Source organism: Beta vulgaris, chromosome 2, assembly GCF_026745355.1.
Source record: "Beta vulgaris subsp. vulgaris cultivar EL10 chromosome 2, EL10.2, whole genome shotgun sequence".
NCBI classification, from domain to species: domain Eukaryota; kingdom Viridiplantae; phylum Streptophyta; class Magnoliopsida; order Caryophyllales; family Amaranthaceae; genus Beta; species Beta vulgaris.
The window spans coordinates 22,723,832-22,795,920 of NC_079203.1; the positions used below are offsets into that span (position 1 = coordinate 22,723,832).

General features: G+C 34.8%; 2 protein-coding genes and 1 long non-coding RNA gene across 16 annotated transcripts; all 3 read left to right on the forward strand.

Annotated features, from left to right (window-relative positions):
• Positions 1–18,741: 18,741 nt before the first annotated feature.
• On the forward strand, positions 18,742–19,781 carry LOC125494756 (uncharacterized). Its single transcript, XM_057392912.1, has 2 exons — positions 18,742–18,930; positions 19,116–19,781. The coding sequence occupies exons 1-2, from the start codon at positions 18,742–18,744 to the stop codon at positions 19,779–19,781; spliced, it is 855 nt and encodes a 284-aa protein (XP_057248895.1).
• Positions 19,782–25,194: 5,413 nt separating this feature from the next.
• On the forward strand, positions 25,195–46,578 carry LOC104887108 (3-hydroxyisobutyryl-CoA hydrolase 1). Of its 12 annotated transcripts, none has more exons than XR_008968000.1 (16): positions 25,195–25,369; positions 26,447–26,646; positions 26,744–26,806; positions 28,377–28,457; positions 30,185–30,253; positions 31,564–31,627; positions 31,985–32,064; positions 32,210–32,293; positions 34,001–34,085; positions 39,777–39,862; positions 40,056–40,177; positions 43,123–43,183; positions 43,349–43,447; positions 45,918–46,014; positions 46,092–46,133; positions 46,247–46,346. XR_008968000.1 is itself a non-coding variant. In XM_057392544.1 (16 exons), exons 3-16 carry the CDS (start codon positions 26,768–26,770, stop codon positions 46,382–46,384), a joined length of 1,152 nt encoding a protein of 383 aa, XP_057248527.1. In that variant the 5' UTR covers positions 25,199–25,369; positions 26,447–26,646; positions 26,744–26,767; the 3' UTR covers positions 46,385–46,578. The 12 variants fall into 12 exon arrangements, 11 of the variants coding, with proteins under 11 accessions (XP_057248527.1, XP_057248528.1, XP_057248530.1 ...); XM_057392544.1 differs by having other exon boundaries at positions 25,199–25,369; positions 45,913–46,014; positions 46,247–46,578; XM_057392545.1 differs by having other exon boundaries at positions 25,199–25,369; positions 26,447–26,640; positions 45,913–46,014; positions 46,247–46,578.
• A 7,830-nt stretch (positions 46,579–54,408) lies between these two features.
• LOC104887107 (uncharacterized) lies at positions 54,409–63,531 on the forward strand. 3 transcript variants are annotated; one of them, XR_008968002.1, is made up of 4 exons: positions 54,409–54,844; positions 54,960–55,139; positions 59,225–59,312; positions 63,199–63,531. It is a non-coding gene; the product is annotated as an uncharacterized LOC104887107 (long non-coding RNA). The 3 variants fall into 3 exon arrangements; XR_008968001.1 differs by lacking the exon at positions 63,199–63,531 and having other exon boundaries at positions 59,225–59,492; XR_008968003.1 differs by lacking the exons at positions 59,225–59,312; positions 63,199–63,531 and adding an exon at positions 55,588–55,659.
• Positions 63,532–72,089: the final 8,558 nt, after the last annotated feature.

Genomic DNA, 72,089 nt, shown 5'->3' on the forward strand with positions numbered 1-72,089 from the left:
TCCCAATTTGAAGATCCTTTACAACCATACTTCCATACTCTTAATCCTAAATTCTATAAACTAATTCTACATATCTTGGAATCATAAAACTAACTTATTGAACTAAACCAACTCAACTTAGCTAACAAGCTAAATTAAACAAATGAGAAACTAATTTAGCAAATTCACACATCAAACATATTACTATTACTAACAATATTATATTAAATTCATTTATGAATTTATAACCCAAAACTCTTTTATGAAATCTTGGAAATACTAACTGAGATTAGCAATCAACTACAAAACTAATTTGTAAACTAATGAGACTGTGTTAACTCTAACAACAACAACATTGCACCACCATATAATAATAACACCAACACCAACACAGCACGCCAACCCACAACAATAGAGTAACAACAATAATAACAACAAAATAGCAACGGCACAACCACAATAAGAACAACAACAATACAACCCTTCACCACGACCACCACACAACTCCACAACAACGAACAATAACAACAACGAAAATAACATCAACTTGGGCTTCGTATTTGCAAACTCTAATAAGAAATCATAAACTGGAAGGAATAAGGTTCTACGTTTTACCTCTGCTCATTTGGAGCAGGGACGACAAACACGGCAGGGGAGCTCGAAGCTCCGGCGAAGCCAGCGAGGTGTTCTAGCGAGGCTGAGCAACAGCAACGCGAAGATTCCAACGACTATTTGTCGAGCAACAACTCAGAGCAGCAACACAATAACGAAGAGAACAGAGGAGAAAGAGAGTTGCGAAGGAACTAGAGCATCATCACCGCGTTGGGGGGAAAGCACGGCGAAGCTCCGGGGAGCTTAAGGAGACGCCGGCGAGGCAGGAACGCAGGCGAGACAGAATTCGGTGGTCTGGGTTCTGGGGGTTTCGAGATTTTTCACGGGGTTGGGGTTTCAGGTTTTCAGCTTTGGGAGATTAGGAAGAACAGAGGACACGTGAGAGACAGAGAGGGTTTAAAGAGTTTGGGCTTTGTTTAACTAAACCGACAAAGAAAATATTTGGGCAAGCATATCTAACCGACAACAAAAAGAAATGACTTTGGTTCTCTAATTTGCGAAACACCGCTCAACTAATTGCACAAACCAAAATATAAAATATTAATAATAATAATCTCATAAAATTAAATAAATAAATACATTATAACAAGACAAATAGAAATAATACTCCACAACTCAAATAAAATAAGATTTTCGGAACATAATTAACTCAATAATTATAATTAGCTTTTAATTAAATGCTCTTAAAAACAGGGCTATTACACGTGTGGTTCGAGTGTGTGGTACGAACGAGCGTGAGCCAAGGTTTGTGCGAGAGTTGTGCGAGAAGGTGTGCGAGCGTGTTGTGCGAGTCGTGCAAGTAGGTCGAGGCTCGTTGCGGTGTGCGGGTGTTATGTGTCGTGCGTGCGTGCGTGCGGTGCGCGTGTACGGTGGTGCGTGGCTAGTCGCTGTCGGAATTCTGTTGCCGGTGTTTGACGCCGGTGAGACTAAGTGGTATGAAAAATAATAATATATATATATAATATGATTTTCCCTTTAGTACTTAGTATTACATAATCTGTTTTTAATAATTAAGTTGCAATTTATTTAAGCTGTAATTAGAACAAGTAATTAATTGATTAAGTTTTTAAAATTGATTTAAGTTGTAAATCTAATTTAAGTTTTGTAAGTAAGTGAGGTGTAAAGTTGAGAAATCAGATTATTAGTTATAGTTAGAATGTTATAATAACCTTGTTATTCAAATATGATTTTAGTGGTATTGGGTATAAGGATTTAAGTGGAGTTGGTAAAGGTACTATGTTATTAAACTAACTAAAATCAGCTTTGCTCACTGTTATTGGTTCTTACAAGACGTTAAGTTCAATAGAGTTATGAAAGAAAAGAAAGTTAATGAACAACAAGATTAGTTACTTTTTATACTCCGAAATACTAAGTTTATATAGCTAGTCACGTGATATATTTTAATCATATCAAGGACATAGCGCTGAAGTATTTCCTTATTCGTTTAGGTCCCAATTTCATAAGCAGAACGTTTAATTAGTCAGTGAAAATTCTTCGTTACAAGGTACGTACGCGTACCAGTTCAGTTGCAATTACTAGTATCATGTTAGGTTGTGAATTATTCTATTGGAACCTAGAATCATGATAGGGAACGATTGTATGATTGTGATAGCTGAGATTGTTTGGTAGCATGATTGTGATTGGAAATCGATATGTAGCATTGTTATGCGTAATTCTATCGTATCATAAGCATGAAAGTATTGGATTTGTATTCTTTGATCTATGGTGTAACAAGGATGTTATAAGAAGTAAATATTTGAGTATTGTATCTAAGAGAGAACATTAAATGATTATATGTTTAATATGGTATGAATGTACAATACTAAGAAAGGATTTTGGCAATAAACTTGTAGTTGAACTCCCTACAAGTGATGAACAATGGGGGGAGTGTGGGACTTGTTCTACACTCTTACGTCGGCCTACTGTGACGACATTAGTGTCCTTATGATTTTTGATAACCCAAGTACGCGGAAGGTTTCGTACGATCTTTGGGGTATCCATACTAAGGTGATGGATGTGGGATGGAACGAAACCGTATTTGCATTTCATATTACAGACCAAGTTGTCTATTAAGGATTAAGTAGCCCGTATGATTCTAGTAAGATGACGGTGTCCGTTCACTGCCAACTAAATAAAAAGTAATGGATGCAATACTATTGTAGTATCATGTCTAAGAATGATCCTTATTGCTTTGTTTATGCTTAGTATGTGATGTCAATGCTTTACTATGTACTCAGCATAGCTGATTGTGTGTTATTGTGTTGTTTGTTAACCTATAATGATCCATTGATGTTACGATGGGGAGCAGACTAGGTGTGTTGGTGTTGCTGCATGAGATTGAGCATACGGGGGATATTTCCTAGTCTTGAAACTTTAAAGCATTTTGATTAAACATTATAGAACTATTATGACTTAGTTAATTGTGGTTTAAATTAAATAGGGGTCGTGGATGATTCCCGAGTTAGTTTCCGTGACAATGATTTAAGTTAAACATTTCTTTTCAATAAACTTTGTGTTTTTCACCACGGCGGTAACACTCCCAAATTCAATGCGATGTAGTCATAAACGTGTAGGGATTTTAGGGGTGTTACACGGGCCACCAGACGCGAGCGGCTCTAGCCTCGCGCGCGCGATCTCCGACGACGTCTGTGAGGAAGTTCTCAAACGTAAAGAAAAGGAAGGAAGGTAGAGGAGAGGAGAGAGAACGCAGTTAAGAACGCGCGACCTCCGGCGAGTTCTCTGATGCAGACGAGAAGAAAGAAAGGTAGAGGAGAGAGAAAATCTTGGGGAGAAAAAAAACGGTTGAGGCTTAGGTTAGGGTTTTTCTGATTTTTTATTATTATTTTATTTCTCTTCTTTTCTATTTATAGGGTGACAAACCTAAGTCTAATAGGATTTGTTCTCTTTTATTTGTTTCGAAAATTAAATAAACCAAACCATAATATAATTAGGTATACTAAATAGGTTGCTTAATTACGTTATAGTTGTGAGCTTACCCAAACTGTATTAAGTTTTTGTAAATAATACTAAAATACTTTTCGATTATAGTCTTTAAATTTTCATATTTATAACGAATAACTCCAAAAATACGAAGTATTACAGAATTGGCTTTCGCTCAGCCCGTCATGGATTATGACCTTGCTTGTGGTCATGACGCAAGCTCTACAATTTATGTTGAAATCCGATTTTCCATCGCAAGCTCTACCGTTTATGATGAAAATTGATTTCCCCCAAATTAAGGTATATGTTCAAATTCGATTATGAACAAAAACTTTTGATTCTAATATATGGGTTTAAATATTTTTTCGATTTTTCCCAAATTTGAGTTCTCATATTTTGTCTCAATTTTTTAAAAAATATTTGGGCAAGAATATTGAAGTTATTTTTAACGAAATTTGATTTTTTGATTTTAATATATGGGTTTATGTTCTTTTTCTCAAATTCATTTTAATATATGGGCATAAAAACAATTCGAGTTCTCATATGTTCTCTCAAATTTTTATTATATCTCGGCACGAATATTGAAGTTATTTTTGACGAAATTTGATTTTTTCGACCATTTATTATGTAATTTTAAGTTGAATTTCAACTATTTTTGAATTAAATTTTAAATAAAATGTAATTGAAGTTCAAAACTTTTTTGGAAAAAAGTATATAATACATCATATATTCGTAAGAGTTTTATAATTCGAGTTTAATTTTACTCAAACATTGTACATACTCTTAAGATTTACTAAACATAGAACATCACACATAGTTTATTTTCAATAACGAACTGCGTATCGGATTAACGGTAAAGAATTGGCAAATTTGAGAATGTCGTGATGCTCCAATCTATGAAGAGAACTGATCGATTTCCATTTCGGAGTTTGTGTTTGTAATTGAGTTTGTGTTGTGGAAAAATTGATTTGAGAGGTTGTTATGTTGTGTATTTGTTTTTTTTGTTATTGTATGTGGTATTAACGTTTGATAAGTTCTTGATTATGAATCTTTTTTATGAATCTTGTTTATTAACAAGTTTACGTGATTGAACTTTATAAGTGTTGATTGGGTTTAAATTTGATTTGATTGATATCTTTATTTTGGCAAGTTTATGCATGGAATTGGGGGTTGATTAGCTATCAGAGCTTGTTTATAGAAACTTGGAATGTAATATCTATATTGGTGGGCATTAAAGTAAATTCCAAAAGGGATACCATTGCTTCTCCCTTGACTTATATAATAGAGATTAGGGGTGTTCATAATAATCATACCAAAAACCGGTCTAAATGGGTGGTTGCCGTAACGATAAAAAAAAAGTTTCAACAGCACAGTTACGGAATCGATAAAATTAACGGTTAAACAGTACGGTTACAGTTATGATTTTTGAGTGAACAATTAACTGAAATACCGAAATATCATTTTTCTCTATTTAATTGTTGTGAAACATTTTCAAACAATTACATTAATTCTAATCTTATTTTTAAGTTACAACAATAAGGGAAAGTATGTAATTACTGGAAACTCTAGTACTAATACAAACACTATGATTAGGACATGATGTGAATTATTAGTGTTAGTTATATTTTTTAGTGGATTTATTATCCACTTTATAATACATTTTATACTAGAGTATATATAATCAATATATATATATATATATATATATATATATATATATATATATATATAAAGGAGGAATTTTTCGGGAGAATATGGAGCTCCTCAAGATTTCGAGGCTATAGGGCGCGCCACGTAAGATTGCCATGTCATCAAATTTTATTTTAATCTTTTACAAAAATATACTACCTCCGTTTTCTAAAGATCTTCCTTGTTACTGTTACTACAAATACCAATGAGAATTGATTTGTGTGGGCATGGGGTGGGTAAAGTAGGAGAGAGAAATGGGTTAAGATAAATAAACAAATAAAAAGAGGCTAAAGTAGGAGAGAGAGAGGGAGTAAAATTGAATTAATAATGTAATGGTGGACCATATGATAGGGACATGAGAGGGTAAAAAGGAGAAAAAAATTCCAAATAAGGAATAAAGTAAAAGAGGGAAGATCTTCTGGAAACGCACTTAAACGGAAAGAGGGAAGATCTTTAGGAAACGAATGGAGTAGTTCTACATAGATTCAAATACACACAATGAGTTCTAGATAAGCTAAAATTAGAGTTTGATTTTGCATGAACAACCTACATTATTATATTATGTAAATTGTGTATAATTTTTGCTACGTAATTCATAATATTATAATTTTTGTTCCATCGGATAGTACTCAAAATATGCTTTGAAATAAGATCCATTTAAAATATAGTTCTACAACTTATGAAATAGAGAGCGCCACGTAGGATTGTCATATCATTAATTTTTATTTTAAATATTTTTAAAAATAGAGTTCTATATATATAGATTTAAATACACATAAGAAATTCTAGGTAAGCTAAAATTAGAGTTTGATTTTGCATGAAAAACCTAAATTATTATATTATATAAATTGTGTAAAACTTTTGCTACGTAATTTGAAATATTATAATTTTTGTTCATTTGGATAGTGCTTGAAATATGCTCTGAAAAAAGATTCATTTACAATATAGTTCTACAACTTATGAAATAGAGAGCGCCACGTAGGATTGTCATATCATTAATTTTTATTTTAATGATTTTTAAAAATAGAGTTCTACATAGATTTAAATACACATAAGAAATTCTAGGTAAGCTAAAATTAGAGTTTGATTTTGCATGAACAACCTAAATTATTATATTATATAAATAGTGTAAAACTTTTTCTACGTAATTTGAAATAGTATAATTTTTGTTCCATTGAATATTGCTCGAAATATGCTCGAAATAAGATCCATTTACAATATAGTTCTACAACTTATGAAATAGAGAGCTCCATGTAGGATTGTCATGTCATTAGTTTTTATTTTAAATATTTTAAAAAATAGAGTCCTACATATATTTAAATACATAAAAAAAAAGTTTTGGATAACGAGAACTCTTTAGAGTTCTACATAGATTTAGATACATATAAGAAGTTCTAAATAAGCTAAATTAGAGTTTGATTTTGCATTACCGCCCTAAATTATATACTTCCTCCGTTTCTTTTTACTTGCAACGGATTGACTGTTACAATATTCACCAACTCTACTTAATTTATGTTTGGTGATTTATAGTTAAGGAAAAATATATTCATGTGGGATCGTGTTGGATTCGTATGAATGTATATTTTCCAAATATATATTTTTTATAACTTTTATTTATCGGTAATTAAACTTATTGATGGTTGAAATATATTCATTGGCAAGCGTGAAAGTCAAACTGTTACAAGTAAAAAGAAACAGAGGAAGTATTATGTAAATTGTGTATAACTTATGCTATGTAATACTGAATATTATAGTTTTTGTTCCATTGAATAGTGCTCAAAATATGGTCTGAAATAAGATCCTTTTCTACAACTTATGAACGCTATTTTCGAGTCCTACATAACAAAAATATAACAAAAATATAGCACTCGAAATATGTTAGGAAATACTCCCTCCGTTTCTTTTTAATCTACACGCTTTCCTTTTTAGTTCGTTTCTTTTTAATCTACACATTATTGCTTTATCTATTTTTGGTAACATATCACATCTACTTTCTCCTTTTTTTTCCACCCATATCATTCACTTTTTAATATTTTAACCCACTCTTTTGTTTCTCTCTCTCACTTTTCAGTTTCTCTCTCCATCTTTTCAGTTTATATCTCATACTTTTGTACTTCCTCCTTGGTTCTCCCCCAAAGTGAAGTGAGTAAATTGAAAAAAAAATGGAGGGAGTAAATATTTTAAGAAATAAAGTCTTACATATATTTAAATACATAAAAGAAGTTGTGGATAACAAGAAATTAGAGTTTCGTTTTGAATAAACAACCTAAATTATTGTATTATATAAATTGAATATAATTTTTGCTACCTATTTCAAAATATTATAATTTTTCACCATTTAATAGTCCTTGAAATATACTTCAAAATAAGACTCATCTATAACATAGTTTTACAACTCATAAAAATATATTTAACTAGATGAATGGTAAGGCATTATTTAGTCTTTTTTTAGATTAATATAATAATAGTTATAACTGTAGTGTATTGTATGTGACTATAGCATTTTATCATAGGTTCAAATTACATGATTAAACATATTATCTTTCAAAACCTCAGTCTTACGAGTTTGGATCCTATAGAGTTTAAATAAAATTCTATAAGGTAGAGTTGTATATGAACCATATATTTTAAAATCAAGAGCGTGTATTGGTGAAAGGGGGGGGAATAAGGGGGTGAATTTTGATGACAAAAAATAGAGTGAGTTTTGGAAAGATTACACTCTGATTTTGAATAAACAACCTAAACTATTCAACTATGTAAATTGAACATAGCTTTTGCTACATGATTAGCAATATTATATTATTTTTTTACCATCGAGAATGTTTGAAATATGTTTCGAAATAAGTGCTATATACAATATAATTTTATAACTTATGAAAATATACTTATTTAGATGAATAATAACGTATTATTTATTATTTATTTTAAATACATATAAAATTAACTATAAAAATAGTGTATTATATGTAACAATAGAAATTATGCTTTTCAAAATCATACTTTGAAAAATTGAGCTATATAAAGATAAAAAATACAAACATATAGTTTTGAACCTATAGCATACCATAATGACATTACATGAAGAATCAAATGAAAGTTTGTCAACGACATTGCAAAGGTATTATGCAATTGACTAATTATTTTATTCCTAGAATATTTGTTGTATAAATAATTATTTATGTTTTTCTTTTTCATATATCTATATGTTAGATCTTATTATTTTCTCAATGAACTTAATTTTACTAAAACTAATTGGAAAATAAAGGTTTGAGTTTCTAGACCATTTTGAGGTCGCATATCGTAAAAAAAGGAAAGTTTGATAAGTCTTGATATGGTCATGATTGATGAATATATTTTTTTCTCTTAAATAGTATTTTTGATTATTAGTAGAGGTTACGTAATTCACCGTAAATTTATGGATTTTATAAATATATTTTAGTACATATATATTTATATTTAAATATAATTTAGTTTAAAATAATTTATTCATTTAAAATATTGACTATTTTGAAAGTTAGAGGAATTATTTTAAGGATTTAATAAGGAAGTTAAAATATTTTATTAAGGCATGCTTTGAAAAATATTTGAAATACTATTTGGATTTGAAAATGGATTTTAAATGGGCATGAGAAAGCCAAATACTAGTAGAACTAGAAAAAGGAACTTCTAGTGATGTAGGAGTTTTAAGTCATCAATCATACTCATCATGCAATCATACCTAAAACTCAATTGTCTATTCCTAGGCCCAAAAGGAAAACATGCTTATAAATATCATTAAACCCAAATATTTTACCCACACAAAATTCTCTCTCCTCCCTCCCACAAGAAAGTCGGCCACTTATTTCTTCCTCTCCTTTCACATTTTTTTCCTCTTCTTTCTTTTCTTCTCTTTCAAGATATACTTTCTTCTTCACCAAGAAACTCCACAACTTCACCACCTCCACCATCCCCCGCCGATCTCCTATGTTGCGCCACTGCTGCTGGTCCTTGGCTGACATCTTTCTCTTGTTCCTCTTTCTTGTGTGGGTTTGATTACTTTTTTTCTTCATCAAGTTTTGATTAAAGATTATGTTTTTTTTAGAACTAATTATGATTAGAAGCTTTAATTTACTGTTTTAATGATGAATCTATAATTATATAAATTATCTATTGAAAGAATAAAAATTCAGATTTGATTATTATGTTTAAATTGGAATTTTAATTATCAAAGCATGGATTTTAGAATGTTAAAGATTGAAAAATCATAGTAGCATGTTATAAACTATGAAATTGATTTAACTTATGAATTTAAGCATGTTTAAGTATGTTTAAAGGGAGTTTTAATAAATTATAAGTTGCTAGAATTTCAAAAAGATTGTTAATAACTAGTGTAGTAGTACTATGCTAGGAAATATAAGTAATTGAAGTTTTAAGGATAAAAACAACTTTTAAATATTTTTAAAGGAAATTCAAAGTATTTTAAAGTTGATGAAATTTATTTAGAGTATTGATTATAAATTCTATTGGGTGTTTTAGGCGGAGATTTCTCTGTAGGCGACTTCTAAAGTTAATTAAAAGTGGCCTATCAATTTGTCTACACAAGGTACGTACATACTTATGTGCTGTTTGATGTAGTATCATGATTTTAGGAAGGAAAGTTATGTAGTACTCCCTCCGTTTCCTAAAGATCTTCCCTCTTTCCGTTTAAGGGTGTTTCCAAAAGATCTTCCCTCTTTTGCTTTATTCCTTATTTGGCAAAATAAATTTTCCTATTTACCCTCTCATGTCACTATCATATGGTCCACCATTACATTCTTAATTCAAATTTACTCCCTTTCTCTCTCCTACTTTAACCCTTTTTTATTTGTTTATTTATCTTAACCCCTTTCTCTCTCCTACTTTACTCACACCATACCCCACACAACTTGATTTTCCTTGGTATCTGTAGGAACAGTCAGTGGGAAGATCTTTAGGAAATGGAGGGAGTATCATGTATAGGAACTTTGTGAGTTCATATATGATTGTTATTATGTTGGATTTTACATGTGTTTATGCCTGTCTGCGAACATGTTAAGTATGTGATTTAATAATGAGATTTATATCATGTTTGTTTGGAAGATTGATGCAAGCATGTTAGTTGGGAACTTTATTCATTAATTCACATGGGGGAATTAAAATACTTATTAGTTGGATCATGATTGAATCATGTGTTTCCTTATATTATTATTTTCACTACTCTATGAGGACTGTGGGCCTTATTTGGTAGGTTGATAATTTATACCTTTGAAAAGTAAGTTGATTGTTGGCTAGGTTCAACAAATAATAAGGATTGAAATAAAGAAGAAATTAACGTAACACCCCCAAAATCCATACACGTCTACGACTACGTCACATCAACTTTAGGAGTGTTACCGCCACGGTGAAACGCAAGGCTTATTGAAAAGAAGTGTTAAAGTCTAATCATTGTCACGAAAACTGAAATGCAGCGGAAATAAAGATATAGCTACAACTCGAGAATCATCAATGACCCCTTTTATTCAAACCACAACTAATTAAATAAATCATACTAGTCTTATAATGCTTAATTAAAACGCTTTAAAGTTTAGAGAGACTAAGAACTATTCCCCGTATGGTCAACATCAAGCAGCAACACCAGCACACCTAGTCTGCTCCCTATTGCAGTATCAATGGTTCATCACAGGTCAATAACAACACAATAACACACAATCAGCTATGCTGAGTACATAGTAAAGCATTGAGTGCATACAAGCATAAACAAAGCAATAAGGATCATTCTTAGACATGATACTACAATAGCATTACATTCTTTACTTTTTATTTCATTGGCAGCGAACGGGCACCGTCATCTTACTAGAATCATACGGGCTACTTAATCCTTAATAGACAAATTAGTCTACTAGATGAAATGCAAATACGGTTTCGTTTTGTCTCACATCCATCACCTTAGTATGCATACCCCCAAGATCGTACGGAACCTTCCGCCTACTTGAGTTATCAAATTTTATAAGGACACTTTCGTCGTCACAGTAGGCCTACGTAGGAGTGTAGAACAATCCCACACTCCCCCCATTGTTCATCACTTGAAGGAGTCCGACTACAAGTTTATTGCCAAAGTCCATTCTTAATATTATCCATTCGTACCACATTAAACATAGAATCATTTAATATTCTTTCTTAGATACAATACTCAAATCTTTACTTCTTGTAACATTCTTGTTACACCATGTATTAAAGAATACCAATCCAATAATCATACTTATGATACGATAGAATTTTGCATTACAATGCCACATATCAATTTCCAATCATAATCATATTACCAAACAATCTCAGCAATCACAATTGTTCCCTATCATGATTCTAGGTTCGGATAGAATAATTCACAACCTAACATGATACTAATATATTGCAACTGAACTGGTACGCATACGTACCTTGTAACGAAGAATTTTCGCTACCTAATCAAACGTTCCGCTTATGAAATTGGGACCTAAACGAGTAAGGAAGTACTTCAGTGCTACGTCCTTGATATTATTATCAAATAATACGTGACTAACTATATCAACTTAGTATTTCGAAGTATAAACAATAAGTAATCTCGTTGTTTATTAACTTTCTTTTCTTTCCTAACTCTATTGAACTTAGCGTTTTTTAAGAGCCAACATTCGTGAGGAAAGCTGATTTTAGTTAGTTTAATAACAAAATATGTTTACCAACTTCATTTTAATCCATATGTCCACTACTACTAAAATCATATTTGAATAGCAAGGCCATTATATCATTATTCCAACTAATAATCAATAATCTAATTCCTTAACTTTACACCTTACTTATTTACAAAACCTTAGCTTAAATCAGATTTACAACTTAAATCAGATTAACAACTTAATATTAATTATACAAACTTAATTAATTAATAATTTACTCTAATTACAAATTAATTAACTTGCAACTTAATATAATAGAAAGCAGATTACACATATTAAAACTAACATAATACCATATTATACATATTATGTTTTTATACCGCTAGACTCGCCGACAATAATCACCGGCGATGTGATTCTGGCAGTGACGCAAAACCCTCGAGCCTCGCACAACGTCACTTCGCGTGCCACACACGAGTCTCGCTCCTTGCTTCGCACCACCACAACAGCGACGCACGACGACCACACACACGGCGCGCACACAACCAAACCTCGTCGAAGGCTCACACAACCCTTCGAGCCTCTCGCACACCCCCAGATTCGTCGCACCGCTCACACAATACCACTTGCGACTTCGCACAACACACATCGAAATCCCCTTGCACTTTCTCGCGCCCTCGAGCATCGCTCGCTCGCACAACACGCTCGAACCCACGACCCTCACTCGCGCTGCCCTCGTCGAATTTCTTCGAACACCCACGCACACACAAACTCGATTACTCACCCCTGCTCGCACAACCAACCTCGTCGAAGGCGATGAAGTTCAGAGGAGGCGACGAGGGATAGGGAGAGAGAATTTGAGAGAGAGAGAGAGAAAAAACGGCTGAGAAGGAGAGAGATTAAGAGGGACGGTTGAGAGAGAGTGAGAGAGGGATTAGGGTTTGTTTCTGATTTTTTATTCTTTCTTTTTCTCTCTTTTCTTATTTGTAGTGTGACCATCCTAAATCTAGTAGGGCTTGGTTAATTTTATTTATTTCGAAATTAAAAGAAATCGAACTATAATATACTTATGTTATAGTTGTAAGCGTACTCAAACCGTATTATTATTACTATTATTTTATTATTTTTTGTATATAATACTAAAATACTTTTCGATTCTATTCTTTATATTTTCTTATTTATAAAGAATAACTCCAAAAAATACGGAGTATTACAATTAATCTTGGATTGTAAGTTGTATGATCACTTATTTAATCCTAAGATAAAAAGGTGTAATACTCCGTATTTTTAGTAAGTTATTATTTATATTTTTATAAAATTTTTAGTTTTAAAAAAGGTTTTATTTACTAAAAAGGCTTATTATTTATTAGAAAGGTTTTGGGTATTTAAAATAAATTTTAGCCCAAATGAATTTTGGGCCTAACTTTTCTAAGTTTTACATTCAAGTAGTTGGTTCAAAATAAAATTAAAATCCAAAAAGGTTTGCAAAAAGAAAAGAAAAAAAAAAAGAGATTTACAAAAAGAAAAAAAAAAGAAAACTTTTTTAAGCACAATCTCACGCGAAAGCGTGAAGGGAGTCTTTGACTCTTTGGTTATTGTTTTTCTTTTTGGTTATCTTTTAGTTAGTTACCTTATATTTTTTTTTTTTGAGGGGAGTTAGTTACCTTATATAATTATGTATTATGGGATAATTTATATCTTTTCCTAATCTTAGTTGGATAATAGTAAATATTAGTTATATCTTAGCTAGAATTAGTTTATCCTTTTCCCTATGTTTATCTTTTAATTTCCTATTCTACTTTTCCAACTAGTATAAATAGGGGTCTCCACCCATCATATTTTTCACACCAAATTTGAGAAATAAATCTCTTTTCTCAAGTTTAAAACTCTCTCTCCCTCTTAGCCTACCTTTCTCTTTCTCCCTAGTAATTATTAATTTTCAAGGTGCGTGTATATGTAGATCTTTAATAAATGTTTTGCAAGTGTAGTATCATGTATTTAGAAAAATATTTTGGATTAAAATACATGTTTTTATGAGTTTTATTATTAATTGCATCTGTTTTATATGAGCATGTTTGAATGTATATAAATTTTATTTATGAACTTTGAATTATGTCTTTCGTTTAATATATTTATAAAGTTTGATCTTTGAATTTATATTCAAATATTTTATAAGGAGTTTAATCTTTTGATTCATATTTAAATATTTCAAAAGGAGTGTTCTTGAACTATTATTATTTTTCAAAGGCTAATCCTTGAGCAAGTTATTTTATTTATGTCTTTATATGGCTAAGTTTTAAGAATTATTATTCTTTTTAAAGGAGGATTATTTCAGAAGAATTTTTATTAGATATATGATCTTTCATGATCGCAATTATAAAGAGGCAACGGCTTGTTATTTATTAGCAAGAACGGTAGCTATTATATTATTTACCCATGTACTTTTTGTATAAATCATGTGGATAAGGTAGTAACCCCTCGTAATAACGACTCAGTAAGGAATACTAAACTTGGGGGATGTGCACACTTTAGGAAAGGTACCTAGGCAAGGAAAAAGAATTTTTAAAATTGTATATATACTTTATATTATACAAGTATTATCAAGTATCCAAAAAGGTTTTTCGAAATTAAATATTTCAAATGATTAATTAAATAAAGTGTTTAATATTCAACATATACATGTACTCAGTATTTTTACTAACACGCTTTTTATTTTGTTTTATGGCTTTGTCCCTGTGATGATCCTATTTTGGCGAGCAGATTTTACAGGTTGTTATGATGCATACTTCATGTGGGGGGGAGCTAGTGAGGAATCATAATTAGTCAAGGAGCTGTTATTTTATTTTCTTTATTTCCATTGTTATATAGTTGTACAATAAACATAATTAGTCAAGGAGTTGTTATTTTATTTTCTTTATTTCCATTGTTATATAGTTGTACAATAAAGTTTATATTAATAAAGAGAAGTTATTTAAGTTGTTTCCGCTGCATTAGTTAAAGTTCAGTTAATAGTTAGTATTAAAGCCTTTAACGTTCTCACGTGGTGGTAATACTCTCAAGTTTCTCAATGAGTTTTATATTAAAATAAGTTTTTCCAAAAGAGAGAAATTTGGGGGTGTTACAAAAGGAAATAAAGTTGTGAATGTTTGATTATATGTTATTTGTGTTGCTTGTGTGTCATAACCAGTAATAATTGGTAAATCATGTAAAGTGGAACTTGGATAGTAATAAACTTTAGACTGGGGCACGTCTGAAAGTGGACAATCAGGAGTTGGAGTACATGGTGGTCGTACCATGGCTTTTTCTGGGAATCAGATTGATCACTGTTTCTATTTTTATTTAAATGGTTCCTCGATATCGTAGGTCATTGTGGAATACGGAGTCACGCCCGTATTTCATCTTCCTAGGTGAAGGTTAGTTTTAGATGAGACAACTCGGTCCAATAACTATTCCACTAAAGTAATAAAACGATTGTTAAAGTTAAGTTCAGTAAAAAGTTATCTGCAGATGGTTATGCTGTTATTTATCCCTGGTTGATATATATTTGTATCATGTTAGGAAATGTTTATTTATTATTATGTAGTACTCAACTTTGTTGACTACGTGCTTTGATTGTATGTGTTGATCATGACTTTGCCTTATTGATCCTGTGATGACCCATTCTTGGTGAGTAGATTCTTTAGTGCGTTGACATCTACAGGTGTCCAGATGATGCATCATGGATTTTCGGGAATGGAGAACTTGTGTAGTATATTGATATATTTATTGTTTAGTAGATACATTTATATTTAAGTTTAGTTTGAAGTTAAAGTTAATAATGTTGTTTGGTTTTAGAGTTACTTCGATATTTATTATATTTCAATTTTAAAGTTTAATTATATGTTTTCCGGTGCAAAATTCTGAATAAGCCGATACGTTATCACACGGGCCATAATGCTTTTAAGTATTATATTTGAAAAGTATTTTTGGAAAAGAGAGAATTATCGGGGTGTTACATGTTAGTTTTATATTTAATTTAATTTATCATGATACCATCATTATGGTCTTCTTTTTTGCTTTCCCATCTTCTATTCTATATGTGTTAGTGTTTATGTGTTAATAATTAAAGGTTAAAGTTGTGGCTGACACTCATATTTTTTTTCTCTATTATTTTTGTCCTGCATCTATTAAATGTTTACGCTCTACTCTCTTAAAGTAACATTCAAGTATTTTTCATGTTAAAATGTGTTAGCTATTGTTAGTCCTATCAATTATTAGGATACCATTTAATACTCCCTCCGTTTGCTAAAGATCTTTCCGTTTAAGTGCGTTTCAAAAAGATCTTCCCTCTTTTACTTTATTCCTTATTTGGAATTTATTTTCCCTTTTTACCCTCTCATGTCCCTATCATATGGTCCACCATTACATTATTAATTCAACTTTACCCCCTTTCTCTCTCCTACTTTAACCCCTTTTATTTGTTTATTTATTTTAACACCTTTCTCTCTCCTACTTTATCCACCCCACACCCCACACAAATGAATCCTCCTTGGTATCTGCAGGAACAGTAACAAGGAAGATCTTTAGGAAACAGAGGGAGTAATAGACTTAGCTACAATATTCAACTAAACATTAAAAATATAAAATTTAAATATCACAATAACAAATCTAGAAAGTAAAGTAACAAGGAAGATCTTTAGGAAACGGAGGGAGTAATAGACTTAGCTACAATATTCAACTAAACATTAAAAATATAAAATTTAAATATCACAATAACAAATCTAGAAAGTAAAGTATAACGACAAATACTTTTTATGTCTTTTTGTACTACAACAATGAGTTTGGGCATGGTTTGTAAGAAAATATAAAAGGGTAGTTTAGCATAGAGGGTTAAACTAGAGTAGGGGATAATTAAATCCTTAATAAAGTTAACGCAACTCTATGAGGCAATTTAAGTAATTAATGATGGTTTTATTGATAAAGTAAAGACGATGTTGTCAACTGTATTTGCTTTTTTCTAACCAAAAGTTAAGTGATTCGAATAGATGAAACTACTCAAAGTGGTAATTGCTGCAATAGAAAAAGAATGGAGAAATTATATAACAATTGTGTTGAAAAATCTCATTATATATCAACAAGAAATCAACAATGTTAACAAAAAATTTGCAAAAATAAAATAAACAATAACTCGTGCAACGCACGAGCTTGAAAACTAGTATTAAATTATATGCTCAAAAAAATTAAAATATATAATACATTAAGTAAAACATAATAGTACCGAAAAAACATGTCAACTATATTTGTCTTTTTACCAAAAGTTAAGTGATTCAAAATAGTACCGAAAAACAGTTAACCGCTTAAGCAGTAACCGGTCTAAACGATTATGGTTACGGTTCGTAAAAGAGCGAACCAAAATGTTGTTTCAGGACGGTTAACCACCTACAAACACCCCTAATAGAGATAAATGTTGGGGATGTTTGAGAGTTAGAGTTTTGGATCAGTTTTAGAGTTTTGACTAGTCAAAAAGGGGTGTTTGGTAAAATAGAGTTTTAGAGAGAGTTTTGGAATGAAAACTCTTAAAATGAAAAAGCTCCTAATTTTCTTTAGAAAATTAGATAAAAATATTTTCAATGACTTTTTTGTCTCTAATAATACTACTACACATTGTATTAAAATGTTAATAAATGTAATTTCACTCAAACAAATGACAATAAGCTTTTAACAATCAGTTAATTATTACCAAACTATTATGAAATATAATATGAATGCCTATTATACCCCCGTTAATATATCCGGGATATTCTAGGGTTTTGTTCTCCAAGTAAAACCCTAACTATTGTATTGTATATATATACCCTGGACTATATGGAATAAGATACAACACGATTCTCTCTTCTCTCTTCTGTTTATTTACAACACGTTATCAGCACCAAACCCTAGCCAACTGAGCAGTCGAAGCCAATTGACGGGAAATCATATTATCACACGACAATCCCAACACCAGTTTCCGGTCGCTTATTACGTCGGCTCCTCGTCTCGCGTTCATCTCGCCGGTGCCGTACGTGAAATTTTTTTTCGCCACAATTGCCGCCTTGCTGGAGCGTTTTATTTTTGTCGCCACTTTGCCGGAACCCGGAACTCAGGTCTGAGAACGGAGAACCTACTGAACTGCAATACTGGTTGAGGTATTTTATCCTTTTTATTTTATTTTTTTATTATTATTTCTGCTAATTTATGAACCCTACTGGTTAAATCTGCTAATTTATTCCTGCTATTTTATTTCGCACGAACTGAGCCTACTTATAAACTTCCCTTTTTGATGTGAATTGATATATGTGTGGTGCAAAGCAGATGTATAGATAGTATTGTATGCAGAAGAAAAAAAAGTAATAACTAAGAAAGAACGATTTTGTATATGTACTGATGAGCAAGTTATACATAAAAATGTTTCCATGTTCATGATGCAGAATAGTCAATACGTTGTACTTATGATAGTGATGTTATGCTTCATTAAATGTATTAATGTGTATGATTGTGTTAATGTTAAAATATTCTGTGTAATGTTTGACAATTATGTGCTACATTCTATGAATGTAGTTTTTTTTTTGAAAAAAAAAAAAAAAACTGTGTGGAATATTAATATTTGTGTGATCTGAATGAGTATATGTGTGATGATCTGAATGAGTGTTGATGAAATAGAAGAACGTATTATGATGCTCATATTAGAATGTTTGTGATTATATTCATTCTTCCTGTCACTTTATTCTTATGAGCAAACCTTTTTATTTTCCTTGTTTGTTATTAAATTACAATTTGATGCTATTAAACTTCAATATTGCATTACAATTTGATATGAAGTCCTAATTTCGCAATATTCACTTGTATATAGTGAACTATGTCGAACCTTACAAAACTTGAATTTGCGGCCCTTGATATTACTGGAAAGAACTATTTGTCTTGGGTGCTAGATGCTGAAATTCACCTAGATGCAAAAGACCTTGGTGATACAATCAAAGAAGGAAATAAAGCAACAAGTCAAAACAAAGCTAAGGCTATGATATTTCTTCGCCACCACCTCCATGAGGTCTTAAGATTGAGTACTTGACTGTGAAAGATCCACAAGTCCTTTGGAGTAATCTAAAGGAAAGGTATGACCACCAGAAAACTGTAATACTACCCAAAGCTCGTTATGACTGGTTACATTTAAGACTACAAGACTTTAAGTCTGTAAGTGAATATAACTCAGCTATGTTCAGAATTACTTCACAGTTGAAATTATGTGGAGAGAAAATCACTGATGCAGAAATGCTAGAGAAAACATACACTACCTTTCATGCGAATAATGTTGTCCTGCAGACACAATACCGTGAAAAGGAATTTAAGAAATATTCTGAACTTATATCTTGTCTCCTTGTGGCTGAGCAAAATAATGAGCTACTGATGAAAAATCATGAATCACGTCCAACTGGTTCTGCTCCATTCCCTGAAGCGAATGCGACATCCCATAATGGGAAAGAAAAATATCATGCCAACAATAGTGGTCGAGGACGTGGACGTGGACGTGGATATGGACATGGTCGAGGTCGTGGACGTGGATACGGATATGGTCGAGGTCGAGGCCGAGGTGGTTCTTTCCAGAATTCATATTCCCACCAGAAGGGGGACAATAAAGATGATAACAAACAAGAGAAAGATAAAAATGAGAACGTGACCAATGTATGTTACAGATGTGGAGGAAAAGGTCATTGGTCTCGTACGTGTCGTACACCAAAACACTTGGTTGACCTCTATCAACAATCATTGAAGCAAAAGGGAAAGAAATTAGAAACAAATCTTGTGTACGAAGATGGCGAAGGTGACTTTGATTGTGGCAATACAACTCACCTGGAAGTTGCTGATTTCTTCACCACCCCTGAAGGGAATAATAATCCTTAGATTAGATTATGGTCATTTAAAGAATAAAACTTCGTTTTCATTTATTAAGTTATTACTATGGATTTTTGTTTGGATTATGTTATTTTATTTTAGATTTTATTTGTTAGTACTATGATTTTATATGACATTGTTAAATTTTGGTTATTTAGTTATTCTTATATATTATTGTTATTTCATTTATTTGAAGAATATGAATACCCCTCAAGTTCAGTTAGCAATGAATGGTGAAGATTTATGCCTAGCAGACAGTGCAACTACTCATACCATACTAAAAAGCAAGAGATATTTCTCTTATTTGACAATGAAAGAAACTAGTGTGAGTACTATATCAGGTAGTACAAAGATAATTGAAGGCTCCGGAAGAGCAAATATATTATTGCCTATGGGAACGAAATTTGAAATCATTGATGCACTATATTCTCCCAAATCTCAAAGAAATTTATTGAGCTTTAAAGATATTCGCCATAATGGATATCATATTGAGACAATAAGTGAAGGAAATGTTGAATACCTTCATATCACGAGTATTACCCAAGGCACTAAGAATATTTTGGAGAAATTACCTGCATTTTCCACTGGTCTGTACTATACTAAAATCAATACAATTGAAACATATGCCATAGTAAACAGGAAGTTTGCAGATAATTTCACTATTTGGCATGACCGGTTGGGCCACCCTGGTTCAATAATGATGCGAAAAATAATTGAAAATTCATGTGGACATTCATTGAAGAACCAGAAGATTCTTCCTAATGATTTCTCATGTGCTGCTTGCTCACAAGGCAAGTTGATAATACGACCTTCACCAACCAAAATAGATTTTGAATCTATCAATTTTTTGGAACGTATACAGGGAGATATTTGTGGGCCAATTCACCCACCATGTGGAACATTTAGATATTTTATGGTTTTAATTGACGCATCGAGTAGATGGTCACATGTATCCTTGTTATCAACTCGCAACCTGGCGTTTGCGAGACTACTTGCTCAATTGATTAGATTACGAGCACATTTTCCAGATTTCCCTATGAAGGCAATCCGCCTTGATAATGCTGGTGAATTCACTTCTCAAGCCTTTGATGATTATTGCATGTCTATTGGGATAAGTGTTGAACATCCTGTAGCACATGTTCACACACAAAATGGTCTAGCTGAATCATTAATAAAGCGTCTCCAGTTGATTGCTAGACCACTACTTATGAAGTCCAAACTCCCAATCTCTGCTTGGGGACATGCTATATTACATGCAGCAGCATTAATTCGCATCAGGCCAACGAGTAATCAAAAGTTCTCCCCATCACAATTGGTTTTTGGTCAGGAACCAAATATTTCCCATCTAAAAGTTTTTGGATGTGCTGTATATGTTCCAATTGCTCCACCACATCGTTCTAAGATGGGTCCTCAAAGGAGGTTAGGAATATATGTTGGATATGAATCTCCATCAATAATTAAATATCTAGAGCCATCCACAGGGAATCTATTTAAGGCTCGATTTGCAGACTGTCACTTTAATGAGTCAGTTTTTCCAACATTAGGGGAGAGAATAAACAGCTGGAGAAGGAAATCAGTTGGAATGAATTATCATTATCTCATCTTGATCCTCGTAATAAACAATGTGAATTAGAAGTCCAAAAGATAATTCATTTACAAAGCTTAGCAAATCGATTGCCAGACGCATTTACTGACCCAAATAGAGTAACCAAGTCGCATATACCAGCTGTGAATGCTCCAATCAAAATTGATGTCCCAGAAGGAAAACATCAAACTGCTAGTGAGTCTACAGCACGCCTGAAGCGTGGTAGACCTATTGGTTCCAAAGATAAGAATCCTCGGAAAAGAAAAGGAGCAGGAATTGATAATGGCCAGACCGAGGAAACAAAGAATTTTGAAGGATCTCCAGGAGAGACTTTAGACATGGCAAAGGAAGAAATTCAGGTACCTGACAATGAAGAGATCTCAACTGATTATGTCATGTCTGGAATAAAATGGAACCGAAATCAAATCGACGTCGATGAAATTTTTGCATGCAATGTAGCAGTTGATGTTATGGAAGAAAATGAGGATCATGAACCAAAGTCTATTGAAGAGTGTGCACAAAGTGATGATTGGCCAAAATGGAAGGAAGCAATTGAGGCAGAATTAAAATCTCTTGCAAAGAGAGAAGTCTTTGGACCAGTAGTCCGTACACCTAAAGGTGTAAAACCAGTGGGACATAAATGGGTCTTTGTGCGAAAGAAGAATGAAGATGGTGAAATTGTGAGATACAAAGCACGTTTAGTTGCACAAGGATTCTCACAAAGACCTGGAATTGATTATGAAGAAACATACTCCCCTGTGGTGGACGCAACTACTTTCAGATTTCTTATTAGTCTGGCAATAAGAGAAGGACTTGATTTACGTTTAATGGATGTAGTCACAGCCTACTTATATGGGCCACTGGACAATGACATTTATATGAAAGTCCCAGAAGGATTTAAACTGCCAGAAGCAGCAAATTCTAATTCTCGAGAACATTACTGCATAAAATTAAACAGATCTCTTTATGGATTGAAGCAATCAGGGCGTATGTGGTATAATCGCCTCAGTGAGTACTTATTAAGTGAAGGCTATAAGAATGACCCTATCAGTCCATGCATTTTTATAAAGAGATTTGGGGCAGGATTTGTAATAATTGCAGTGTATGTTGATGATTTAAATATTATTGGGACCCCTGAAGAGATTTCACACACGTGGAATATTTGAAGAAAGAATTTGAGATGAAAGATCTTGGAAAGACAAAATTTTGCTTGGGGCTACAAATTCAGCATCTAAAGAATGGAATCCTTGTCATCAAACAACATATACGAAAAGGTGTTAAAAAGGTTTTATTTGGATCAAGCACATCCGTTGAGTAGCCCAATGGTTGTAAGATCACTTGATGTTGATAAAGACCCATTCCGTCCTCGAGAAATCAATGAAGAAATCCTTGGTCCTGAAGTACCATACTTAAGTGCAATAGGGGCATTGATGTATCTTGCTAGCCATACGAGACCTGACATATCATTTCCTGTGAACTTGCTAGCAAGGTTTAGCTCATGTCCAACTCGAAGGCATTGGAATGGAATAAAACATGTACTTCGTTACCTCCAAGGAACGAAAGATATGGGTTTATTCTTTTCTAACCAACCCAAAGAAGACTTAATTGGTTTTGCAGATGCAGGGTATTTGTCTGATCCCCATAATGCTCGATCACAAACAGGATATGTGTTCACAAGTGGTGGTACTGCCATTTCTTGGCGTTCCATGAAGCAAACCATTGCAGCCACTTCTTCCAACCATGCAGAGATTTTAGCTATCCACGAAGCTAGTCGTGAATGTGTATGGTTAAGGTCCGTAATTCAACATATACGAGAAGATTGTGGCATATCTATAGGGAAAGAAGCTCCAACAGTTATGTATGAGGATAATGCAGCATGCATTGCACAGCTCAAGGAAGGATACATCAAGGGTGATAGAACAAAACACATTTTACCAAAATTTTCTTCACCCATGAACTGCAGAAGAATGGTGATGTACAGGTTCTACAGATTCGTTCAAGTGAAAATTTGGCAGACCTATTCACCAAGGCACTTCCCACCGCTACTTTCAAGAAATTAGTTTACCGTATTGGATTACGTCGTCTCAAAGATCTCAAGTTATGTAATCATGAGGGGGAGTAGATGCGCGCTGCACTCTTTTTCCCTTAACCATGGTTTTTCCCACTGGGTTTTCCTGGTAAGGTTTTTAATGAGGCAGCATCTTACGCGCATTAGAAATATTTTATTTTAAGAGAGAACTTTTATTTTGTATAATGGACATCCAAGGGGGAGTGTTATGAAATATAATATGGATGCCCATTATACCCCCGTTAATATATCCGGGATATTCTAGGGTTTTGTTCTCCAAGTAAAACCCTAACTATTGTATTGTATATATATACCCTGGACTATATCTCTATTATATAAGCCAAGGGAGGAGGTGTGGTGTCCTCTTTTGAAGTGACTAAAATACCCTTAATGATCTAATTAATGGAATGAAAAAAATTACAAAAGCAAATCATTTAAAAATTCTCATTCCAACTTGCCATTTAAAACAAGTTTAAAATGGTATATGCATCAAATACTTCAATCAAAAATTAAATGGACAAAATATTTATACCTTATAAAAAAAGATGGCATACATAACGTATGCACATGAAAGTCTGAACATTCACTATCTTTGATACTCTTTAATTCAGTTAAACCAACTCATTATTTTTGTTCTTTCTGTGTAATATTCATTCACAAAAAATTAATGTTAACAATCACTCACAACCTTTTTATTTTTTACATTAGCGAATTAATATATCTAAATTCATCTAACTATTGAATTTTTCACATTTAAGTTTAATCATAAATAAAGTACGAATGGAGTACATAATAGAATAACAAATTTTGAAATTAACGCACGCATCGCGTGCATATGAAGGCTAGTGGAATAAGATACAACACGATTTTCTCTTCTCTCTTCTATTTGTTTACAACACAAACATATTTATAAAAAAAATTTGTCATATATGTTAAACAAAAAGTTAAAATTCTAACAACAAAAGTTAGAGGTGCTTACTTGGCATGGTGTTTATGGGGAGCAAGAAATGAATTGATTTTCAAAAACAAAATTACCCCACATACTGTATTGCTGGAACGTGTCTCACGTTTGGTGGAAGAATATGATAAGCATGCTGGGCACATTTACAAAGGGATGAAGAATGGCTTAGGTAATAGTCCTCGCCAATGGCTTGCACCCCCTGCAGGTGTCACGAAGATAAATGTTGATGCAAGCCTTGCTGTCGAAGGATGGGTGGGCCTCAGTGCTGTAGCTCGTGGGTCAAATGGTAATGTAGTTTTTGCTGCTACGCGTCGAGTAAGAGCGTATTGGGCTCCTGAAATTGCGGAAGCCAAAGCCATTGAAATGGCTGTGAGACTGGGCAAAAGATATGGCCTGCAAGAAGTCATCTTGGAATCGGATTGTCAAGTTGTTATTAATCGCCTCTCTAAGCATGCTATTTTTCTGTCAGATTTAGATATTATTCTCTCCAACATTTTATCCTCTTGTGTTTGTTTTTCTTCTGTTTTGTGGTCGCATGTTAAACGCGATGGGAATTATGTAGCACATCATCTAGCTAAGCTCATCCCTTTTGGGGTTGAACAGATTTGGGAGAACCATTGTCCCTCGGAGGTGGCTCCCTATGTGTTGATGGACAATTTGTCCTTGAGTTAATATAGTTGCTATTTTTCCCCTCAAAAAAAAAAAAACTCTAAAATCTAACTCTGTATATATACAACAAAAAAATAAAAGTAAAAGACTAACATACCCTTTTGAATATGAACCCCAACAGCAAAACTAGCAAACCACCCCCCCTCCACGCACTGTCCTCATCATAGTCATCACTTATCCCTCACAGCACTCCTCTTTCTAGTCGCTCCTCCTCGCGCGACGCCGGCTACCCCGTCTCCCAACACTAACGATCCCCCACCTTCCCCGTCGCCTATTGCTCACGACCCCCACCTCAGCTGTTGCTTCGACACCAGGTAACTTCTTGAACCTTTTTCAAAAAGAATTATGATTGTTTTGATGTAATTTGAATGTGGTTCGAGTTTCCCATGAGTGACCTGTATTAAAGGTAGTTAAATTTCCGTGCTTTGTGTTTAGCTCTTTGAATTATCAAACTCAAATTGAAGTGCCTTTTTAAACCAGCTTTAATTACATTGTACTTCATCCATTTTATAAAGATCTTGTTACTGTTAATACAGATACCAATGAGAATATTAATTTGTGTGAGGTGTGGGGTGGGTAAAGTAGGAGAAGGAAAGAGGTTAAAGATAAATAAACAAATAAAAAGGGGTTAAAGTAGGAGAGAAAAAAGTAGTAAAATTGAATTAATAATGTAATGATGACCATATGATAGAGACATGAGAGGGTAAAAAGGGGAATAAATTCCAGATAAGGAATAGAGTAAAAGAGGGAAGATTTTTAGAAACGTATTTAAACGAAAAGAGGGAAGATCTTTAGGAAACGGAGGGAGTACATATTAGTGTATTGCTAAAGTTTGTTTCAACTTTGGGGGATCAAGAAAGCACTGCAAAGATCAGCAGATTTTCCAATTCTGTTAAAAAAATCTGATTGCTACTTGCGTACCGGAGTATTGTTGTTCGATATTTAGTTATCTAGATTTGTGTTTTTCACGAATTCTGTGCAATTGTGAACATCTTATGTGGTTCAAAATTTTGTTTATAATCTGTAGTTGGATTTATATACTTTTTGTTGAGTAATAGTTGTGGAATTAAGATTTATAATTGCTGTGGTTTTGTATACTTCAGTAAAAAAACAACAACAAAGGAACACATTGGCACTTGCCCTATAAATATACATCTGATGGTGACCTTCGGAACTTTATAATACTATTATACTATGGTGTGCTCAATATTTCTAAGTCATGAAGTTCCAAAAAAGTAATGTAAGAGGTGGTGCTACCGAACTAGTTACAAGATCAATGAAGGCGGTAATGGAATCTGGTTGCGAACAACAATAGGTTATAAATGCATCTCATGTTTTTTTTAATTATAAAAAGCTAAAATTAACCACGGTTAAGTTCTGCAAAATTTTAGGTGCTGTATTCAGCCTTTTTTTGCTGTATTTATCACATCTACCTATTGTCGAACAACTCTGACAAGTTAGCAGTAAAACTCCAAGAAACTGCAGTGGGAGAAAGAGGAGAGAAGGAGATTCCCCTCTACCAGGGACAAGAGAAAGAGTTCAGAAACTTCAACGTTAAATGCAATTTTGGAACTTATTTTCCTTCGCAAGTGTATCACTTAATTGAATTCTTCTTTGCGTTATCTGATTGCTTATGGCTTTCAAAAAACTGATAACTTCTTATCTCTTTTTTTTTTCCCCTCCCACAGATCTAGCAGACATTGCAAGCAGTCATGGCGTATGGTAAAACAGCCAGTTCTGAGTTTGATCAGGTGTCATTAAATTGTTTTCACTTTTTTTTTTTTGAGGGAAAATTGATTTTACTTGTTGCTACTTATTTTTCAGAATATCATAGTGATATGATGGTGCATGCATGTTTGTTGATCAAATTATCGACTGAATTGTGTCTCTTATTGTTGAAGGAAAATGTACATATATGATTGCCTGAGGTGTGTTTCAATTAACAAGGCCGTCTTAGATATATCATAGACCTTATACTAATCTCTATTATACATGGCAACACATGGAGGAACACCAAAAAATAGAAAATGGAAAAAAAATTGAAATAGAGGGGATACTTAACTGCTTAATTTATACGAAAAATGGGCGGAAAAAAGAAAAAAGTATCACATTTAAACTGAAGATCAATTTTTTGAAAGAAAAACAAAATGCGAAGACAATTCTACACAATTAATTTAATTTTCTATATATTTTCGTACGTATTGCTTACGTATAAGGCTAGTTATAAATTAGTCCTACATGCACGTGTTGATGTATAGAAAACATAATTGGTAGAAAAAATAGGCCTAAAAAATGTATTTTATCAATAAAACAATGACATTTTTTTAACAATTTCTAATATTAAATATATAGGGGTATTTCAGGCATTGAGGTGGACACCAAATTATAATAGCGATTTGGGCCTTGTACATATCAAATATTGTGCTTCAATTTGAAATATTGAAATTTATTCCATGAAATAGTTATATTAAAAGTTAATTATTTAAAAATGAATGACCTAAATTGTTGGGAATACGGACAATGTGATTAAAATAAATGCCTTTGGTTATTGGTGAACATAAATGTAGTATGGAAATGAAGTGGATAACAAAGTTAGTGGCTTTGATATTGATGCAAGTGATTTATTTCATTAAAAAGAGAGTTTTTCAGCTTATTGGATAGTTGTTGGATTATGTACACGATTTAATTACCTTTAGATGATCTAAAAGGCATGATTTGTTTTGTTATGTTATTTTTAATTTAAGATGCTTACTTTTAATTAAATAGTTCCTGAAAGTTGCTCAAAACTGAGGAATGAACAAATTGTGCTGAAGTACTCACCGTATAAGAAACTAAGAAGAACCCCTTTTCTTCTGTAGATAGAAATTGTAAAGATGACTTGAAAGGATCAATAGCACTTAAATTTTATAAAATGTAGAATGGTTAAGTAACACCGCTGACTTAATACATTATGTTGATATTGTTCTGTTAAGTGGCTTTTTATGTGCAAAGTGAGAAGAGAAAGAATAGGCTACCCTCATCATGAGCAGCGTCCACGGGAAGTGCGCTGGATATAGTTCTGAAACAGATAACTTCTCTTAAATCGTATGATTCAGAAATCACCTAATTCAGTTGCGTCACAGGCTAAGTCAATTTGCTCTTATGGGTTCTTCCTTTGCTTGTGTAGGATGCTTGCCATGTTTGCTTGATGTTTGTTTGTGGAGTTGCATGAAAGCAAATGAGTTTCTGCACATGATTTTCTTGACTCTATCTTAATAGATTTCTAGCTTCTAGCTTGAAGATACTTTTTCACTTGATTTAACATTCATAAATTCTTTGCAGATTTTGGTTCAAGATAAACAATCCGTGCAAACAGTAATTCTGAACCGACCGAAGCAATTGAATGCACTTTCCTACCAAATGGTATGCAGTTGTGTTTATCGTCTTACTTGATTACATCCTTTTCCTTTAGTTTTAGCTTAGCTTGATGGACCGACTCTTTCTAGATTTATGAAGTTTGGGCTTGGAAATTAGTTATTATGGTTGATTTGAGATTGATTTTATCCACATTTCTGTCTGCATAGGACACAGGTACACTAATATGCAAATGATATAAGAGATATGTAAATTTTTTTCCCCGCTTATGTCAAACTTTTTTTTTGCACCATATACCCTTTCGCCTTTTAAAATTCACCATATACCCCACTTTTCAAAAAAATACGTTCACTTACCCTTATTGACTAACGACGTTAAATTTCGTTAGTCATTAACCCCTAAACCCCCTCTAACCCTCATTAACTAGCCTAAATCCACCCCTAACCCTAACCCCTAATATAATGCCCTAACACTAACCCTAAACACCCCTCCCCCACCCCTTACCCTTTCTCCCCATTGCACCACCACCCCAACAACCCCCCTCCCCACCACCCCTAATATAAGTCGAAAGGGTATATGGTGCAAACAAAAATTTGTCAGGGGTATATGGTGAAAAAATCATTTTTTTAATTATATTGTAACATGTCTTGTAGTGCTACTAATATTGTCTAATAGTGTACAATACTTAAAAAGGATATGTTACAATACCTAGGTCAAGCATTTTTATCAAGTGTCTTATTAGTCCTGAGCTTGCATATATCCAAGGAGGGATTATTTATCCTATTACTAGCTCAGGCTCCAATTCTTCATACTTTAGGGACCATGTATCGGGTGTATTAGGATAAACATGATTGGTTTTTTCTTTTAAGATCCACCTTTTAGCTTGTTCATCTATCTAACCAATATTCATCTATATTTAAACCACTGTCCACTTTTAAGATCCAAGGCTTACCTTTTACATTCATTTTAGTTTAAAATACCTCAAAAACATATGTGAAACCTGTAAGGGACTGCTTGGTGAGACACAACAGGAAAGGACTTGAGAAACAAAAATGAAGTAACTTGAAACCACCCAATTTCTTAATGTGTTTGGTTAGGGCGGAAAAAGTTGTTATAAAATTCATTAAAGTGTGATTGTACATTTATAAACCTCCCATCCTCACTTTTTTCCTCCCTTAGAACCCATGTCCCCAACCAAACACTATCTCATTTCACTAAACCCCCCCTGCTTTAATGGTGCCGACACGGAAACTTCCCCACCTCATGGCTACCTCCATCGCTACCTCATCATTCATTATTGAGGAGTTTGATATTAGCCGTTATGGTTTGGAGATCTTGGTTGATAAAATTAAATAACAGTTCACAAGTCCCCTTTTTTTTCACAATGATGACTCTGGTGGTTTTGTGGTGGCGGTAACTATTGTTCTTCTGTTATGATTTTTATCTTTAATTTTAATTCTGTGGAAAGTAAAATATATAGTAGTGATTGGTCGTCGTTATTGTTTGCTGGTGTTGTGGTATTTGTATAAATAACGGTGGTAGAGGTTTTAGGTTGGGGGTGGATAGGTGGGTGGTGTTGCATTGCGTTGGTGACAGGGGAAGGAGTGGAATGACTTAGAGGCTTGCTTGGTTACATGCTGGTGCTGTTCTGTTGTTTTTAATGACGACTGATAATAACATTACATCTGTCGTGTTTTTTACGGGAGTCCTTTGTGCTCTTTTAGGATATCGATTAAATCTGTTTTTATGAGCTTTATTTACAATGGTTTATACAGATTTCTCAGCTATTGGAACTTTTCCAGGCCTACGAAAACGATTCTAGTGTCAAGCTGGTTCTCTTAAAGGTATCTTTTTTTTTTTCATATAATACATTTGTTAGTGTGTTTATATATGAAAAACCCAACTTTCCTTGGAGGTCTGATAGGAGAAAATTGTTTCTTCCTATTATATGTTCTATAGATTTTTTTATACAAGTTTCAGGGAATCGCAGAAAGAATTATTAGTAATAGAGACGTAACTTGAGTTGAAATCTTTTTTGAAGTCTTCATAGTATATCATTTTGTATGCTAATATATGATAGGATAATAATCGAAATCTGCACCTTTCATTTAGCATATCTAGTTATCTAGACATATTTTACTTTTTTCTAACATCTTTGTTGGTCCCTGAATTGACTCCATCTTTCTGAAATGGTAGTTATATCACTTTTATGTATTTCTAGTTTTTGTACATAAGGTACATGCAAACATAGGGGGTCGGGAAAGAAGGAATTTCTTTGTTCACGCATCACTAAATTTTGGAACAAGAAGCCCTTTCGAGGAATATAGGTATTTCAAGTGACTGATATCTCAATAAGGTATGAGTTGGGAGCAGGTGACTTATTTGTACTTTTTTTGGCCAAAAACTTCTGCTATTGCAACCTCAAGATTAGTTTGAGGGGTATGATAATGAGATGAGAAACTGTGATGTTTGATTTCTTTTTCTTAATGAAGGACGCATTGTGTTAATTCTTACAATTTCCACCGTTTTGTTTTTGGCGAAAGAAACTTGGAATACTATCACGGGATGCCTAAATAACTCTTTATAGTACTAATGATCAAATATAGTGGTTTCTATAATAGTGCAATGTTTTGTTATAAGAGATGACTATTTGTAAATCCTTGTATTGGAAAGGTCCTTAAGATTTCAAAGTACCTAATCAAACTATGAGCCCAAATCGACCTTGTTGTTCCTTTTTCTGCAGAGCACCTTATTTTAGTTCCTTTTTAAAAAATATCAGAAATATTGTTGCACATGCACAGGATATGAAGCTAGCAAATTAGCTGTTGTCTCGAGTTACAGATTTTGATAGGACTCCACGCGAAGTGCTGATTTGATTTCATAGTAGAAGTAAATCATCAGCAATTCCAAAGCTGGTTTTCGTTGCCTTATCATAAGGTCCATCTGACATGGTCTGTTGGTGTCTTGTTATTCAAAGAATTGCCAACTTGCTTTTTTCTTTCTTTTGTATCTCTGAGAAATGGCAGTCTTTTTTTCCTAACCATGCACTTTGTGGGACATATGAGTTTGTTAATTATGAGCTCTATCCTCTTAAAAGTTGCATAGTGCACTTGCTATAACTATATGTGATACTTGTGGTTTTTTTTTTCCTCAGGGAAATGGAAGAGCATTTTGTGCTGGAGGTGACGTTGCCACTGTGGTTCGTGATATTAGTGAAGGTTGTTTGTTAGACCATCTTGATTGTCCAAAATTCATGTTCTCTTTGTTCCAAAAAAGAATTTGATGAAATTTGTCTCTGATATACCAAGAGTATTAATTTTGATAACTATATCTACCTATAACTTGTCCATGGAATACCACTATATATGGTGTTGCATGAATAATTTGATCTAAGCTTCTGTATTTCTTTTGAAGAGAGAAAGTAGTAGTATGATCTTAGTGACTTTCCTCTCATGTTGGCAAGCTCGAAGCTGAAATGTGTAATCATATGAAACCGTGTGCTCATTTCTAGCTTCTGTATTCTGTATATTTGTAGTCGCAACGTCTGAATAGCTTCTGCTGATGGCTGGTAACAGGTAATTGGAAATTAGGTGCAAACTTCTTCGAGAAAGAGTTCATCTTGAATTATATCATGGCGACATACAGAAAACCGCAGGTCGTGAATGTCTTCCACCCCTTAAATTTTCCGTTCCCCTAGAAAATGTTCAAAAATAATTTTCTGCCCTTTGAAATTCCCTTTGATTGAGTTAGCTAAAGTGTCTCATATTGGATGGTGACTTTATGTACAAACATCATTTAAGGTTTCAATTCTTAATGGGATTGTCATGGGAGGTGGAGCTGGTGCATCAATTCATGGTAGATTTCGCATCGTAACTGAAAATACGGTATCTTCTGACTCCTTCACTTTGTTTTGTTAATTCTATGTATTCTCCCTTTCCAAAAGGAAAATTTAACATCAATAATCTGAGCTATCAGTGGTCTTCTTAAAACAATCCAAACTATTAATTAATTCAATATTAATCCTAACTTTTCAATTACCCTTCTCATGTTAGTCCATCCTTGCCGGTGACCCCCTTTACCAGTAAAAAAAAAAACTTGCTCCCTCATCTATGCAGTATGCTCTCTTTCGCCTCTACTCATGGTAAATCCAGTTTCCCAATCTGAATCTCTTTGATCCCTTCTTTTTCTTTCTCGCCGGTGTTAAAAAGCACCAAACATTTAATTTTTATGGTGTGATTCTTCAACTAGATGCTGCAAGTATTTAGGCTACAAGGTTCCTTGTGATCCAACCGATAATTCTTTGCTATTATTGCTCCATGCTGCGTTTGGGCTGAAATAGAAATTTATTCTTTGTATTTTTTTTGAATTTTTGAGTTTGATTTTGTCATTTTTGACTTAGTTTCTCATGCTAATGGTTAATGTCGGTTTTTATTCTTTTTGTTGGAAACGCTTTAGCATTGTTTTGGGAATTGGTTACTACTGATATTTGATGATTCAGATGGTAGTTGAGGTCAGGGCTGGGAAAACCATGGAGGAGGAGAGAGAGGAAACAAACTTTGAGAATTAAAAATTTCAGCCCAATCAGATTTGGACACATCGTCAATCTAACCTGCTTAACAAGTTAAAGTTAAATTAACTGTTATAAGAAGGGTGATCAAATAGTTGGGATTATTCTGAGTTGATTAATAATTCAGATTATTTTGATATGACCACTAATAGTTAAAGATTATCAGTGTTAATTTTTCCATTGCAAAACCACCTAAATTCAGCAATGCAGTATATTTTAATAAACCCTGTCCGAGTATTATGCATTTCTTTAAACTAATAAGTGCTTTTTCTGAAAGGTTGGTGAGTATTTGGCCAACATCGAGGGAACTTTTAAGATTACTTATGCGTACATGGCGATCAATGAAGGGATTATGCAGTTCTTTAAACGAACTTTAGACAAGCTATAGAGATTTTTATCACGTGGCTAACCTGTTATCTTCATTTGACTTTACTGATGAGAATCCATTAAAACAAATTTTTGGTGATCACAAGTGGTTTGTACTTAACCATATTGATTTTTGCGGACCAAAATTGATAATTACGGACAAAAACTATTTTTTTTTCTGATCGAAATTGAAACAAATGACTTTTGATGGCTTTTCAATTGTTGCACCGACAAAACCACCATCATCACTACTGTCACCAGAACAACACAACAAAATTACATCTTCTCATGACCATAAGATCTAACGGAAGAAAGACGTAGATCGAATTCGCCGGATATGTGCTGGCAGGAGAGAGCTAAAGCATTGTCTTGTCTTTAGTTGACCGTGTAACTCCTTGATTATCTAATTCTAAAAGCAATCCGGAGATATGGTCTCCTATGGTATTAGGGTTGCTGTTAGGCACTTGTTTTACATTTGCCTTCTCTAATTTCTTGAACTGTAACTAAGGATATGAGATTTCCTCTGCCCCCCCCCCTCCGTTTCTATTTATTATTAAAAGTACAATGTACATCTGGATCTAAATAATTTTTTTTTGCCTGTTGCCTTGTGATCAAGGTTTTATAAGTTTTATGATTGTCTAAAGTAGACTTTCTGCAGGTTTTTGCAATGCCTGAAACGGCTTTAGGACTCTTTCCAGATGTTGGTGCATCCTATTTCTTGTCAAGGTTACCAGGATTCTTTGGTAAGCATTCTTAATTCATGATGTAGGTTGTTTAAGGCTTTAAGACAGAGACTAAGGAAACCTTTGTATCCAGAGAAACCTCTGTTGTCTGACTAGAAGACCTCATCGGTAACAAGTTGAGATAAAGAGGGAAGTAAGAGCATAATTGGAAGGTTTCCGTACATGAGTTCATTTTTTTTCTTAACTTACATTATCAGTAACAGAACAGTGAAATATTTATGATAGGCGGTGCTTCCTTTTTTACTTGATTTTCCCATTTCCTATAAGTACTGGATATTTGTACGAAATTGAAAATTGTTTCTGCAATTGTGTAACGTCATCGGCCAATGTGCATATTCCCATTTCTTCATAGTATTTACATAGATGACATTTACTTGGTCGCTTTTGATCTACACAAAATTGAAATTGAATTCTTACCTTAATGTGTTTTGCTCTTTTTTTTTTTTGGGATATTCAAAATAGTATTCCTTTTGTCCTAAAACAAAAATCCTGTCATATTGGGCATGCATATTAAGAGTTTTAGTTGAGTGGGGTAAGCTTTATAGTAGATAGTGGGTTAAAATAAGAAATTGAAAACTTGATTGTGTGAGAGGGAAAGAGAGCTTGTGGGGGAAGTCTACATCATGTGGTTTGGGTGAGAAAGATTCCCATTCGAAGTTCAAGGAAATTTTGTGTATATCTCTACAGCTAGCCTATTCTTTAAGCATTTAAGGGATATACATACTTGCTGAGGTGCATATTACCTTTTGCGTCATGGTGAGATGAGATCTTAACTTCCAATATATTAATGGGTGACCATGGCAAGATCATAGGGAGGGAGCTCCACTTGCTATTGTACCCGTCTCCCCTTGTGGCCTAAGGTATATCTTAAGGAAGTGGATGAGCAAATTGGAGAACCGATCTGGTTTTTTGTCAGGACACTTTACCATATAGGCCATACATTTTATCATTTTATGAGACAGAGCACAACTTATTATGATAAAATATGGAGAAATTGATGGAAGTGACTTTATTGTCTCATGGAATAACATTCCGTATTCAACAATATATATATTAGAAAAGTCAAAACCAGCCCTATGCTAATTAGGAAATAAGAAACAACTAGGATACTATTGTAAAGCAGGAAACTAAAATAACAGACGATAATATCGTATCAGATTATCAGAATATGAAGACTTAGGATGCAAGAAGGAAAGATTTCAAGCTAGCTTCGTGAACATAAACAAATCCCAATACTCCGCTTCAAGCAGAAGAGTGGAGATCACGATTCACGAACACCGAGCACGTACTCGTAGACAGTAAGATCGAGCTCTTGGTTCTGTAGAACTTACACAGGACCTTCAGAAAGATGCAGATAATGCTTCATAAACTAACTTGATCATTCTGCCATTGTTGTTATCTTTATCACCTAAGAACAAATTTGCTGGCTTCGAGATATCGAGGCCGAAAAGTCTGCTAGGCCAAGGTCATCAACCAACGTTTGAAGCAGCGATGGTAGGGGGTAAAATAAAACAAGAGCAAAGCAAAAAAAAAATTCCCCATACAAACAACAAATACCAAAAACTCCGTTGTTGCACCCACGATAGATCCACGAAGGCATAAATTGCAAGCCAGATGGGTGAATACAAACAAAAGCCTAAAAAATACAAGCTGAGGATGAAGGATTTGCACATGATTTCATTGACGTGAAGAAGATATATTGATAGTTGAAGATATGTATAGGGACATGGAAATGAATGTTATAACGTGTGGTGGACTCCAGGAGTAATATAGGATTTCCTTATTACAAGAGTACTACAGAGAGATCATGGCCTATCGAGATACATAGGGTGGTGTATCTATTATTGCGGATGATATTGTGTCGATGGAGAAGACTACAGATTAGGGTAGTGTTGAATTAGAGCATTGAAGACAAATTTAAAGCTCAAGGTTCAACATAGCTTAATTCTTTAATAGGAGCAAAATTGAGTACATGGAGTGTACTACTAACAATGAGGGAGTAATCGAAGATGTATTAACATTGGCTGGTAAAAGATTTACCCATAGTGGAATGAAGATATTGGCCAAGACGTGATCCGTAAAATAATTTCAAGATGACTAATGGCGAGGAGAGAGGAACAATTGGGATTTTGTGATTGTTGCCTACCTCTGTGGTTAAAAAGAAATGTTAATTGAAGGCTATTGGAAACAACATTATTATATGAGCTGAAAGTGTAAAAGAATATTACTAATGTCATATTAGAAAGATGGGGATTACAGATGTGCTTCTGTTGGAGATAAAAGTGGGGAACATCTTAAGAGATAAGATTTCAAATGAAGCTATGTGTGTAAGGAAGGATGGAGTTGCGGATTTTGAGGATAAGATAAAAAAATTTGGTTTTGATGCTTTAAGCATGTGAGATGTTGACTAGATGATGGACCCATAGGTATTGGAGAGTTGAGATTATGAAGATTTTAAATGAATTCGATGGAGGCCAAACTGTCAAATATTTCACGATGAAATTTGGTTTTGTGGATCATATCACAATTTATAGAATATTATGGAAGTAGAAAGTCTATGTAAACGACCACCTGAAATCTCGACTCATGCAACCAACTCCAATCTATTAGGATTAAGGCTTGTTCCTCATTGTTATTTTCATTTCTCATAGCGAGTATCACAGGTTAGCTTCCAAGTTAAGGGTAAGGAATGGTTGTAATTCTTCATTTTTGCACTCAAAAGAGGGTGTTGTAGTAACTAGTCAATCCTTTCTTCTTTTTTTGACATTGGCGGAAGCCTTCAACGTTACAAACTATTTAATGTAACTTAAAAGGACAATGAGCAGTAATCAACTAAGTGTCTCCTTTTTTTCAATTAAGATGCTGATATGAATGCACATATCCTACGAATACTGGGATAGTTTCAACTATTGGGTATGGCTAATTGGCTAATCTTAAGGCTGAAGAAGACATTAGAGGGGTTGATTGACACTGTCATCCTAGGCTGCTAAATAAGCAAGCTTTAGAAGCTGAATACATTCATTTGGTTTTTCTAGAGCAACGAAAAGTTTTTGATAATTATGAGTAATCTACTTGGAAATTTTTCAACGATTCTTTTTTTGTTGGATTGCTAACATCTTGAAGTTTTATCCTGTCAATTTTTTGGTGAGATTTCATTGCAAAACGAATTTGCAGTAGCACTAAACTTGGAACATTTATTTTGGCCCGGTTTTTACACGGTGTTAGTTAACCTTAATGGGCAAGCACCTATTATCTGAACTTTAGCTCCTATTTAACCAAGCAGCTTACTGACTGACCTTAATGAGAAGTTAGCTCAGGCCAATAGCAGAAAACAAGAAGATTACCAAAACAAGGAATAAACATCCTGATTTGTAGGCCGCAATTTCCAGCTTTTTTTCTGATTGTTTTTGTGAGCTTATAGGCAGTAGCTATTTTTTAGCTAACTGCAACAATGGAGCATGGGTTGGAAGCACCTTAAGTGTTGGAAACCAAGGTTTCCTAGCATAAAGAGCTTCAAATAGGAAGGAAAAGCAATATTTATGGAGGTACTGCAGCTGGTTGTAATTCTGTAGTTTTCTTTATGTTTTTATTTCTTGTAAGCTTATATAAGGGTCTTGTATGAACTAATGTAATCAAAGATTTGTTGAGTGATTTTTGAAGCTTATTGCTTTGTGAATTTGGAAGTATTTATCCAACTTTTTCTCGTGTTTAAGGAGTGAACTTAAACATAAAACCCTTGGATTAAGTGAGTGAAACTTAATTTATGTTAGATTGTTTTTTTTTAGCGAGTGAAGCTAAACAAATCGATCTAAAATCCTTCCTAAATCAGATTTAAGGTGAGTGAAGCCATAAACTTGATTTAGACCCCTTAGGCAATCATAAATGAGTAAAGCTTGTGTAGACCTAAGCTGTATCTGTAACGGGACATATGTCGGAATCAGAGCACAATCGATCTATTCAGTGTGTGAGGGCTTGTGGATGGTAGATTTTGAGAGATGTTTGAATCTGTAGGAAGCTAACATCCTAAGCTTTCTCTGTCTCAAACTTCGTAGCATGTGGCTGACTAACGAAGTCAATCAAAATATCTGGCAGCTTCTGAAGTAGTCAGTTTCCAAGGTAACTTTGAATACCTTGTTCTCCTCTGTTTCAAAGGATTCTGAGGCGATTCTTTTTTTGAAACTGGTTATTTCTATGTCTACTTTGCACGTCTTTGGGAACTCATCAAGATCATTTGATATTAAAGTGAGTGGATTTTTGTTGATCAGTCTAAAAACGGACTCTTCTTTACCAGTTCTAGTATATATAAAACTGCAAGGGTTTGGCGTGATATTTTTGTGTGAAATTTTAGTCAATTGCTGGGAAGATATAGAGAAACAGGTTCACCAAATTTCATAAATTTTAGAACTGTTTTGAGTGGGGTTTTGAAGCTTGAAGATCCAACAAAAAATTCTGGGCAGGTTCTGTGGTTTGCTCTTTGTCATTTTTGCGTCATTTGTACTCCTAGTATGAATATTTATGTTCATAAATTAGAGTATGAGAAAGCATGTACAAGAATGGAAAGGGGTCAACAAAAATTACAAGATCTTAAGTATCCACCAATGCTTGAAGAAAGATTGGCAATAGAAAGGAAGAAAGCGGAGATTGAGTTGTGGATTCAACAACGAAAAGAGAAACTACATGAAGAACAAGTTGAAAACCTAGTTTCCCTTGATGTTGATGTTAAGGAGGAATATTATAACCAAGAAGTTGATCATCATTGCCCACCTACAAAGCAAACAAGTTGTTGAAGATTTTTTTCACCATTTTAGAAGACTGTCTTACTTGGTTGGAGCATACGTTTGGTGTCGAGAAAGACGTTGCTGATTTCGTTCTACTTGGTAAATTGAATGAATTTCCTACTTATGCTCATATGGAGTACACAAAAATTGTTTGAATGGATCCATTGTTTGTGTGAAAATAAATTTGCATTCTTGTTTTACCTTTAAGAATCTTCGAAAAAAAGAGTATGATATGTATGCAGGTAGCCAACCAAATCCAAAGCTATAGTGGAGATCATTCACCTATTGGGTATGACTAATTTTAAGGATTAGAAAGACATTTAAGGGGTTAATTAACATTAACCATCATAGGGTGTTTTTTAGGTAAGCTTGAGAAGCAAAATACGTTTATCCGGTTTTTCTGGCACAGCGAAAAGTTCTTGATGATTGTGAGCAATCTACTTATACTATTTCAATGATTCTTTTTGTTTTTTATTTTTTTAGATTGTTAACATCTTGAAGCTTCATCCTGTCAATTTTGGTGAGATTAAGTGAATGGAGCTTAAATTAAGTTAGATTGTTTTTGTTAGTGGGTGAAGCTAAACAAATCAATTTAAAACCCTTCCCAAATCAGATTTAAAGGTGAGTGAAACCCTAACCTTGATTTACAACCATTAGGCAATCATAGGTGAAGGAAGCTTGTCAGAACCTATACTATATCCATATCCGGATATACATCAGATACCATATTAGCTATATGTTGATAAATCCATTTAATTAGTTTTGCTGACTATTTCGTTGTCAATTTCCTTTATCCACAATCACAGTTCTACATTTTGTTGGATTCAATCTGCAGTTCTTTTTGTTCCTTAATGAATTTCCGTAGAATTGCTTATCTGGTGATTACCAAATTCATGTTTTATATTATTTGTAGGTGAATATGTTGGCCTCACTGGCACAAGGTTGGATGGTCCTGAAATGCTTGCATGTGGCCTTGCAACTCACTTTGTTCACTCCAAGGTGCACCTTGCTTTCTCTTATTTTTGAAGCAACTTCTTATGTTTATTCAATTGGAGTGCATATATCTGTCTCTTTTCCCTGCAGACTGTATAGAGAACCGAGCAAGCTGCCGAAAGGACTTGCTTTCAAATTGCTTGAATATGTTACTTTTGTTCAGTTACAGTCTCTAATTTTTGAACTCTTTGATTCACAGCAATTGCCTTTGTTGGAGAAAGAGCTTTGTGAGGTGAACATAGATGATCCATTAAATATTTGTAAGATCATTGATAAATATGTGGAGGTACCTATTCTGAAAGAGAAGAGCGCTTATCGAGAGTAAGATTTGTGCCTATCATTGATATATATCTTTATTTTTCTAGTTGGATGTAGTTCTATATATTCCAGTAAGTGCAGACTGCAGACATATGCAATATATGACTGCGTTTTTGCTTTTCTTTTGCTTTAACGCAAATATGAAAGAAAAAAAAGAAACTGAAGAAGTGCAATCTGTTTGCCTCTTATTCTCATATCATTGTAGGTATAATAAAAAGCTATTTGTGAAACTAATCATCTTTCTCTATTTGTGCCTTGTGTTTTGTGCTTGCTTTGATTCACTTTGACAAATTTTAGATATTCCAAATGTTCATTTGTAATCTACAAACTACAATTTTCATTTATTCCAACAATGACAAGTAGGTACTCCCTTTGTATTTTTTTATCTTTCCTACTTTAACTGTGCGCGTTTGCTGATGCACTTATTGAACTTTAAGTATCTTTCATTACATATTAGTAAAATTATAACGATTGAATATTAATAAACTATTCACTGAGAGAATCAAACAAGACCCCACATGGCTATATTTTTCCTTATGTCAAGGTTCTCTCTTTTTGTGAATAGTGTCAATATTCCAAGTGAGGAAGATAAAAGAAAACTGAGGGAGTATTTGGTATCAAATAGAGACTGCCAGTTCTGCTTTCTTTTTGCTCTTTGTTTTAGGCTTTCCTTTTTGCCGTCATGCTAAGACCTCAGATACTCTTCCCATAGTGTACACGTACACTAGGAGGCACAAGAAGGGTAATTAAGTAATTTACTTTGTAAGAAGGGAATGAGTGGCAAAAGAGAATGAATGAGTAATGATTGAGAGAATCTTCCAAGCGTCAGTTAGTCCATTAGTGAGAGAATGTAGGTAAGTTTAGTAATAAATATAAACTCATGTATTTATACATATTAGATTATTCAGAAAAGTAGAGAAAAGATCTATTGGTAGAGTTCCTCTTCCTCTCAAAAGAGCGAGGAGTTGTATTTGGTTGATTTACTCTTAGTTAATCAGTACAACTTTCTATCTGGTTCATAATTCCTCTGTTTACTGTTGTAATTTGCATTTGAAACTTTCGGGTCTTAGCACGTCACCCTCCCCCCAGAAAGAAGAAATTGCTAGTATTGAAATTATAATGTTTTTATTAGTTACTCGTTATATTAGTGGTGGAGCCAGACATCCATGTTTCCATTGTTGGAATATTATCACCAGTGCTGAAGAAATAATTAAGGATGTCATTTAACTTGGATTTGTTAAGGAGAAAAAGATAAACATCATTTTCTTAGACAATTATGCTTCATTAGGCTCTATCTGAGACTAAGTGTCAGAATCTCGTACAAGATCTTGCATCAAGGTGAACACTTTCTTTTTCTAATTCTTATAAGACATTGATTAAGGGATCACAATCATTGCTGATTTTCTTGTCTGGAGTTGGAACGGTAATTTGTTTTGAAGGAGATACTATGTTAGTACGGATTGGATGCAAAATGTAGTTATAAATGGTTTGGGAGAGAAAAAGTAATACACATTTCATAGGCAAATAGTAGTAAGTAGTTTCATAACCTACGTAGATTTTATTACCAATTTTAAAGGGATTTATAATTTGTGCCATTAACCTTGTGTTTAAGGTGAATCTCTAAAATAACCCATTTACCCCCCTTCTTGAGGTAGGCCTAACTTGTATAATGTCCAAGAACTTACAATGTTGGGACGACATTGGCATATTGCTAAGGTAAAGATTCCTGGATAAATATCCCCCATACCCTAGATTGTCTTTTGAAATTTCATCGATATGACCCGGTTTTATATGTAATAAAATTTGTAGATAAAGGTTAAGAAAGAAGAAACTCTGATAAGTAGATGAAATTTTGGAAAGGTAATGTAAGGGGTCTGCGGAGGATTACAGGATTCTTTACCTTTGTGATATCATCCCCAAAATCGTCAAGTCAAATGAATATTTACAAGTTACGGGTTATCTCACATTGAGATGTAAACGTGGGGGATTTTGAAGAAAACACCTAGAACACAAGGTTATATGGGCATTAAATCCCAATTTTAAAACTGATAAACATTTACCCTCCCAAATATTTGTGGCCTTATAAACTTTAATTGAGAAAAGGAATCTGACCATAAGGAATAAAGCCAAAGAATACCCCACAAACAAATGGAGATACAAGTGGCAAATGCAAGGGAAGCAATAGTTGGGGGAATTTGAGACATGTATACCTATGCATGTAGGCCAGTGTACTTGCCCGTCATCTTAGCTTCTTGATTTGAGGCATTTTGGATTTTAATCAAGACTGGAAGCGCTCATATTATGCCATGGAGTTTGATTCTTGTTTTTCTGTGTTCTTTTCCTCTTGGTTCTGCTCAAAAGCACTCCTAGGAAGTGGAATTTCTAATTGAGCTCTTTTTCTTCTTTGACACCTCACTCCTTGCTCCTTTCACGACCCTAATATCAGATTATGGCATCATGCAGCTCCAGAACATCTTCAAATCTTGTAGGCCAAAACCTACACGAGCAAAACCAAGACCTCTAAAGGGAAAAATGCAAAGTAATCAAAATGTTGTGGATCTCTTAGATATTCCTTAAAGAGCTAGAAAATGACAAAAATATAGCAATGTAAGCCACATATAAAATCCTCCCTCCCAAAAAAACTGAAAATAATTAATAAAATAAAGCCTCACTATGTCTTTTTTTTTTTTAAATTATGAAGATATTGATGGTTCAGGATTATTGTTGGGGAAAAAAGGTAATACATGCTACCATTTACCCTGATGCCTGAACACTATGTGAATAGCCTCAATAAAAAATTCAGATGTCACTTCTATACTTAATGTTCTTGCTGGACTATAAATATATGTGTTATATCTTGTTAAAATTTGAAATGAAGAATAGGAAAATTTATTTAGATTTTGCAGATTTTATAGATTTGAGCCATACTTTCTTCTGTTATATTGCAGGTTGCATATTGTTGACAAGTGCTTTTCATGCAGAACTGTGGAAGACATCTTATCTTCTCTCGTAAGTTGTTTCAAAAGATAGATCATCATATGTGATATTCTGCTTCTCCAGGCCCAGGATACCTTTTGTTGGAAAATCCTTTTGGTGGTCATAACTCATAATGCTCTGTTAATTTTTGCTTTTTTCAGTTTTAGCATTTTTAATAGAGAGAATTTTGTTTGTTAGGAGAATGAAAATGCTGAGAGAAGCGGTGGTTGGATTTCTGCAGCAATAGAATCACTGAAGACAGCATCTCCAACAAGTTTGAAAATCTTTCTTAAATCGGTATGATTATCTTTTTTAGGTACTACACTAAATTGAAAATTATTGTGAGCTTATATGACAAGATGGGGAGGGAAGCCCTTTGCCTGATGTTCCTTGAGAAGAGGCTCTCATAAATTATATGGATTGACATAGCTTGGACTGAATTACTGGCTAAGAAAATTAGATGAACTTTCATTGATAATTTCCGGAAAACAGTAAAATAAAGTGATAACTGCAAGCTTTCGAGAGGTTTGTCCTATCCCAAATACCAAACTAAACTCTCAACAATTGTCAGCGTGATCCCTTCTTTCTCTGATTTCCCCTATTATTAGGGAATCATATTCTCCCTTTCCCTTTCTCTCCACTCACTTGTTGTCTTGCTTCCTCTTCAAGCTAGTCCTAAACAATTATTATGGAATGCTGAAACTAACATCTAGGCCACTATAGTTTGATATTTTATTGTGTTGTGAGTTTATATGACAAGATGATTCCATGAGCTCAAGTACTTTTTGCTGCATTCTGCTTCCTCCTTATTTGGTTACTTGCATTACTTTTAGCACTATTCATATCGTATCGTAATTTTTTAACTGAATTTTTTGACTAATATATGAAACTTATTCACTAGCAAAGTTAAGTTTAAGTTTTCTATAGATAACGATGTTCCATGGGGCAAGGCAAAGAGATAAAGAAATTGGTACAGATTATACAAGTATGCAGGTGAAATTGATCTTTGTTTAAGGAATTTCAAGGCGGGGTTTTGAAATTGCTATGAAATGGTTCTAAAAATAAAAGAGAGGAAAACATATTTCTTTAGAAAAAACAACTTCATAGACTACTATTAATGGATAGAAAATAGTAATACCTCTTTGTTATAATAATAATAAAAAAGTATCTAATTCAAAGCCTACTCTCAAAAGCGTTTGTCCAATTTGTTCCTTAATTTTTCCCTACCTAATTGATAAGCAATTTCACTACATATATCATTGTCAGGAGAATCTATAGGCAAACTCCGCAAATACTATATGAATGTATAGTTCATCTATATCTAACCAACTATTATTAAGCCTTTTTAGTACTTATTATGTTACTCTTGCAATTATATTTTATGATGCTTGTGAATAGCTGTGCTTATGTTTGGTGAAGAGGAGTTGATTAGTCAAAGTGTTTTTCTTTGTTGGAATGAGGCCCTCTCTCCCAAGAGTTTAAATTATGTGTTTTGAATTGCGATTTAAATTGGGACGGTTATGAAGCTTGTTAGAATTTGAAGTCGGTAATGTTCTGCGTTGGTTAATAAACTCAAGAAACGTATTATCCTAAGGCAGTTTATGATCTTACTCATTTGGACTCTCAACTCGTTGGCTTGAGTGTATATCAATGATAGGGCAAATAGATGAAATTACAGAAAGCTATCTTGTTCTTTTTTATAAAAAGAAAAGACTCGATCCAGTATAAGTAACAATTGGTAAGCCTTTGGAGCAAACAAATGCACTAGGGTTGTTCAACTTCCTTTGCAATCTTTACCACCTAGTTCGTTTAAGCAATTCTTGAAAACGTCCTATATGATGTCTGCGTTTTCTAGTTTTAGCTTGGTGATGAACAAATCATGCATCCTCTTGTTGATTATATATTATAATTATCTGACCAAAATTGGAATTGTACCTTAAATTTCATGACCTGATCGCAAAATCGACTTATATTAATTTATTTATCATAACAATAGACGTGGATGTCTCGAAGCTAAACCGAGTGACTCATTACTAAAATATGATTGAAACCGAACTTGATCTAAACAATTCATTTTCCATGTATCAAATCCTTTGGTACTAGGTAACTAACATTTTTTTTTATCTGTAGCCAACACATCTTCGTAAAGGTGCTTTGATACCATTTGTAACATCGTGGCTTAACCTTGAGTCGCAGGTTGTTTTATTTGTACTTGAAATGCTCATAGCGAAATATTGACTACGTTGCTCAAAACATTCACATTATTTTGTATGAAATAAATTTAGTTTGAGAGGATTAACAAATAAGCCATGTAATGAAAAGTGGTCAACCACAATTTGTCTTTATTCAAAATCTTTTTCTTGGACTTATGTGCGTGGATTTCATGTGTGTTCTCTGTTTGGTCTTATCTAAATTTCTAAGAAGTGCAAGAGGAAGAGAAATCTATGGATATTGTTATTATCTCTTGTTTTAATTGAATCTAGAGAATGAATGTCCTTTTCTGGAAGAAGGGCTGCTGGTATGACATCAATCACCTTTACCTGTGAACACTCAAGCTTTCGCGTGTGTTCTTCGAGAAAAAGGACATCATTTCCTACATTTCTTGAATAGGCTAGAGAATGTACTTAATCATTTCAATTTCCCATAGGAAGGTCATAAGGCGATACCAAATGAAGCCCCTCTATTAAACTTTTTTGAAGTACTAATCCAGAAGAAGTTATATGCTAATACTTTCCATAATCTTTATGGCATGATCTTTTTAGATCAGAGAAGGAAGATTGCAAGGAGTTGGCCAATGCCTTATGCGTGAGTATAGGATGGTTTGCCATGTCTTGCGAGGACAAGTTAGCAGAGATTTTTCCGAGGTTCTTTAATCTATATTAGTTTCAGTTCTTGTCATATTGTGCTGTGTGGTGTGCTGAACTTTGTCCTCTGACCACAGGGTTGTCGGGCAATCTTGGTTGACAAAGACAAAAATCCCAAGGTAATTTGTATTTCAGTTTCTAAGTTATCCATTTTTTTCCTGATACTATTTGGCTAGGTTAAGTGTGTCTTAAAATTTGACTTGATTTCTCCAAATGCCATGGTGTGTTTTAGTGGAGTCCCTGTCGGTTGGATCTGGTCACTGACGATATGGTGGACCATTATTTCTCTAGAGTGAATGGTGAAGAATGGACGGATCTTAAGCTTCCGGCAAGGTCGAACTTGCCTGCATCAGCTATGGCTAAGCTCTAGATATTCAAGTAATAGGAATGTCAGCAGGCGATGGAGATATGTAAAATGCGCTGAAATTAACGGGTTGGAGACTGCACCAACCAGTTTCTTAAATGAAAAAGGTGTAAAGTCTTGGAAATGTTATATAATTTTATACTGTTTGAATTGATGAAGAAAATATCATCTATACATATATTAAAAGGCGTGCGTAACAACGTCGATGTGCCACGTGGAACTCTCCTCCTCCTGCCACCAGAATTCTGCCACGTGTCCGTTAACCAATAAAGTCAAGTGGTCATTATTTAAAAAATAAATATGCTAAAGCCTGGGCTCGAACCCCTGACCTTATGCAAGGGTTTTCAAAGAATCACCATCTCATCTAACATCTCTTAGTGATCCATGTTTTCACAAAATTAAAAATATGTGTTGTAATTAGTTAATGCTATTAAACATATTTATTGAATCCTTAAAAATAAATAAATTTGCATGTTCATTAAAATTAATTATGTATGCATCTCATCTAACATCTCTTAGTGATCCATGTTTTCACAAAATTAAAAATATGTGTTGTAATTAGTTAATGCTATTAAACATATTTATTGAATCCTTAAAAATAAATAAATTTGCATGTTCATTAAAATTAATTGTGTATGCATGATATCATTTGAAGAGCAGTATTGATTACTATAGTACTACTCCTAGGGAGTTTTAGTTCATGTAATCTATGTACAATTAAAAATTTAGAAATTGCGTACTATAAGGTTTGATTTCGAGACTTCAAGTACATATACTAAAGTCTTAACCACTAGGCTAAGTTGTATTTATTATTATTATCATAAAGTATTACTCCCTCTGTTTCAAATTATAAGGCATTTTAGCTAAAAAAATTTGTTTCAAAATATAAGGCATTCTACAATACCAATGTAAGATTAAATGCAACTTTATATTATCAAGATAAGCTTATAGGTTATTTTGTATTATCAATACAATATTTGATGTCAATTCTTATTACCCATGCAAATCTAACTAAAATTAACTAAATTTTTAATCTATGTGCAAAAACCTTAAACGACTTATATTTTGAAACGGAGGGAGTATATTAATAAATGAAATTTTTTCTTACCCGGAGCATAGCCCGGGCTTAATAACTAGTTATAGTAGAATGGACGTGTGAATAAACCTACGAAGGGAAGATTGTGCAAACCCAAATGCACAATTCTCACGCATTTAGCTAGTCTTGGTCACCTACTTTTTCCGAAATAAGTAAAACAATTCTCTTTTTTATGTGAGCTTTTTGAAAGAAGTGTTTCACTTATTTCAAGCCGGAGGAAGTATTATACATTTGAGTGTACCAAATACTATAAGTATTCCTTTACTTATTGTTCAGTTGTAGAGTTTCAAATGAGTAAAAAATGAGGGATGTGCAAGAAAGTAGTCTTAATGTAGAGGACATCTAGGTGTTGAGTATATGTTTTGCTTTATTTCATGGCGGTTTTATTCTTTGGAACAGTAATTTAATTAAGGGCTCTAAATGTATACCATTGTTATTCAATCTTTTTTTTGCTCTTGTTGTATGCCTTCTTGATTCACTTGAAAAGATACTTCCTCGGTTTTTTAATAAGTCATATGTAGAGGAAGTGGGGGACCACTTATTTAATCAATAGGACGTGAAACTTAAGTTGTTTAAAAATTTGCCTCTGAAGATAGGAGATTATGTATTTCCTTCAAATTTAATAGAAATCAATTTGGTAGACCTAGATGTTATTCTTGGGCTGAACTGGTTAGGTTTCTACAAGGCTAAGATAAACTCTGAAGGTCAAAAATTAGTTTTGAGAAATCCTTTTGAGAAGTTCACCTCATCTAGACATTTTGGGAAGCCTAAGAACTTTGGGGTTATTTCTGCGATGCAAGTGAGGAAATTGATGAAGAAGGGGTATGAGCTATTTTTCTGCAGTGTACAAGATGTGAGTAAAGAAGTTGGGATGAATATTGAGGATGTCCTAATTGTGAACGAGTTCATGGATGTATTTTCGAGTGAGATTTTTGGGTATGCTACCTATTGAGTTCACCATAGACTTAGTTCCTGGAACAACACCTACATCAAAGGCACCTTATAGAATGACACCACCTGAGATGAGTGAGTTGAAGATGCAATTGTAGGATTTGCTGGATAAGGGTTATATTTGGCCTAGTGGGTCACCTTGGGGAGCTCCTGTATTGTTTGTGAAAAAGAAGGATGGGAGTATGAGGTTGTGTATTGACTATAGGGAACTAAACAATGTAACCATCAAGAACAAGTATCCTTTGTCTAAAATAGATGACCTATTCGATTAGTTAAATGGAGCAACCGTTTTCTCGAAGATTGATTTGCCTAGAATAAATGTGCCTAAGACTGTGTTTAGGACGCGTTATAGTCATTATGAATTCACTGTAATGTCATTAATTTTGGGTTAACAATGCTCTTCCCATATTTATGGTTTTGATGAATAGGATTTTCCATAAGTTCTTAGATAAGTTCGTGGTGGTATTCATTGATGATATTATGATCTATTCGAGGAATGAAGTAGAGCATGATGAACAATTGAGGATTATATTGGGGACAATTAGGAAAAATCAACTGTATGCCAAGTTCTCTAAGTGTGAGTTCCGGTTGGAGAAACTAGCATTTTTGGATCACTATGTGTCTAAAGAAGGAGTCTATGTAGTTCCCGCTAAGATTTAAGCTGTGAGTGAATGGCCAACTCCAAAGAATGTATCAAATATTAGAAGTTTCCTAGATCTAGCTGGATATTATAGGAGATTTGTAAGAGATTTCTCGAAGATAGCGAGGGCAATGACCAATTTGATGAAGAAAGAGTCAAAGTTTGAGTGCAGTGATAAGTATGAAGAAGCTTTTCAAATTTTGAAAGCGCGTTTTACCCCCGTGCCTGTTTTGACCCTGCGTGATGGAAATGAGGGATTTGAGGTATATAGTGATGCTTCAAAGAATGGTTTGGGATGTGTGTTACAACAGTAGAATGGAAAGGTAATCGTGTATGCGTCGCGTCAGTTGAAAAATTATGAGGCTAATTACCCTACCCGTGATCTAGAGTTAGCTGCTATCGTGTTTGCCTTGAAAATTTCAAGATATTACCTCTGTGAGACAACCTGTAAGATATTTACCGAGCATAAGAGTTTGAAGTACATTTTCACCCAGAAAAAACTCAATATGAGGCAGAGAAGGTGGTTGGAGTTGATTAAGGACTATGACCTAGACATCCAATATAATGAAGGGAAAGCAAATGTAGTTGCCGATACCTTGAGTAGAAAGTCGGGCCATTGCATGAGTCCCTTAGTAGTTCCTGAGGAATTGTGTCGAGATATGCAAAGGCTTAGCCTAGAAATTTTAAATCCCTGTGAGAGTAAGGCAAGATTAAGCGCTTTAGTATTGGGGTTGTCAGTTTTCGACGAGATCAAAGAGGGCCAAGTTGGAGATAAGCACCTAGAAAAGATTAAGGAGAAGATGAAACAAGGTAAGGAAGTCGATTGTAAGATCCATGATGATGGAAGTTTGAGGTTTAGAGGGAGATGGTGTGTACCACAAAAGTGCGATGATATTAAGAAACGTCTTATGGATGAGGGGCATAACACTCCATATTATGTGCACCCTAGGGTGACAAGTTGTATAAAGACCTTAAGGAGTTTTATTGTGGCCAAACATGAAGCGTAAGGTTGCTGAATCTGTGTCTAAGTCTGTCAGAAAGTGAAAATAGATCATAAGAGACCCATGGGGAAGGTTTAATCCTTAGAGGTTCCTCGATAGAAGTGGGATTCCATTTCAATAGATTTTGCGACTGCTTTGCCTAGGACGAGAAAGGCAACGACACTATTTGGGTTATTGTGGACCGTCTGACGAAGTCTGCGGTGTTCATACCAACTAAAGAGATATGGAAGGAGAAATAACTTGTGAAGACGTATATTGAGCATGTAGTGAGATTGCATGGGTTTCCAAAAGATATTATTTATGATTGTAATTCGAGATGTCTCTCGAAATTTTGGAGAAAGGTCTAATTGAATCTTGCGACAACATTAAAAATGAGTACTACCTTTCACCCTACAACTGATTGTCAGACTGAGAGAACTAACCAAACTATGGAAGACATGTTGAGAGTGTGCGCTATTGATTTCCAAGGTAGTTGGGAAGACCAACTAGACTTGATTGAGTTCTCATACAACAATAGTTATCATGCGATTATTACGATGACACCTTTTGAGACACTGTATCGACGGAAGTGTAGAATTCCATTTCCTGGAATAATTTCAGTGAGAATACAATGTTGGGGACAAAATTTATTGAGGAGATTGTTAAGAATGTCAAGATGATTCAGGCTAAGCTGCTAAAGAGTTATGCCGATTAAAGCGACGAGAAGATGAGTGCGCAGTAGGAGATAAAGTGTTTCTGAAAGTATCACCAACTAAGGGAGTGATGAGATTTGGGAAAAAGGGCTAGTTAAGTCCAATATGTAGGCCCATATGAGATATTACAAAGAATTGAGAAGGTAGCATATAGGTTGGCTCTGCCAATGGAGTTTGAGAAGATGCACGATGTGTTTCATATTTTCCAACTCAAGCGTTATATCCCTGATGAGCGTCATGTTCTGGAGCTTGAGAGGATTTAGATTGATCGTAGCCTCACATACGAGGAAAGGTCTGTGACAATTCTTGACAAGAAGGTGGGTAGTACACACAATAAGGATGTCAATATCGTAAGAGTACTTTGGTCTACCACGAGTCCGAATAGGAAACGTGGGAAGCCGAAGATGAGATGAAGAAGAAGTATCCAGACTTTTTCCTTGAGGTGAGTTACGAGGGTGTAACTTGTTTTCTCAAAGGGGGGTAGAAAGCGAAATAATTTGCACGTTTCCTAATTTTTACAATATTTTTATGCTTATTTTGGCGATTTGCACATGATTGGTGCAAAATAAACATATTATTTGCATGGAAAATGTGTTCAGGAGTAACACAAGTGATTTTATAGTCATGCGCACAGTATTTCTCAAATGAAAGTTGAGTTCAAACCTATTGAAAATATGTGAGTTTTTGTGTCAAGTTTCCGGACGAAACTTGTTTTAAGAGGGTTAGACAGTAATGCCTCATAAATTTATGAATTTTATAAATATATTTTACTATATATATATATATTTATATTTAAATATAATTTAGTATTAAAATAATTTATTTCCTTAACAGGTTGACTATTTGAAAGTCAACGAAATTATTTTAAGGATTTTAAGAAGTTAAAATATTTTGTTTAGGAATATGCTTTGAAAAACATTTGAAATACTTTTTGAATATGAAAAAAGAGTCTAAATGGGTTTCAGGAACCCAAACACTATTCAGATTAGGAAAATGACTTCTAGTTGGATATGGAGATCCAAACACTAATTCTGCTCATCATTAAACTTTATTTGAGCCCAATTACCTTTTCCTAAGCCCATAAGGGAAACATATATAAACCCATTTAACCCATATTTTTTTCCCACACAATATTTTCTCTCTCCTCACTCATCGAAAATCCGACCCTCATTCTTTCTCTCTCTCTCTTTCTTGATTTTCTTTCTTCCTTCCCGAGCAACACTTTCCTCCTCCACAGGTAAAAACCCTCCTCATCAACTACCGCGCCTCACCGTTGGCTGCCGCCACCACTGCAGCTGACCACCGCCCTCACCAGCACGCCTTTCTTCCTTCTTCTTTTGCTTTGGTTTGATCACTTTTTTTCCTCCTCAAGTTTTTATTTTAAGTTTGTGTTTTTAAGATTTGTTTTTAGTTTGATTATGCTTAAAAGTTTTAGTTTGATGATTTGATTATGAATCTAAGACTATATAATTGTTGTATTAAAGAAATAAAAATTTAGACTTATTTAGAGAAATTTGTCAGAAACAACCTTTTAAAAGGAAGATTTTGTCCGAAACAACCTGAGTCATTGGAGGGAAATGCGAGGGATGCGGGGAAGGGGGAGGGGGATACTGGGAGGGGGGCCGTGGAGATGCGAGGGAGGGGGAGGCGGATGCGGGGATGCATAGGGGGGAGGCGGCTGCGGGGATGCGGGGAAGGGGGAGGGGGCTACTGGGGTGGTAATGAGGGGGGGTTCGGGGTGGTGTGGAAAGGGGTGGTGGTTGGTGGTTAGGGTTTCCAATTTCTCTAAAATTGGAGGGAAATGGGAGTTAATTGGGCTAATTAAGAAGTCAATGCCGGAAAACATGAGTCAACACCGGATGACATGTGGTTGCTTTTGACAAAAAAAATTTTGTTTAAGGTTGTTCTTTGCAAAAAACATTTTAAAAGGTTGTTTCTGACAAAATCTTCCTTTAAAAGGTTGTTTCTGACAAATTTCTCATTTATTTATTATGTTTAGATTGGATTTTTAATTATCAAAGCATGAATTTTTAGGGTGATAAAGATTGAAAATCATAGTAGTATGTTGCTGTAATTTTAAAAAGGGTATTATTTTTGAAATTTTAAAGGTTCTAATGACTAGTATAGTAGTACTATACTAAGAAGTATAAATGATTCAAGTTTTAATGATGGGAAAGATTTTTAAATACTTTTAAAGGAGGTTTAAAATATTTTTAAAGTTGCTGGAAATTACTTGATTACTGATACTTGGTTATACTTGATTATTATTGGGTCCCTCCTCCTCAAGGCTCTTTTAAAATATTGATGGGTCTAAATATCAAGATGGGAGGGCGTCCTTTGGTTTTGTAATTAGAAACTATCTTGGTGATGCTATCTTAGCAGGTTGCAATTCGGTGCCTGAAGATTACTCTATTGTTCAGGCTGAGGCTGCGGGTCTTAGGGAAGCCATCACAGCAGCTCGTTTTCTTAATCTGGAAAACATTCTTATTGAAGGAGATAATCTTTCTGTGATCAATTTCGAAGGAGATAATCACAGCAGCTCGTTTTCTTAATCTGGAAAACATTCTTATTGAAGGAGATAGTCTTTCTGTGATCAATTCTCTTCTTAAGATTTGGAAGCCCCCTTGGTCAATTAATGCTATTCTTTCTGATGCAGGTCTAGAGTTGTCCAAATTTCGAGGGTTTTCTATTGCGCACTGTTTCAGGGAGGCTAATCGGGCAGCGGATTTTATGGCTCATGAAGGTCATAGAGCGACCAACCTCATCTACAAGTTTCCTCCTTACTCTTTTGATTTTTCTCTTGTCATCCGCAAGGATGTCTTATGCTGGCCTCCAGATTAGGGGTTCTGTCCTAGTTTTCTTTTCCGTATCAAAAAAAAAAAAAAGGTAGATAATTCGTTGTAGGCGACTTTATTTTAAGGTTGTGACAGTGGCCACCCAATTTGTCTACATAAGGTACATACATACATATGTGTTGATGTGCTTACTATCATGATTTTAAGCATGAAAATCAAGTACTATCATGTTTAGGAACTATTTTGAGTTCATATATGATCTATTGTGTTGAATTTGCATATTTTGTGTCGTTGTGGGAACATGTTGATTATGAGGTTATATTTTATTTTTATGGAAGATTGATGCAAGCATATGGCTGGTAACTTTATTTTATTAATTCACATGGGGGAATATATATATATATATATATATATATATATATATATATATATATATATATATATATATATATATATATATATATAGATAGGCAAGATGTAATAGCCTATATTTTAAGCAGGTTTAATACTGACTTTATAAATGAGATTTGATGAGTATAATAGCTTATATTTGCAGACACGTTTTAGTCAAAGTTAGCTATGTTCATATTAGTTAGGAATTACTTTGAGAATTATTTTTCATCGTCTAAAGTAAGTTCCAAGCACAAATAAGTTAGTATGAATTTTATATAATAGAGATATTGACTTAATGATTTTAAGCTTTGAAATAAAGAGAAACCCATTTTTAATTACAAATTATGTCTCCTCACTCATGCTATCTACTCTAGATGCTAGAGCATCACTCTCTCCTCTTCATAACTTCTCAATCAAGTGCCAAAGTGTATTTTTTCCCATAGATCAATTATTCTCTTAAGATTTCAGTTTAATGACCCAAGTGGTTAAGAATTGGGAGAAACCTTAAAACCAAAATAAAACCCCAAACAATAATTTTCTCTCTCCTCTGATTTTATACCCCGTGCTGTGCATGCTCAATTTCTGGATTTTTGAAGTCGGAATTTCCCAAAATTATTGAATCAAAGTTGTAGATCTCGAAAATTTATTGAACGTAGACCCAAAAATCACTTGATTTGGAGTTCAGAGCTCTGAGTTATGGTCTTTGCAAATTTGGTGTTGCTACCTCCATTTCTCTCTCCTCTGTTTTTATTTACCAATCTGTTGCCCCATTTATCTATAACATGCAATCCAATTTTGCTCTTTGTTGCTGAATCAAAGTTGTAGATCACTTCGAGCTAATGAATTTGGGCACAAAAATCACTTGATTTGGAGTTCGGAGCTATGAGTTATGGTCTTTGTAAGTTTGGTGTTCCTATCTTCATTTCTCTCTCCTCTGTTTTTATTCCGACAATCTGTTTCCTCAATTATCTATAACATGCAATCCAATTTTGCTCTTTGTTTCTGAATCAAAGTTGTAGATCACTTCGAGCTAATGAATTTGAGCACAAAAATCGCTCAATTTGGAGTTCGGAGCTATGAGTTACGCCTTACACAAGTTCAGCACTACTGTTGTACTTTGGGTTGCGCTGCTACCGTGATTGGCTTGTTTGCCTTGTTGCTGCCATTATTTTGGTATTCCTTTCCATATGAAGGTATAAGCTAATTTTTCTTAATTCCTCATCTCCTTTGATTCCAATTCAAGTGTGGTGCAATTGGATTTTATATTCTGATTTTAGAAATAAACTTGGTTCTCAATTTTGTTATTGATTAGCAAATATAATTATGATAAGAGTTGTTAAACTTAAAGATTGAATATTTTATCTTTCTTATTGGATTGAAGCTTCTAATATGAAGTAAGCCTCTTAAGTAAGTTTACAAAAATTGATTTTTATAAATTATGTCGTTTGAAAATACTCTCTGAAATCAGAATGATGTTAATTAGAGATGGAATTGATGTTGTGATGAGTTGGATTAGTAGAATGGGTTGTATATAAGAGTTGTGGTGGTTAGTTCATGGAAGAGCTTAGAAAGTATGAGTAATTCAATTTGTTTATCTAAATTGTTGTGAGGATGGTTAATGATTGTTGTTATTGTTTTGAGGTCGTTGTTGGAGTATGTATATGGAGATAATTATGAAGTTCGAGCTATAGTTGGTTATCCAGAATGTCGAATTATTGGGAATCGTTTAAGGTACACACATGTCCTTCCACCTTTGAATCTATATTCTGTTTTATGTGATTTCATGTGCTGAGCTTAATAAGCCTTTTATATAAATACAAAATTATTCAAAGTGTTATTCGTGTGTTTACAAGAGTTGTTAACTACATATTTGGTTTTAAGCTAGAGCGAAAGCTTATTTAGTGATGAGTTTTACTAAGTGATATTTTTATGAAGAACTGATTGGAGGTAGTTGAATCCTTCAATAATATAGATGTGTGATATTATTAAACCTACTTGTTTCCACATCGAATTTATAATAAGCTTCTTATGCTTAGTAAGTTGATCTTTTATATGAAAGTGTAGCTATGAGAATTAAAGCAAGGATCTTTAGTATATCTAACTATATAAATGGTTTTACAACAAGTACTCTCGATTTACGAACTAAGTCGGGACGTCGACTCGATATATGTATGAACTTGCTCTCGATTTAAACTATAGTTATATTTGAAAGTTTCAGAGAAAAAGAAAGAAATTTTGATCAAGGATGTTGAGTTAAAATTTTAGGTTTAAGACAATTGTGAAAATATTTGTGATATAAGTTTTATATGGAATTCTGAAAGTATGAAAAACTCTTTATTATGGTTTGAGATTTTGATTATATATGATCATGAACTTTGAAAATTATGACTTGGAGTTATGAACAAATATGGACTCGTGAAATTATAAATCAATTTTCTAGTTCTATTAATGACGGGGAGGACTTTACTCCTACTTAAATTTTTATGAAGAAGTTCTCATAGGAAAAAGTCTCTAAATTTGGGTCAATTTAATGAACATTATTTTCGGATTTAAGTTTGGAAACACGTAAGTCTAGTGAAACAAGTTAATCTTTACAGAATATCATGGATGAATTATGTTATATGGAGTTTGGAATCTAAGTTAGAATGAGTTTGCTGTGAGATGGGTACTTGTGAAGTTCTGTTTAAGAAATACAATTGTTGCTTTGAGGATATTATTAGTAGTCAAATATTCCAAGATTTACTTATGGCGTATAAACAAGGCTGAATGGTATCACTCGAAGATATCTCCGAAAAACATATGGAGCTTGATTATATAAGAATGAAGATTTGTGATGTCATAATTGAAGGATGAAGTAATTGTTGGGAGGTTCTAACTAAGAATGAAGATGTTATGTGTTGACGTAGATTAGATAGTTAGGGAATAGTAAATTGGATGTGAATTTCAAAGGTCAAATATTAATTTATGAGTTAATGGAGTTGTTACGAGAGGTTTTGAGTTCAGAGGATGTGTAGGATTTGAGATATGAATGTCGTATCAGTGAAATAAAGGATCCAATCTTGGTGGTGGTTTAGAGAGTATCGATTAGAGAGATATAATTTACAATACTTATGTAATAAAAGATCATATCCGCAAAGGGGTCAAGTAAAAGAGTTTGGAGCATAATTTCTTCTATTGGATGAGTAAGATTATATAAATGGATATTGGGAAAGAAAAATATAAATCTAGATAATAGAGAGCATGGTAATTAAAGTTATATAATGACAATACTAAGCTATGGTTTAAGACTAATATGAGCTTTCAGTACAAATACATGGGGACGTATGGTTGTGAATTATAAATTTAAGAAGGATGAGGCAACGAGTTGAGTATTGGAAATATGGAGTGAGATATTTTGACTTGCCATAGTAATTGTAGGTGATTTATGATAATGTAATAAGGTTATATTCTGGCAATGAAAGTTCATGTATTGGGAATAAGAAAACCTTTAAGGGAAAATTCATATCATGAGAATTTTGGAATGCTATAGTTTAGATGCTATAAGTTAAAGACGGAAGTCCAAGTACAAAGAGAAACTATTATGATGAAGGGAATTGCCAAAACATGTTAGAGGATACCTTATAGTCTACAAGTAAAATATTACAGGTTAATCGCACGAGCTTAGAATTGGGTCTCGATAATAGTAATTATCTTATAAGTCTTTGAGAAACATATTTTACATTTTGATTATGTTATGGGTTCACTGCGAAAGACATTTGATTTCGAATACGTTTTATGTATATTACTTCCTTTAAAAGAATATTTGAGGTAAGTGAGATTATTTGAGATTCGAGTTTGTGTTATAATAAGATTATTGAGGTTCAGGTATTTTGGATATGTTAATTACATTTCAACTTTGTTTTGTTTTATATTAATTTACGGACGGAAGTTTAAGTCGTTGATACACTTTGGAATTGAGTATGCGATACGAATTAAGAAAAGAGTATAAAGTTTTGAAAGATATAAGTTTGTGTTATTGAGAAAATAAGCATTATGATTTTGTATTGTTTTATGGGGAAAGTAAACAACATTTATGGAGCGAGATGCTCAATATGTGTTATGGAGCGGTATTGTTCCTTTGAGTAGTCATGATCCAAAAGTTATTGAGGTTAAGTTTTGGAAATTCCTAATTCGAAGTACCGAGCAGGAAGTTATGTTCATTTTAAGTTCAGTATTTTTCTGTAATTATTTTGACAAAAGTTCCAAATGTTCAAGTTAACTCAACCCTTTTGGTAAAGTTTAAATGATCACTAAGTGCCTATACGACTTTTACAAGCAGTAAAGAATTGATTATTTCCTTATATCTTTATACGTAACTAATATGTGAAATTGTTGACGTAAAACAAAAGATTTCAAAAGAAGATCCAAGTCTTGCAATGATTAGCAACACAATAGTAGTTGTGATTCTTTTTCCTCTCCATGGATAAATATGTGTTCTTTGGAACACGTGTGGTATTGATAAACTGTGCATTTAAACTATTTATGTAAATAAACTATGGATACAAGTGGGTAAAGGCCGATACCAAATAAGGTACGGTATGAACAACAACCCTTGGAGGATGGGTGATCTCCTTTCGAACCCTCGCTGGGTGGGTGAAGTCCAGCAAATAATAAAAATGGGACATGTCCTGGTTAAGGCTTGCAAGCATAAATATTTAAACGGTGGGGTGACGACCTCCATTAGCTTAGAGACAGTCGGCACCTTGTGTAAGGAGCCCCTCTTTATTCGTGATTGCTTTACCCAATGAAATTAAATGCTATAGACCCAAAGGGTTTTGAATGATCTAAGTGGTGATCTTCATGATAAAAATTCTTACTTTAATGCGATTGTGCAAGGATAGTAATCCTGAAATTTTTAAGCAAGCACCTTACTTGTGAAGCATGTCGAATTCTAGCATGAATTGTATATGAATGGTCTTAAGCCACCAAAAATGAGGTTTTGGGATGAGCTTATGTATTCAACTGTTGTTGAAATTTGTCCTTATGGCAAGGAACTTATTATCTGTAGTATATGTATGAGTACTCTTTATCGGACTTTCTAGTTAAGGGTTGCTGGTGTCGTAATAAAAACATTTCTAACTATTTGATTTTAAGTTTTTTTGAAGTTTGGGATTATTCCACTTGATGAGTAATAAACCGCACAACTATATATTTAAGCCACTAAAATGAATTTCTGGTTGGACAGTGTGTGTACTCAGTTTTTCTGATTTTGTTCTTGAACCTGTCCTGGTGGGGGCAGGGTTCATTGTTAGTGATTTTGCAGGGTTGATGTCGAGGACTTGGAATATGATTATTGATCAAGAAGAAGATTTTTATGTTTATGAATGGTGGGTTGAGGTTAAAGTTAGATGCTTTTTTTGGAAGTATTCGTAATCTGTTATTTGATTTTCAAGTTGTTATGTTGTGGGCTCCTGACCCACAGATCCATGATCGTTTTTATAGGTATTGTTTCCGCTGTGAATAAATGTAAATTCGAGGCTTGCTAAGTATTGATTGTGTTTTGTGTATCTTAAGTGTGATTAGTTAGTAGTTCGGAAGTGCGGGCTGTTATATATATATATATATATATATATATATATAATATATATATATAGGGCAAGATCAAGTGAGAATGCTCTTTACATCAGAAATGAGAATGAATCTCAACCACACAATTGGGTTAGAGTTACAACACTTGTTCATTAGAGTTATACCCCCTAAATAAAATTTGAGCCCAAAAAAAAAAAAAAAATTTGAAATTCTTTTCCTAATATTCTTTTTTTCGAAGTTACGTCACTTTTTCATTAGAGTTACATCATTTATTCATAAGATTTAGAGCACATAAAATTCATTCTCATATGAACTCACTTATATATGTGTATATATATATATATATATATATATATATATATATATATATATATATATATAGGAAAATTTGCACAAAACCACCTTAAGTTTTCACTTATTTAGAAACTCCCACCTTTATTTTTTTTCCCTAAATTTCCACCTAAACTTTACAAAGCCTTTATAAATTCCCACCACTTAACAGATTTTGCCAAACTCCGTTAGTGGTGGGACCCACATCAATTATTTCTTTTGTTTTCCCCTCCAAACTACTCACTTCCCCTTTTTATATGAGAGAATTTCCCTTTTCACCCTTTGATCCTTCACCTACATTTTATTAGAAGGAGGTCTGCCCCGTTTGTTGCTTGTGTTGGAGGGAAATTCTCTTATATAAGAAGGGGGAAGTGAGTTGTTTGGAGGGAAAAACAAAAGAAATAACTGATGCGGGTCCCACCACTAACGGAATTTGACAAAATCCGTTAAGTGGTGGGAGTTTATAAAGGTTTTGTAAAGCTTAGGTGGAAATTTAGGAAAAAAAACACATAAAGGTGGGAGTTTCTAATAAGTGAAAACTTATATATAGGTTTGGACCTTTTCATTATTATTTCACTATTCTATGAGAACTGATGACGTTATTTGGTAAGTTGATATTTTTATATCTTTCAAAGTAGATTGGTTGTTGGCTACGTTCAACAAATAAGAGGATTGGAGTAAAGAATGAATTAATCTTTGGTTGTTCCCTTTTCATTATTATTTCACTACTCTATGAGAACCGATGACCTTATTTGGTAAGTTGATATTTTTATATCTTTCAAAGTAGTTTGATTGTTGGCTACGTTCAACAAATAAGAGGATTGGAGGAAAGAATGAATTAATCTTTGGTTGTTCCCTTTTCATTATTATTTCACTACTCTATGAGAACCGATGACCTTATTTGGTAAGTTGATATTTTTATATCTTTCAAAGTAGTTTGGTTGTTAGCTACGTTCAACAAATAAGAGGATTGGAGTAAAGAATGAATTAATCTTGGTTGTTAAGTTGTGTGATCAATTATCTAATCCTAAGATAAAAATGGAAGTTGTATTATTTGATCATTATATTATCTGTCTTGCTTGTGAGTCATAACAAGTAATAAATGGTAAATCATATAAAGTGAAACGTGGATAGCAATGCCTTTAGACTGGTAGAGAGTTGAAATACTTCGGTAGCCATGGTTGTAATACTCCGTATTTCTAGAATTAATTCGTAATAATTAAGAAATACCAAGAAAATAATTAAATGATATTTTAGTATTATTTAGAGAATAATAAGAATAGAATAATAATAATACGAGTCGGTTGTGTTAATTTCGGATTTATAAAGGGTAAACCGAGTTCACCCGATCTAAGGTTACCACTTTTAGAAGGGTATAAAAAGGAAAATTAAGAGGAGAAATCTCAGAAACCCTAAATTTCTTCCTCTCCTCCTTCAGCCGTCACTCCACTTTTTTCTCTCTCCTCTCTCGCTGCTCTCCTCTTCTCCCTCGCTGATTCTTCCTCTCCTCTCTCGCTGACCTTCGCTCTTCTCGTCTCCCTCGCTGTACTCCTTCTCGGATCATCGTCGAGGTGTGGCGAGCGACGAGGCTCGCGAGCGTAGTGGTGTGCGTTCGAAGTTCGGCGCGAGCGAGGCTCGGGTGCAAGCGAGTGTGTGAGTGAAGGCAGGACGCGACGTTGTGTGAGGGGCTCGAAGCGCGCGACGAGGGTGCGCGAGACAAGCGAGCAGGTCCTCGTGCGAGAGGTTGTGCGGGACACTGCGAGGCTCGCGGGCGACAGACGCGGATGTAGCGCGAGGCGAGTGGTTTGAGCGCTGAGCGACGAGGGTTGAGGGTCTGGTGCAAGGCTCGAAGGACGCGACGAGGGCGGCACGATTCTGCTGCTGCTGCTTGGGGTGACGTGCGCGAGTAGCCGAGTGTGGGTGTTGCGCCATTGCCGAAAATCGGTCGCCGAAACTTGATTGCCGGCGAGCTTAACGATATAAAACCAATTATATATTGAAAATATTATATTAAGTTTAATTATAATTTATGTTTTCATAATTATGTTAAATTATAATTAGTTAATTAATAATTCAAGTTAATGAGTTCATTTTATTATTCTGACTATAATTGCGAATATAACTTTTGGACATAATACTAGATCGGACCTAAGACTTTTGGACATAAGACTTTGGACATAAAACATGGTTGGACTTATAATGTAATTGGTTTGGTAAAGATAGTGGACTAATGACACTAACTAATATTAGTATGTTCATTAACCTTAATCCCTAAAAAACGTTAAACTCTTTATAATAGAAAAGTAACGAAAATTCATAAACAAGGTGTTTAGTTATCGTTTACTTCGAATTATTAAACCGTATAGTCTTAGTTACGTAGTAGTTGTTAATGTTATCAACGACGTAGCACTAAAGTTTAATTTAACGGTTTAGGTCCCAATTTCATAAGCGGAAACGTTCGATTAAGACAGCGAAAATTCTCCGTTACAAGGTACGTACGCGTACCAGTTTAATCCCAAGTATTAGTATCATGATTAGGTTGCAATCTATGTTATTGGAACCTAGAAGCATGATAGGGAACGTTTGATTGATTGAGATTATCTGGTTAGACATTTGTAATTGAAATCGATATGTTGCATTGGAATGCGTAATTCTATCGTAGTATAAACATGAGCATTTTTAATCTTATCCATAGTGTAACAAGGTTGTTACAAGAGATATGATTCGAGCATTGTAACTAAGAGGACAGGTAAAATGATTCTATGTATCCATAGTGTAACAAGAGTGTTACAAGAGATACAATTTGAGCATTGTAACTAAGAGAACAGGTAAATGACTCTATGTGGTTATGAAATGAATGGTTAATATTAAAATGAATTATGGCAATAACTTGTAGCTGGATTCCCTACAAGTGATGAACAATGGGAGGAGTGTGGGACTTGTCCTACGCTCCTACGCAGGCCTACTGTGACGACAGTAGTGTCCTTATATTTTTGATAACTCAAGTAGGCGGAAGGTTCCGTTCGATCTTGGGGGTATGCATACTAAGGTGATGGGTGTGAGACGGAACAAAACCATATTTGCATTTCATCTAATAGACCTAGTGTCTATTAAGGATTCAGTAGCTCGTATGATTCTAGTAAGATGACGGTGCCCGTTCGATGCCAAATAAAGATTAAAGATTAAAGGTTAAAGGATGTAATATAATGTAGCATCATGCTTAAGATTGTTCATGTGTACATCATTTATGCTTATATGTATTCAATTGTTCATTACGTACTCAGCATAGCTGATTGGGTGTTATTATGTGTTTGATGAACTGCGATGAACCATTGATGCTACAATGGGGAGCAGACTAGGTGTGCTGGAGCTGCTGCATGATACCGAGCATTCGGGGGCTTGTCTTTGGTATTTGCATTTAAAGCATTTTGAAATAAGTATTATTGGTTTTTCCAGGACTTACATAAATAGTTTGTGGTTTGAATGAAAGGGGTCGTTGATGATTCCCGGGTTGTATTTATATTTTAATTCTGCTGCATTTTAGTTTTCAAGACAATGTTTTAAGTTATCGTTAACTTTTATTATGCCTTGCGTTCCATCGCGGCGGTAACGCCCCCGAAGTCGACGCGACGTAGCAGTGGTAGACGCGTGTGGATTTTGGGGGTGTTACAATGGCTTTCCTGGGATCGGATTGATCGTCGTTCCCCTTTTATTTTAAAGGTTCCTCGATATCATAAGTCATGGGAATATGGAGTCGTACCCGTATTTCGTATTCCAAAATGAAGGCTGGTTTTTAGTCAGACAACTCGTTTCATTGTCTATTCTATTTAAGTAATTGAATTATTGGTTGTGAAATTTAGTTTAGTAAGAGTTATCTCCAAGTTGTTATTTTATTATTTATTCTTGTTGCTATGTAGTAGTATCATGTTAGGATTATTTATTTACTTATTATATAGTACTCAGCTTTGCTGATTACGTGCTTTTGTTTGTGTATGTTGATCATGGTTATGCCTTATTGATCCTGTGATGATCCATTTTGGTGAGCAGACTCTAAGGATCAATAGTGTATTGTCATTTATCTCTTAAATACTTATACATATATAACATGTTTCAAAACCTTTAATGATACTTTATGATAATCCTTTTTATGGTTGTGACGTCTCATGTGAGATGTTTGTGTTGCAAGTCATTAAAGACTTAATATTTGTTCGTGACAACTGCTTGCTATATGTGCAATGTGTATTTGGTTAAGAAAGTACAGGTTGATGTGTGTGTCACTGAGATAGCTATTATGTTATTTTCAGCGTAGAATGGTTCGGGAGGGAGGCACGCCTGAAACCTATCTGAATATCGAGCAATCGATAGGTGACTTGGTGCAAATCACTGCCAACCTAGCTAGCCCAAGGTCACAATCGTGAAGGGGATTTATCTGAAAAGGTTGCCCGTAGGAACCCACCAATACTGAATGGGAAAGGGGGACCTGAAGAATTAGAGAACTGGGTTGGGGAATTCGATAAACTTTTCTTCACCTTATCCTGCCCTGATGAGAAAACTGTGCCCTTTGCGAGCTACTACCTTCAGGGAGATGCTCATTTCTGGTGGACCCAAGCTAAGAGCAACCTCCTGAGTCAGCCTGATTTTGGGTGGGAAACCTTCAAAAAGGCCTTCAGGGATAAATATTACCCTCCATACCTTAAGAAGCAGAAAGCCCAGGAATTTATGATGTTGGAACAAGGGACTCTGTCTGTTGAGGAGTACTACCGGAAATTCATTGAGCTGATGAGATTTGCCCCGGAAATAGCACCTACTGAGGAATCTAAAGCCTCACGTTTCGAACTAGGACTTACCCTTGACCTGCAAGGAAGACTAGGGGGAGATACATTCACCTCTTTAGATCATGTGTTTGGCAAAGCTGCTCATCTTTATGCCATCAGAAGAGAGAGGAAGGGGGTAAGCAGGGTGAGAAACGAAAGGATAATCCAAACCCTGAGGTCAGAAGTTTAGAAGAACATAATGGGAACCAAAACCATCAAGACCCTCAAAGGAATTTCGGTAAGGGACCCAATAACAACAACTTAATCCCAACAACAATAACCGCAATCAACAAACCAATAACCGTAGACTGAGCGTGTGTATAGGTGTAGAAAGTGCCCTAACAACCATCCTGGTAGAGACTGTGAGGGTAACAAGGTGGAATGTCGAGAATGCGGGAAATTGGGACATAGGGCATATGAGTGCTTATATCGAAACAAACTGAACCCCAATGGCCAAAAGAATGGGAATTACGGGGACAAACCTCGAAATGGAAATGGAAACGGGAATGGAAATGGGGGAAGTGCTTACAATGGGAATTCTAACTACTCCAAGCCTGTAAACAACACCAATAATCAGACATCTAATGGGAACAATGCAACCAATTCCCAAGATAAGGGCATGGGAAGGCTTATATGATGTCGACTAGAGAACAAGAGGCTCGAAGGGATGTTGTCTCGGGTACATTTTCTATCAACTCCACTCCTGTTAAAGTATGTTTGATTCTGGAGCATCATTGTCATTTATTGCCCATTCAACTGTTAGGACTTTAACATTGATCGAGTCTGAGTCGATTTCTATGCCTATAGTCATTCCGTCTGGGGATACTGTTAATTACTCTAAAAGATTTCTAAAATTGCCACTGAAAAATAGGGAGGGTTTCTTTCCTTCTGATCTGATAGAGTTTAACTTATCAAACCTAGATGTTATTTTGGGGATGGATTGGCTTGGAAAGTACATGGTAAGATAGATTGCGATGCGCAAAAAGTGGAACTGAGAGATCCTTCGGGAAAAAGAGTGTCATATAGGAGAATACCTCGAGAACCTGGAATTAAGGTGATCAATGCCTTACAACTTAAGAACTACGTAGACAAGGGATGGCCTCTCTTTATGTGTTCGGTGAGAAGAATTGAGGATGATCCGTTGAGGCCTGAGGATGTGCCAGTAGTCCGAGAGTTCCAGGATGTTTTTCCTGAAGATATACCTGGTATGCCACCAAGGAGAGATGTAGAGTTCACCGTTGACCTAGTACCTAGGACTGGACCAATTTCGAAACCCCATATCGAATGGCTCCAGCAGAAATGAACGAGTTGAAAAACCAGTTGGAGGAACTACTCGACAAAGGGTATATTAGACCTAGCATGTCACCATGGGGAGCACCCGTCTTATTTGTGAAAAAGAAGGATGGTAGTTTGAGGTTGTGTATAGACTATCGGGAGTTGAACAATGTCACTGTGAAAAAAAGTACCCATTGCCTAGGATTGATACTTGTTCGACCAACTTCAGGGTGCGGGATGTTCTCCAAAATAGATTAAGGTCAGGTTACCATCAATTGAGGATTGTTATCATGATATACCTAAGACTGCCTTCAGGACAATATGGCACTATGAGTTTACGGTATGCCTTTGGGTTATCTAATGCACCTGCAGTTTTCATGGACCTTATGAATAGGATCTTTCGACCCTACCTCGATAAATTTGTCGTTGTATTCATAGACGATATACTGATCTATTCTAGGAGCAAGGAGGACCATGAGGGTCATTTGAGAGTCATTTTACAGACACTTAGGGACAACCAACTATATGCGAAGTTTTCGAAGTGTGAATTTTGGTTGGAAAGAGTGTCATTTTTGGGTCACTTGTCTCCAAGGAGGGTGTGTCAGTAGATCCTGCAAAGATCAAAGCCGTGAGTGAATGGCCTACTCCAAAGAATGTCACAGACATAGAAGTTTCTTGGGTTTAGCCGGTTACTATAGGAGATTTGTGAAAGACTTCTCCAAAATAGCAAAGCCCATGACCACTTTGATGAAGAAGGATTGTAGGTTTAACTGGAATGAGGACAGTGAGAAAGCCTTTCAAACGCTCAAAGAAAGGTTAACATCATCCCCTGTCCTAACCTTGCCTTATGGGAATGAGGGATATGATGTATATAGTGATGCGTCCAAGAATGGGTTGGGTTGTGTTCTTATGCAAAATGGGAAGGTCATAGCTTATGCGTCTCGGCAGTTGAAGCCGTATGAAGTCAATTACCCAACACACGACTTAGAATTGGCCGCAATAGTGTTTGCCCTAAAAATCTGGAGACACTACCTTTACGGGGTGACTTGTCGAATCTTCACTGATCACAAAAGTCTCAAATACATCTTCACCCAGAAAGACCTTAATATGAGACAGCGCAGATGGTTAGAGCTCATCAAGGATTATGACTTAGACATCCGTACCATGAGGGTAAAGCCAACGTCGTTGCTGATGCGTTAAGTCGCAAGTCTAGCCATAGCCTGAATACATTAGTCGTTGCCGACAAACTTTGTGAGGAGTTCTCTAGACTCCAGATAGAAGTTGTTCATGAAGGGGAGGTGGAAAAATTGCTGAGTGCCTTAACCATCGAGCCTAACTACCTAGACGAAATAAGAGAGTCAACCTGGGGATGTGAACTTGAGCGAGTCAAAGCAAAGCTTAAGGAGGGAAAAGCAGAAGGGTTTGCGATCCATGAGGATGGAAGCATAAGAATAAGGGTAGGTGGTGGTCGTACCAAAAATGTGAAGAATTGAAACAAAAGATAATGGGTGAGGGTCATAACACGACTTATTCCGTCCACCCAGGGGGAGATAAGTTATATAAGGACCTCAAGAAGATGTTCTGGTGGCCTGGGATGAAGAGAGCAGTAGCTGAATTTGTTTCAAAATGTCTAACGTGCCAGAAAGTCAAAAGTGAACACAAGAGACCTCAAGGAAAGATTCAACCTTTAGACATTCCGACATGGAAATGGGACTCTATATCCATGGATTTCGTTGTAGCCTTACCTAGGAGTCGGGGAGGCAATAATACCATATGGGTGATAGTGGAAGACTAACCAAAACAGCAAGGTTCATACCTATGAAAGATACGTGGAGTATGGAAGCCTTAGCCAAGGCTATGTGAAAAATGTCATTCGATTGCATGGAGTACCCACGAGTATAGTATCAGATAGAGATTCGCGATTCCTTTCGAATTTCTGGAAAAAGGTTCAGGAAGCTTTTGGTAGTGAGCTATTGATGAGTACAGCTTTTCACCCAGCTACAGACGGTCAAACCGAAAAACTATTCAGACCTTAGAGGACATGTTGCGAGCATGTGCCTTAGAATACCAAGGATCATGGGAAGACCATTTGGACCTCATAGAATTCTCATACAACAACAGCTACCATGCTAGTATTAAGATGGCACCATTTCGAAGCACTATATGGGAGAAAGTGTCGTAGCCCTTTTGTTGGAACGACATTAGTGAGACTGTGGTGTTAGGACCTGAGATGATTCAGGAGACAATGGATCAGGTGCGATTCATTCAAGAAAAGATTAAGGCTGCACAGGACAGGCAGAAATCCTATGCGGATCAGAAGCGAAGGGATGAGAATTACGAAGTCGGGGAAAAAGTATTGCTTAAGGTGTCTCCAATGAAAGGAGTGATGCGATTCGGGAAAAAGGGGAAGCTAAGCCCTAAATTCATAGGACCATATGAGATTCTGGCGAGAGTAGGCAAAGTCGCTTATCGCCTAGATTTGCCCAATAACTTAGAAAGGGTCCATAATGTGTTTCACGTATCCCAACTCCGGAGATACGTACCTGATGAGTCACATGTACTTGAACCTGGAAAATGTCAAAAAGACGAAACCTTATCCTATGAGGAGAAACCTGTCCAGATCCTAGACCGCAAGGCGTAGTACGAGGAATAAGGACATCAGAATTGTCAAAGTGTTGTGGAGAAATCAAAATACTGAAGAAGCCACCTGGGAAGCGAAGATGCAATGCGTCTGAAGTACCCTGAGCTTTTTCAAGAGGTACGTGAGTTACGGGGACGTAACTTTTCTTTTAAGGGGGAAGAATGCGATAGAATTTCGCGCTTTCACCCTAAAGTATGTTAATTATGATATTATTTGTAGTTATTGCTGATCATTGTCGAACGTTAGAAAACGCTTATGAAATTTTGGGACTTAGAAGTGCAAAAGATCGTCGTTAAGACTGGCTACCTCCAAGTTTCGGGACGAAACTTCTTTTAAGGGGGAAAGCCTGTAATACTCCGTATTTTTGGAATTAATTCGTAATAATTAAGAAATACCAAGAAAATAATTAAATGATATTTTAGTATTATTTAGAGAATAATAAGAATAAAATAATAATAACACGAGTCGGTTGTGTTAATTTCGGATTTATAAAGGGTAAACCGAGTTCACCCGATCTAAGGTTACCACTTTAGAAGGGTATAAAAAGGAAAATTAAGAGGAGAAATCTCAGAAACCCTAAATTTCTTCCTCTCCTCCTTCAGCCGTCACTCCACTTTTTTCTCTCTCCTCTCTCGCTGCTCTCCTCTTCTCCCTCGCTGATTCTTCCTCTCCTCTCTCGCTGACCTTCTCTCTTCTCGTCTCCCTCGCTGCACTCCTTCTCGGATCATCATCGAGGTGTGCGACGAGGTGTGGCGAGCGACGAGGCTCGCGAGCGTGGTGGTGTGCGTTCGAAGTTCGGCGCGAGCGACGGAGCGAGGCTCGGGTGCGAGCGAGTGTGTGAGTGAGGGCAGGACGCGACGTTGTGTGAGGGGCTCGAAGGGCGCGACGAGGGTGCGCGAGACAAGCGAGCAGGTCCTCGTGCGAGAGGCTGTGCAGGACGCTGCGAGGCTCGCGGGCGACAGACGCGGATGTAGCGCGAGGTGAGTGGTTTGAGCGCTGAGCGACGAGCGACGAGGGTTGAGGGTCTGGTGCAAGGCTCGAAGGACGCGACGAGGGCGGCACGATTCTGCTGCTGCTGCTTGGGGTGACGTGCGCGAGTAGCCGAGTGTGGGTGTTGCGCCGTTGCCGGAAATCGGTCGCCGAAACTTGATTGCCGGCGAGCTTAACGGTATAAAACCAATTATATATTGAAAATATTATATTAAGTTTAATTATAATTTATGTTTTCATAATTATGTTAAATTATAATTAGTTAATTAATAATTCAAGTTAATGAGTTCATTTTATTATTCTGACTATAATTGCGAATATAACTTTTGGACATAATACTAGATCGGACCTAAGACTTTTGGACATTAGACTTTGGACATAAAACATGGTTGGACTTATAATGTAATTGGTTTGGTAAAGATAGTGGACTAATGACACTAACTAATATTAGTATGTTCACTAACCTTAATCCCTAAAAGACGTTAAACTCTTTATAATAGAAAAGTAACGAAAATTCATAAACAAGGAGTTTAGTTATCGTTTACTTCGAATTATTAAACCGTATAGTCTTAGTTACGTAGTAGTTGTTAATGTTATCAACGACGTAGCACTAAAGTTGAATTTAACGGTTTAGGTCCCAATTTCATAAGCGGAACGTTCGATTAAGACAGCGAAAATTCTCCGTTACAAGGTACATATGCGTACCAGTTTAATCCCAAGTATTAGTATCATGATTAGGTTGCAATCTATGTTATTGGAACCTAGAAGCATGATAGGGAACGTTTGATTGATTGAGATTGTCTGGTTAGACATTTGTAATTGAAATCGATATGTTGCATTGGAATGCGTAATTCTATCGTAGTATAAACATGAGCATTTTTAATCTTATCCATAGTGTAACAAGGTTGTTACAAGAGATATGATTCGAGCATTGTAACTAAGAGGACAGGTAAAATGATTCTATGTATCCATAGTGTAACAAGAGTGTTACAAGAGATACAATTTGAGCATTGTAACTAAGAGAACAGGTAAATGACTCTATGTGGTTATGAAATGAATGGTTAATATTAAAATGAATTATGGCAATAACTTGTAGCTGGATTCCCTACAAGTGATGAACAATGGGAGGAGTGTGGGACTTGTCCTACGCTCCTACGCAGGCCTACTGTGACGACAGTAGTGTCCTTATATTTTTGATAACTCAAGTAGGCGGAAGGTTCCGTTCGATCTTGGGGGTATGCATACTAAGGTGATGGGTGTGAGGCGGAACAAAACCGTATTTGCATTTCATCTAATAGACCTAGTGTCTATTAAGGATTCAGTAGCCCCTATGATTCTAGTAAGATGACGGTGCCCGTTCGATGCCAAATAAAGATTAAAGATTAAAGGTTAAATGATGTAATATAATGTAGCATCATGCTTAAGATTGTTCATGTGTACATCATTTATGCTTATATGTATTCAATGGTTCATTACGTACTCAGCATAGCTGATTGGGTGTTATTATGTGTTTGATGAACTGCGATGAACCATTGGTGCTACAATGGGGAGCAGACTAGGTGTGCTGGAGCTGCTGCATGATACCGAGCATTCGGGGGCGAGTCTTTGGTATTTGCATTTAAAGCATTTTGAAATAAGTATTATTGGTTTTTCTAGGACTTACATAAATAGTTTGTGGTTTGAATGAAAGGGGTCGTTGATGATTCCCGAGTTGTATTTATATTTTAATTCTGCTGCATTTTAGTTTTCAATACAATGTTTTAAGTTATCGTTAACTTTTATTATGCCTTGCGTTCCATCGCGGCGGTAACGCCCCCGAAGTCGACGCGACGTAGCAGTGGTAGACGCGTGTGGATTTTGGGGGTGTTACAATGGCTTTCCTGGGTCGGATTGATCGTCGTTCCCCTTTTATTTTAAAGGTTCCTCGATATCATAGGTCATGGGAATATGGAGTCGTACCCGTATTTCGTATTCCAAAATGAAGGCTGGTTTTTAGTCAGACAACTCGTTTCATTGTCTATTCTATTTAAGTAATTGAATTATTGGTTGTGAAATTTAGTTCAATAAGAGTTATCTCCAAGTTGTTATTTTATTATTTGTTCTTGTTGCTATGTAGTAGTATCATGTTAGGATTATTTGTTTACTTATTATATAGTACTCAGCTTTGCTGATTACGTGCTTTTGTTTGTGTATGTTGATCATGGTTATGCCTTATTGATCCTGTGATGATCCATTTTGGTGAGCAGACTCTAAGGATCAATAGTGTATTGTCATTTACAGGTTTGAAGATGATGCATCAATGGGTTCTGGATTGGAGAGCTTGTGTAGTTTTAGTCAACATACTTTGGTTTTATGTACTTGATATATAGTTAGTTTGGTTTTGATTTAACTTTGACTTTATTGGTTGACTTTTGGAGTTTTTTTTAATTATTTTCACTGGGAAAGCTAGCTAGTATGTTTATTCATCAACCAATAAATCTGCAAGTACAAGGTTTTGAGCCTCTGCAGTTGACTTTGTAGTTAAT

Bases quoted from the DNA above. Each gene is read 5' to 3' on its own strand.
- LOC125494756 (XM_057392912.1), top strand. From the start codon at position 18,742: ATGTCGAACCTTACAAAACTTGAATTTGCGGCCCTTGATATTACTGGA. The intron at 18,931-19,115 runs GTCTTAAGATTG...ATTACTTCACAG, and splicing joins TTCGCCACCACCTCCATGAG to TTGAAATTATGTGGAGAGAA.
- LOC104887108 (XM_057392544.1), top strand. From the start codon at position 26,768: ATGGCGTATGGTAAAACAGCCAGTTCTGAGTTTGATCAG. The intron at 30,254-31,563 runs GTATCTTTTTTT...TTTTTTCCTCAG, and splicing joins TCAAGCTGGTTCTCTTAAAG to GGAAATGGAAGAGCATTTTG. The intron at 40,178-43,122 runs GTAAGATTTGTG...GTTATATTGCAG, and splicing joins GAGAAGAGCGCTTATCGAGA to GTTGCATATTGTTGACAAGT.